The sequence below is a fragment of the Myotis nattereri genome (assembly GCF_964212035.1).
Source record: "Myotis nattereri genome assembly, chromosome: 16".
Taxonomy (NCBI): domain Eukaryota; kingdom Metazoa; phylum Chordata; class Mammalia; order Chiroptera; family Vespertilionidae; genus Myotis; species Myotis nattereri.
In genome coordinates this window covers 48,526,753-48,585,766 of record NC_138091.1, presented here as the reverse complement: position 1 = coordinate 48,585,766, position 59,014 = coordinate 48,526,753, and the positions used below count along the sequence as shown (strand labels likewise).

Below are 59,014 nucleotides of genomic sequence, written 5' to 3'. Positions count from 1 at the left end.
ATCCCTGGAAATTAAAAAGGGCAATATTCCAATTTGTTATATATATCTGAATTGTTTGACTTTACACAAACATACATTCATTTTTTATTTTGTAATTGAATTGCTTTTTTAAAGAACTAGATTGCCATAAGTTTCTAGAACTTCAAATGTAATGCTTGTCTTACTTGTTGCTTTCATTAAAATATAGTGGTAGCCTTGGCCAATGTGGCTTAGTTGGTTGGGTGTTGTCCCGTGCACTGAGGTTGCTGGTTTGAGTCTGATAGGGGCACATACCTGGGTTGTGGGCTCCATCCCCGGTATGGGGCATGCAGGAGGCAGCTGATTGATGTTGGGCTCTCACATCGATGTTTCTTCTCCCTTCCTCTCCCTAAAAATCAATAAAACTATTATTTTAAAAAAATAAAATATAGTGGGTACCTAGTAAATGATCGTGATTTGTTAAATGCTTACCATGCACCAGGTACAAAAGATAAGACAAATATGTATCTTACTTCAAGGTATAATCACAGTTTCACCAAGAAGGACAACACACACACACACACACACAACTATAGAATAAAGTTATACATGCTAGAGTAGAAATGAGTGAAATATTGTAACTTGAAGAAGTAATTCTTTATTCTGCTCTGAGTGAAGAAAGAAGCTATGCCTTTTTTGATTGAAATTATTGGAAGGCAAGAGCCCTGAACTTGGAGTCCTAAGTCTGGGGTTAAAGCACTATATCTGCCATGTACACTTATCTGGGAAAAATCAGTAAACATCTATATCTCATAAACCCTTACAGGATTATAGTAAGGCTTGGGCATAATAATGGATATGTATTATTAAAAGTCTACAGATCAGATTAATGAATCTTTTCCTTCCCCAGATGTCACTAATGATGACGATTATCAATTTGGCTCAGAATTTTGTGGGTAGCAATAATCTGAACCTCTTGCAGCCCATTGGTCAGTTTGGTACCAGGCTGCATGGTGGCAAGGATTCTGCTAGTCCGCGATATATCTTCACAATGCTAAGGTGGGTAATGCTTTCAATTTCTAGTGAATTGCCATTTCCAATTTTGAAATAATGAGATTTAGTAGACAAAAATAAATAAAAATTCAATCAGAAAATATACTTGTGATGTAGATGCTTAGAATATTAATTTTAAAAAAAACTAAAAAAAAAAAACTACTCATTAAAGCTTAATTATGCTATTTTTTGTAATGAGCAGAAAGACAAAAAATTCTATTTCAGTTTGATAGCCATACCCTTTGTATCCTTAGAAGTATTATTTCCTTGTGAAAATATAAATGTTTTTACTTCCATTTCTTATATTTTCTTTTCTTTATATAGAGAGTGGTTCTCAACCAGGGGATATTTTGCCACCCAGGTGACACGTAGCAATGTCTGAATACATTTTTGATTGTCATAACTAGGAGAGCCACGCTACTGGCACCTAGTGGGCAGCGGCTAAGAATATTACTAAACACCCTCCAAAGCACAGGACAGCCCCCCACAACAAAGAATTATCTGACCCAAAATCTCAGTAGTGCCAAGTTTGAGAGACCCTGCTGCAGAATTTGCGTCAGAGTAAAGGGCTTGATTCTTCCTAAATACCACAGTTGAAATCGGACTTCCTTTACAATTCTATGGAAAGTACACTATGAATGGTCAGTTTTCAGCTATCATCATATTTAACCTTTCAGCAACACTGAATAGAGTCAATCACTCCATCATCCTTAAAACTCTTTATTTTGGCCTCCAAAACACCAGACTTTGTTCTCCTCCTTATTAATCTTCTCTTTGTTGGGTGTTCTACTCATCTTCCCAACCTCTAAATGCTGGCCTGCCTCAAAGCTCCATCAGATCTTTTTCCATTAGCTATTCTCAGTTCCCATCCATAATGATACCTCATCCATACAGTCTCATAACTCCAGCCCTGAATTTAAACTTTTATATGTCCAATTATCCGCTTATCATTTATCACTTGGATATCTAGCAAGTATCTCAAACACAAGTTCAAAACAAAATCCTGTCTCAATAAATAGAATGCCATCCTTCTAATTTTCAGGCTAAAAACCTTGAAGTCACTTAGGGAAGCCAATTTTTTAAAAATAGGTCACTGGTGCAGAACCTTCCAACTGCTTCATTTAGAGTAAAATCTAAAGCCCTATCAGTGGTCCGCAAACTGTGGCTTGGCAAACCGCAGCTCACGAGCCACATGGAACTCTCTGGCCCCTTGAGTGTGGCTCTTCCACAAAATACCGACTTCTGCGCAAGGGCCACGAAGTTTCCATTGCACTGTACGTGCGCGTCCGCACGTGGTATTTTGTGAAAGAGCCACAGTCAAGGGCCAAAGAGCCGCATGTGGCTTGCGAGCCGCGGTTTGCCGACTACAGCCCTAGTTTATTTTTAACTAACCAGACCTCACATGATCTATGCACCCACTCCCCATAGCTTTTTACTCCATCTCATATTATCTCTGCTTAAAACACCTGGCTCTTTGTCTATACATGCCAGGCATACTCCCTCTTTCAGGGCCTTTTGCTTTACTGGTCCATCTTGCTGGCAATAATCTTTCTGCAGATAACCTCCGGGCTGATTCTCTCGATTTCTTTTCTTCTCAAACATTATCCTATCAGAAAGTACCTACCATTTCTTAGCACCCCTTCAGTCACTCTTACCTACTTTATTTTTCTTCTTAGCATTTATTGCACCCCTGACAAAGTCTAAGTTCATGTCTAGCTCCTATATTAGAATGTGAGCTCCTTGGAAGCTGAGGCTTAAGTCTATAGTGCCTGGCACAAAGAAAGTGCTCAATAAATACTGTTAAGCGAACATTAGCAAGTAAAGCTGAGGTAAATCCATGTATTGATATGAGATAACATATGTCCTTTTCATGAAGTTAAATATCAAAGCCAGTATTTTTGTAAAATAACATTCTTTGATTGTTTCCTTTAGTCCTTTGGCTCGGTTGTTATTTCCACCAAAAGATGATCACACATTAAAGTTCTTATATGATGACAACCAACGTGTGGAGCCCGAATGGTATATTCCTATTATACCCATGGTGCTGATAAATGGTGCTGAAGGAATTGGTACTGGGTGGTCCTGCAAAATCCCCAACTTTGATATTCGTGAAGTTGTGAATAACATCAGGCGTTTGATGGATGGAGAAGAACCTTTGCCAATGGTAACTATTTTGTGTATATTAGGAACATTAATTTTCTTCTGGTTTCAATTCAGTAGACTATATGGTTAAAGAGGCTATAAGTATACAATTTATTTCACACTTAAATGTTAGATTTATTGTTTGATGCTATTGTGATTTCTGTTTTTAGTGTCACATTTAGAAAACATTCTTTTTTTAAATACCAATTTAGCTTCCAAGTTATAAGAACTTCAAGGGTACTATTGAAGAGCTGGCTTCAAATCAATATGTGATTAGTGGTGAAGTGGCTATTCTTAATTCCACAACCATTGAAATCTCAGAGCTTCCCATCAGAACATGGACCCAGGTAAGTAATGGGGAGTAGTATGTGTGTGTGTGTGTGGATCAGCCAAAACACTTTTTGTAATGCTTGTTAACTATTCAGGAGCTAGTGTTTCAGATACTTACAAAAGGATTATTTCTTTAGACATACAAAGAACAAGTGCTAGAACCCATGTTGAATGGCACTGAGAAGACGCCACCTCTCATAACAGATTATAGGGAATATCATACAGATACCACTGTGAAGTTTGTTGTGAAGATGACTGAAGAAAAACTGGCTGAGGCTGAGAGAGTTGGACTACACAAAGTCTTCAAACTCCAAACTAGTCTCACATGCAACTCTATGGTATGTCTTATCTCATACAATTTATACTAAGAAGATAATATAAATTTTAAATGGAAATCATAGGCTACTTTTATATTTTGAAAGAATAAAGTCATTTCTCTAAAACCATTAAAGTTTAGCCAACTTAGCTATTCTTGGCTCTACTCTTGTTTGTTTTTTTCCAGGTGCTTTTTGACCATGTAGGCTGTTTAAAGAAATATGACACGGTGCTTGATATTCTAAGAGACTTCTATGAACTCAGGCTTAAATATTATGGATTAAGAAAAGAATGGCTTCTAGGAATGCTTGGTGCTGAATCTGCTAAACTGAACAATCAGGCCCGCTTTATCTTAGAGAAAATAGATGGCAAAATAATCATTGGTATGTTTTTTGGATAATGACTGTCTGTACTAAACTACAATTGTGCCAAACTTACTTTAAGCATTTTTGGAGAGAGTAATGGTGGGGAGGGAAGGCAAATCCATTTAGTTCAGTTGGCTACTTAAATGAGCATTTCTTTGAAATACTTAATTAGGTATCTTATAGTTTGAAAGACATAGTTTTTACTAGATTGACTATCTTGAGAAATCAAAATTTAGTTGACATTTAGACAGAAAAGAGCTAGAAGAGGTTCCTATATAAACTACTTGATCAAGAGAAAAGTCTTATAGGAAACTGGAGGCCCGGTGCATGAAATTTGTGCATTGGGGGGCGGGGGAGGGTCCCTTAGCCTGGCAGTTGGACATCCCTCTCGCAGTCTGGGACCCCTCGCTCCTTACCACCCACCTGCTTGCTGCTCCTTAGCGCTGCCTCAGAGGTGGGAGAGGCTCCTGCCACTGCTACTGTGCTTGCCAGCTGTAAGCCTGGCTTCTGGCTGAGCAGTGCTCCCCCTGTGGAAGTGCACTGACCACCAGGGGGAAGCTCCTGCATTGAGCATCTGCCCACTAGTGGTCAGTACACATCATAGCAACCAGTTGTTCCGCTGTTCGATTGATTTGCATATTAGGCTTTTTTATTATCTACTAGAGGCCCAGTGCACAAAATTTGTGCGGGGGGGGGGGGGGGTCCCTCAGCCTGGCCTGCACCCTCTCCAATCCAGGATTGAGCCTAAACGGGCAGTTGGACATCCCTTTCGCAATCTGGGACCGCTGGCTCCTAACCGCTCACTTGCCTGTCTGATTGCCCCTAACTGCTCTCCCCTGCTGGCCTGATCCACCTAACTGCTCTCCCTTGCTGGCCTGATCCCCTTAACTGCTCTCCCCTGCTGGCCTGATCACCCCTAACCGCTTCTGCCTCGGCCCCCACCACAGTGGCTTTGTCCGGAAGATGTCTGGTCTAATTAGTATATTACCCTTTTATTAGTATAGATAATAATAAAAGCATAATATGCTAATTCAACCAGACGTCCTTCCAGACGACCTTTTGGATGAAACTGGGACTGTGAGGGAAGCCCAGGTCCCGGGTGCCAGAGGGAAGCCGGTGCCAGCAGCCGGGGGAAGGAAGTCCTACTCTTACATGAATTTCATGCATCGGGACTCTAGTATAGGATAAAGGGTTTTTGAAGTAAGATTATAAATGGCTTCTATTGTAAGTAAATTGTGTACTTAAGCCTGAAAGGTCATGTCTTAGGGATTTTTTTTTTTTAATATATTTTATTGATTTTTTACAGAGAGGAAGGGAGAGAGATAGAGAGTTAGAAACATCGATGAGACAGAAACATCGATCAGCTGCCTCCTGCACATCTCCCACTGGGGATGTGCCCGCAACCCAAGTACATGCCCTTGACCGGAATCAAACCCGGGACCCTTCAGTCCGCAGGCCGATGCTCTATCCACTGAGCCAAACCGGTTTCGGCTGTCTTAGGGATTTTTTAAAAGACATTCTAGCTCTGGCTGGTGTGGCTCAGTTGGAGCATCGTCCCCTACACCCAAAGGCGACAGATTCATGGCACATACCCAGACTGCAGGGTCCACCCCTGGTCGGGGCACATGCAGGAGGCAATGGATCAGTTCTCTCCGTTCCTCTCTCAATTAAAAAAAAAAATTGAAGCAGGGGGTGGGGGGTTTCACTGACCAAAAAGCTTGGAATAAAAGGAAGGTGGGCTAGAGCTATCCAGACTCAGCCACCTGGTGTACGGATGATCGAATAAATTTGTAATACCTCACCAAAAAAAAAAAAAGGTGAAATGAGATAGCTTAGTTCTGACCAAAGCTAACTAGAAAAGCTGGGCAACTAACTCATGCTACTAGGTTATAGTAGCAAATCCCCGAAATATGACAACACGAATTCCTAGTGATCACAGGAAATTTTTCTGGTGGTACACAAAAATGTTTAATTTGTTATATCTTCCATTTCATGAATATTTTAAAAAATATAACACTAGTATATCAACCCCTTAATTTCACAGCTATTATTACTTAAAACAAGGCCTAAAATAAGTAATATTAGACATGACTCAAAAACGAAAAGTAAAGGTTGTATTGACTACTGTAAACATTGGAAGAAAGGTTCTATATAGGAAAGGGGAATGAGCCCTGGCTGGGTAGCTCAGGTGGTTAGAGTGTCATCCTGATATGCCAAGGTTGCAGGTTTGAGCTCCAGTCAAGGCACGTACAAGAATCAACCAATGAATGCATGGATAGGTGGAACACAGAGCACTGTTTCTCTCTCAAATCAGTAAACTAAAAAATAAAATAAAATTGGGGGGGTAAGAAAAGGGAAACAGCCGAAACCGGTTTGGCTCAGTGGATAGAGCGTCAGTCTGCGGACTGAAGGGTCCCAGGTTCGATTCCGGTCAAGGGCATGTACCTGGGTTGCGAGCACATCCCTAGTGGGAGATGTGCAGGAGGCAGCTGATCGATGTTTCTCTCTCATCGATGTTTCTAGCTCTCTATCTCTCTCCCTACCTCTCTGTAAAAAATCAATAAAATATATTTTTAAAAAAAGCGGGGGGAACAAAGGCAACATGGAAAACTCAGTATTTGGATGGTGGCACTAAAAACTTGCCTGATCATATATTGAAATTTTTAAAAACCAGGGTCTGTAATTGAGGTAGAGACCAAAAATAAAGATTTGGATTATCTTTTGTTAAAGAGTTATGATTAGATCATAACCTCATATGATTTGACTGCCCTCTTGTGGTAATTTACATTTGTCAGTATTTTAGGGCAGTGATTTTCCACTGGTGTGCTGCAAGAATTTTTTAAAATGCAATACCTGACTATTTAGTCAGGGACACTGACCTCTTTCCCTTAGGTTGTCAAATTAAAAAATGACAGCAGCCAACACAATAGCTGTCTGGTGTGAATGAATTACACCTATTTTTTGGTTAGGTCAGCAAAAATTTTTTTTTATGTGCAGTAGAATTTTAGTAATTAGTTTATGTGTGCCATGAAATGAAAAAGGTGTAAAATCACTGGTTTTAAGGAGAATACTTAACTTCAGCTGACCCTTGATCAACATGGGATTTTTTTTTTCCCCCCCTTTGGTGTCTTTTTTTTAACCCTCACCCAAGGATACATTTTTATTGAATTTTTTTAAAGCGAGAGGAGGAGAAAGAAAGAGAGAAACATTAATGTGAGAGGGAAACAACACCCATAGGTTGCCTCCTGTATACATCCTGACCAGGAATCAAACCCACAACCTTTTTGGTGTACGGGATGACACTCCAACCAACTGAGCCACCTGGCCAGGGTGATCCACACAAATTTGAACTGTGTGGGTACACTAATTTTTTAAATAAATATTTTGGAAAATTCTGGAAGGTTTGTGACAATTTGAAAAAAAACAGATGAACCTTGTGATTTTCTTAATATTTTATTTTCTCTAGCTTTATTGTAAGAATACAGTATATAATACATATAACACAGAAAATGTGTTAATTGACTGTTGATGTTATTGGTAAGGCTTCCAGTCAACAGTAGACTATTAGTAGTTAAGTTTTAGGGGAATCAAATTATATGGAGATTTTCAACTGTTCAAGAGATTGGTGCCCCTAATCCCTACATTGTTCAAGGGTCAGCTATATATATCAGAATGTACAAATTTATGCAAGATAAAAACAGTTTACTAGTTTCTAGTCCTAATATTTTGAATTACTATGGTAAAATCTTATTACTTTCCTAAAATATTACTCAAAACCAACTATTACCTCTGTTTATATTTTTTTAATAGAAAATAAGCCCAAAAAAGAATTAATTAAAGTTTTGATTCAGAGAGGATATGATTCGGATCCTGTGAAGGCTTGGAAAGAAGCCCAGCAAAAGGTAATTTCTTGGTTAACATTTTTCTATATTATTAAGACTGTATAATCTGCCCTAATCAGTTTGGCTCAGTGGATAGAGCGTCGGCCTGGGGACTGAAGGGTCCCAGGTTTGATTCCGTTCAGGGGCATGTGCCTTGGTTGTGGGCACATCCCCATTAGGGGGTGTGCAGGAGGCAGCTGATCGATGTTTCTCTCTCATCGATGTTTCTAACTCTATCCCTCTCCCTTCCTCTCTGTAAAAAATCAATATAATATTAAAAAAAAGGCAGTGTGCTGTATAATTTTTATAAAAAGACTATATAACCTAATGTCTATGTTTCATATTTCCTATTAAAACTACATTTTAATTCTTCCCATAGGTTACAGAAGAAGAAGAAAATGAAGAGAGTGACAATGAAAAGGAAACTGAAAAAAGTGACTCTGCAACTGGACCAACTTTCAACTACCTTCTGGATATGCCACTCTGGTATCTCACTAAGGAGAAGAAGGATGAACTGTGCAAACAAAGAAATGAAAAAGTGAGGAGTTGATGAATTATACATTTTGCTTAGTTATATTCTGTGAAAGTAAAAATGTGTGCTTCATGAAAATACTGTTTATGCATATAAATTAACTCTAAATTTGCTGACTATCTTACCAAGGAACAAGAGCTGGAAACATTAAAGAGAAAGAGTCCATCAGATTTGTGGAAAGAAGACTTGGCTGCTTTTATTGAAGAGCTGGAGGTGTGTAGCTTATAATGTCCATTTTAGAATTTTTACTAATGAAATAATAGGTTCTATCAATATACCTTTTTATCAAGAAAATTCACAATTGGCAATAGAAAGAATATGGAGGCAAAAGGAAATATTACAAGATAACACATAAAAGAACAAACTGTTTTAAACTAGTTAGAATAAAGTAAATGATGCCAGGAAACATACTAACCTGGAAGTTTCTAGACAAAGAGGAAAAGGGAAGGAGGACAAGAGTTGATTTTTGACCTGTTGGGACTAAGAAGATAAGAATTTAAATGTGAAAGAAGACCAACCCAACCCAGTCCTCCAAATCAACCTAAAAGGACAGAAACAGTTTATCTTCAGGGCTAGCTAACTAGTAGTTTCGATGGTCCTGTTAATTTCACTGTTCGATTTTCCTACATTTTGACATAAGGAAAAGCATTTCACAAATGAAGCTAAAAGGATTACCATGCAAATTTATATTATTGCATTCATTATGACGTGCAGCTTACAATCAGTTGATTGTATAAGAATACATTACTAGAATTACATCCTTATTTTTTGAGTTTACAAATATGTATATATGTATTTTACCCCTAACCTACTTTGCCCTTTTTATCCTTAGAAAGATTCAGTGGTAAAATTAAGAGTAGAACCCAATCTTCTATCCCCACACTGTTCAAAGTGTGTCTTAATTATATTTTCACTGTTGTGGTGGTATGTTTAGATATGGAACAGGTTGTCACAAATTTATTTTAAGATATAACTAGTTGAAACCTGTTTAACACATTAAACGCCCTGTCAGTCACCGGTGACTGACACTATACTTTCCGTCCGGAAAATAAGACAGGCTGGGCGCTTAACATGTTAATTTTTGCCTTTTATGCTATCCCTATAAAGTAATAAAGATGTTATAATGCCTTTGTTAGCTTATAAACTTGCTTTCTTCTGTCCCTCTTTTAGGCTGTTGAAGCCAAGGAAAAACAAGATGAACAAGTAGGACTTCCTGGGAAAGGGGGGAAAGGAAAAGGGAAAAAAACACAAATGGCTGAAGTTCTGCCTTCTCCAAGTGGAAAAAGAGTCGTCCCCCGGGTGACCATAGAGATGAAAGCAGAGGCAGAAAAGAAAATTAAAAGGAAAATTAAGGTAATACTCTTGAAAACATTATACATTAAATACTTTAAGCTTATTTTCACATAAAATTGAACAAATTATACGTTTTCTACTCCCATAGTTTGGAATTTACCCTATATCTAGTCATAACATTCCTTTTTTAAAAAAAGAAATTATTAGTTGATCTTAGAGAGAGAGAGACATTGATTTGTTCCACTTATGCATTCATTGGTTGATTCTTGTATGTGCCCTGACCAAGGATTAAACCCACAACCTTGGCATATCAGGATGACACTCTTTAGCAACTGAGCTGCCTGGCCAGGGTATAACATTCCTTTCTTATGAGCCTGATTTTTAATGTTTAAATATCTTGAAAAAGTCATACCTTTATTTGTACCTTTATTCAGAGTTCTTAATCAGACCCAAAGAAAAAAAATCACTTTGACCGGATATAGATGTGTATACTTAACCTTATATTATTCCAAGTACAGTAAACCCTTGATTTTTGCAGACCTCAATTTAATGGACTTCGGACAAATTTAATGGACAAAATTTCTAGTCTGTATATCACATGTGAAAATTAACACCTTGTTAACTTTTAAATGCTTTTAACCAAGATTTGCTTATAATTAAGTTAACAGGTTATATTTTTTGTTATTAATTCATTGTTATTTTTAACAAATTTTAGGGAATAGGCTATATGTTGGAAAAAACACTAGTGATTTTGCCGACATAAAGATCACATATCTATAACTATAGTCTACATATTTAACTCAAAGTGTCATTGCTCATAAACAATGTCCAGTGATTAGCACGTGTTCACACTGCATTTGTTTGTACAAGGTAATTGGTTCTCTTGTCAGTGGCATGACTTTCTGCAGTAGTTTTAATACATGCTAAGTCAGTGTTCTGATGTGCTAAGGCATGCTCCCAGCAGTGTGCATTTGTTTACTGTGAAGTGACTGGTGAATGCACGCATTTATTAGACCTATTCAATATGTAAACTTTTCTGTGAAATTAAACTTCTAACTACACAAACGTGTCTACATAAGTGAAAACAGGTAAACTCACTAATTTGTCAATTTTTAAACATGCACATTCAGAAAACCTACTTTGGTATATATATAATGGACTTTCAGCTTTAACGGGCACCCCCTCTCCCAAATTAATCTGTTATATCGAGGTTTTAGTGTAATAAAATTTGGCAGAGCTTGACCTTTTTCATCTTACTATCTTTTAGAATGAAAATACTGAAGGAAGCCCTCAAGAGGACAGTGCGGAACCAGAAAGCCTAAAACAAAGATTAGAGAAGAAACAGAAAAGAGAACCAGGTATTAAAACATTTTAAGGAAAATGGTAGAGTTGAGATAAAATTATGTTTGTTACCTAGCACATTCCACATAGATATTCAATAAATTCTTAGTGCGTAACATGAAGGAGAGCTATATCTGAAGTAGTTTGAATCTCACTAATAATTGTCTTTGGGATTTGATTTGAGTAGAGATCATTTTGTAATGAAATATTTGTTAATTTGACAACTTGGATTCCTCAGTTGGGATTCAAAGAAAACAAACTCAGTTAATTAGATTTCTCCTTCTAGCCAGTTAAAAGCTTGAGTACAGTGACCACATCTTAGTCATGTTTATATTATCCCTACAGATTAAGATTAATGCCTTTATTGAGTATCTACTTTGTTTAACTTCCTCATTGAGTTATTGACATACCAAATTCATGCTGTAAAGTGGACCAGTTAATGGTTCTGGTACTCTCCAAAGTTTAGAACAATTAATTGCCCCCACAAAAGAAACACTGTACTCATTGAAGGTCGCTCCCCATTTCCTCCCAACTCCTCCTCCCATTAGGCAACCACTAATCTAATTCTGTCTCTAGATTTACCTATTCTAGACGTTTCATATAAATAGAAATCATATAATACGTGGTCTTTTGTGTCTGGCTTCTTTCACTTAGCATAATGCTTTCCAGGGTCATCCATGTAGTAAACATGTATCAATACTTCCTTCATTTTTATTGCCAAATAATATTTCATTGTAAAGATACTATATTTTGTTTTGTTCATCAGTTGATAGGAATTTGGATTGTTTCATTGGGAGGAATTGACCTCCAGGCCAAACTGGCTGTAAGGACCAGCTATGGCTACAGTGGGAGAGCTGCTGTGCAGAAACACCCCTATGGAGCAGGACTTGCTTCAGTGGGACTTTGGTGCTCACTGAGTCTGCCCCATGAATGTGTTGCTAATGGATGTATAGAGATATAATCTGCTATGGTCTGAAGATGTCCACTGGGAGCATTGCCTCTAGGGCCTCCAGGGAGGTGCAGTCAGCCACTGCCTGGGGGCACCCTGCAGGAGCTATTTGTATTGGGTATGGAGGTGCCCAGGCAAGGTGCAGCTGTGAAGCAAGTTAGGCTCATGCTCCAGCAGGGTCTTGCGCCTTTTATTGCTAAACCCCGCTGCAGCTTATTTGCAATATTTTAGCACAGTCTGAAGCCTGAGCAAGGACAAGCCACTGCAAAGAGGTTGAGTGGGGTTGCAAATTAGATGGGGCAGCGTCTCAGGGAATAACCAGGATGGAGCAAACAGGTAAGGCTGCCAGTCATCCCTGCAACTGGGGAGGTCCCAGCACAGGAACGCCTGTGAGAACCCAGGTCTGGGAGAAAGCTGCCCCCAAGTTCCTGCCCCGATGCCAGACAATCCAGTTCCTCCCCTTATGTGTCTGGGTCCCCCGGAGCCTCATCCTGATGCTGCAGCTCAGAGGAAGCAGGACATTCAGTTCAGTTCCTGCACCAGCCCTTTAAAAGGAACACCTGAGTCTCCAGCAGTCTCCGTGTCACTGAGCCCCAATTCCTGCTGGTTTTTACAGCCTGTAGTTATGGGGACTTCTTTTCCCAGCTCTGGGAGCCTGGGCTGGGGGGGTCTGGTATAGGGCTGGGACCCCTTGCTCCTCACAGGCAGCCTCCACAGAGACCGTCTCTCTCCCTATTAAAAAAGCAGCACACGTGGGTGCCAGTCCAGCCCGTTCAGCGCCTCTGCCCCTCCTACCAGTCTCAGTATGCTTTCTTCTTTACTTCTCTAGTTTATGCTTTCTTCTTTACTTCTCTAGTTGTCAGACTTCCATTCAGCCCCCTTTTAGGCGGTTCTGAATGATAGTTGTTCTGTATTTTAGTTGTAATTTTGATGTGGCTGTAGGAAGCTGCGAGTACAGGCGATTTACCTACACCGCCATCTGTTTTCTGCAACACGTATTATGGGATTCATTGACTAAGCTACATGCTCCATGAGAAGAGACTTCTGTTTCTGTTCACCATTGTATTCCAATACTAGCCCAGAGCTCAAGAAATATTTGAAGGATGGATGATAGAGAAAAGTGGGTCTAAGAATATGTAAAGTTGGTTAATCTCCCTTCTAGGTAACAAAGCAAAGAAACAAACCACATTGCCATTTAAACCAATCCAAAAAGGAAAGAAGAGAAACCCCTGGTCTGATTCGGAATCAGATATGAGCGGGAATGAAAGTGATTTTGATGTTCCTCCACGAGAAGTAGAGCCACGAAGAGCAGCAAGTAAGAAAAACTGACGAATATGTAGATACACTAAGATTTTAATGGCCAATATATATTTCAGGGCACTTAATCTCAGAAATTGTTCTATCTTAGAGCAGTAATTATATTTAAAAATTTTTAAACTAAAGCATCTTTTAGGAAATTAAACTGAAGCTGAAATCTTCATGAAATGTTATATCAATCTGTGGATCAAATAGATTATTTGTATATGTATGTTTTTAATAGCAAAAGCCAAATTCACAGTGGATTTGGATTCAGATGAAGATTTCTCAGATGTTGATAAAAAAAGTGAAGATGAAGATTTTGTCCCATCAGATGCTAGTCCAGTTAAGACCAAAACTTCCCCAAAGTAAGTATCTTTTCTAATATGGGTTTTATCATGATTTTTTTAAAAAATATATTTTATTGATTTTTTTTATAGAGAGGAAGGGAGAGAGATAGAGTTAGAAACATCGATGAGAGAGAAACATCAATCAGCTGCCTCCTGCACACCCACTACTGGGGATGTGCCCGCAACCAAGGTACATGCCCTTGACCGGAATCAAACCTGGGACCTTTCAGTCCACAGGCCGACGCTCTATCCACTGAGCCAAACCCTTTAGGGCTATCATGATTATTTTTAATAGCTGATGATGTATTCTTTGTTGTTTGACACATTTAGAATTGGTTCTCAGGATGTAATTTTTTTCTTCTAGACATATGAACAAAGAACTGAAGCCACAGAAGAGCGCCACATCAGGTGTGTACTAAGTAAAAAGAGGGAGCTGTCTGCTTTCCTGGGGTGCTCAGATCCACCTGGGTTCTAATGCAGACTACATTAGCCAAGCCCTACCTTTGAAAATAAATGTGGGTTCTCATTAGCATTACATTGATGTTGTTCATTAGGTTTAATTTTGCAAATAAAGAGGTTCTACATTTAATGTGCTGCCCAGCTGGCATGCCTCAGTGGTTGAAAGTCGACCTATGAACCAGGAGGTCACGTGACAGTAAAGAAAACAGCGGCAAAAAGCCTGTCTTAGAGATGTGTTAATAATATTGGGATTAACTAATATTGGTTTCCACAAGTCAATCTTAATTTTTTATTCCCAAAGTTTACTACTGATATTAAAATTAAGTCTTTTCCACTGAGCCAAACCGGTTTTGGCATGTCTTTTCCAAATGAAAGCAAATCTAATCTTTAGATGTTTATAATAAAAAATGGTGGTTAAAAGGTCTAAGATTAGCATGTTTCTCAAAATGCCAGGCATTATCTAGCTCATTGCTATGACCAGGACAGGACTTATCCACAGTTGCAAATGTTAGAGTGGCCACGATGAATGCTTGTGTTGACTTGCAGGTCAGTCTTCCACCGCCACTACAGGTGCCAAAAAAAGGGCTGCACCAAAAGGAACTAAAAAGGATCCAAGCTTGACTTCTGATGTCCCTCAAAAGCCAGATCCCCCCAAAACCAAGATTCGCCGCAAAAGGAAGGCATCCTCTTCTGATGATTCCGACTCTAATTTTGAGAAAATGATTTCTAAAGCAGTCACAAGCAAGGTGGGTGTTTATCCTAATTCTTTGCTGTAGGTGGATTTTGTTTTTGCGGGGTGTGTGTGTGTGTGTGTGAATCCTCAACCAAAGAATATTTTTCCATGGACTTTTAGAGAGAGTGGAAGAGAAAGGGAAAGACAGAGAGAAATATCGATGTGAGAGAAATATATCGATTGGTTGCCTCCTGCAGGAGCCCTGATCAGGGCCCAAGCTGGGGAGGAGCCTGCAACTGAGGTACGTGCCCTTGACCGGAATCAAACCCAGGACCCTTCAGTCCTCAGGCAGACACTCTATCCACTGAGCTAAACTGGTTAGGGCTGCTGTAGGTGTTTTAAAAAATAACCAAGCTTTGCTCTTAATAATTTAGCACATTTATAAGAAAATTTAAATCCCAATTCATTAGCTTTTACTGTATTTAGTTTAGTAACAAAGTTACATACCTCTTAGTCCATGGGAGAGTTGTCTTAGACTTAGATTACATATTTTTTACATTGAAATTCTGCTGTCAGGTTAACATGTGCAAATTACTTTGGCTTTTCTCTTAGAAATCCAAGGGGGAGAGTGATGACTTCCATATGGACTTGGACTCAGCTGTGGCTCCTCGGGTAAAATCTGGACGGACAAAGAAACCTATTAAGTACCTTGAAGAATCAGATGAAGATCTGTTTTAAAATGTGAGGTGACTATTTTAAGTAATGATCTTATTGAGCTGAAGACTGGTTTTAAAGTTACCTCAATCTTTTTTTTTTTTTTTTTTCATTTCCTCCCCTATGAATTTAGTTTGGGGAAGATAGTTTTAATCTGGAACCATCAAAGTGAAGTGTGTAGATCGCAGTGTCCCTTATCTCTTATAACACCATCTAAAGGGTGGTCCATCTCACGGGCATTGTTTTCTTCTCTGCTTTGTCTATGTTTTTAGTCTGTTTTCTTTTGTCTTTAAAATCTGATTTTACTTCTGGACTCTAGAGATAGTTATGCAGTAGTCACTTCAGCATAATGTAGTTTATTGGCCATATATTAAGCTAGAATTGGAGCACTTTGATATAAGTGTCTGTCTACTGTACCTCCTTTCCTACTTTCATAAATATGCGATAAAGCATGATTCTGTTTTCTCTTTGTGGTATAGGTAATTTTCCATCAGATAGAATTTTGTAGTTTTAGTACAAAATATACTCCCCAGTCAGCCTTTTTTGAATTTTTGTTCAAGTAATGAGAAGTTGCTTATATTCTTCATATTCTTCAGAATATCAGCAGAAGCTGAAGAAAAAACACCCTGGCAGTTTAACCTCAACACAGACATTAGGATGAAGGAAATTATACCCTAAGTTATGTGACTATCTCAACTTTTCACTTTTCTCCTCTTGCTGCCTCTGAGTCTGAATTTCCCAGAAACAAATTTCTATAGAGTGTTGGATTGCAGAAGAGTGAGCTCAATATTTACTCAAAGATATTACATATTTTATTGATTCCATACTTAGCAATTAGTTGTTATATCCATTTTAGGAAATCTCTGTAATTTTCAACTTGCAAACTTGTTAAGACCTTTCTGCCTTTTACATGTGTGTGACTTCAGTGGTGTTATCAATGTTGTAAATATTTACTATGTATTTCTATTTAGCTTAATTCCAACAATTTTGTACTTCAATAAAACATTCTAAACATTGCAACCCATTGATTGTCCTTTTTTCTCCCTGCATTATACCTTTTTCTTATTGTAAAATCCCTCTTCACTTTTTTTTTTTTTAATAAACATTTAGACACTTTTTTCTTCACTTCCTTTTGAGAACTATTCTGATCATATTATAATGTTCCTGACTGCCCCTGGCCATAGTGGTGAGTCTAGGAGATAGGCACCATGACCTAATTGAGGCCAATCAGGTTTTTTCTCTAGGAATTTTATACGTGAGTACTGCATTTTTCTTCACACTCAAAAGGCCTTAGCCCTACATCAGTAAAGCATTTTAAATATGTGTGTATATTTTTAAACAATTCCCTACTTCAACAACTTTTTTTCTTTTTCATTTGTCAACAACTATTTTAATAAACCTAGTCAACTACTTGATATCAGTAAATTATATTGGGGCAACTGGCTAATTGTAAAAACAACTCTTAGATAAATCCAACCCCTCCTCACATCTTACACCAAAGTTAAGTGTAAATATACTAAATATTTAAATGTCAAAAATAAAACTATTTTTAGCCCTAGCTGGTTTGGCTCAATAGGTAGAGCATTGGCCTGCTAACTAAAGGGTCCCATGTTCGATTCTGGTCAAGGGCACACACCCGGGCTATGGGCTTGAGCCCCAGTAGGGGGCGTACAGGAGGCAGCCAATCAATGATTCTCATCATTGATGTTTCTATCTCTCCCTTCCTCTCTGAAATAAATATATATGTATAAAAGCCTAGGCGACCTTTGTGACCAGGCGACTGGCCAGTAGCTATGATGCGCACTGACCACCAGGGGGCAGACACTCAATACAGGAGCTGCCCCCTGGTGGTCAGTGCACTCTCACAGCCAACCTACTACAGTCCCTCCCCCCTGGCTGGGTGGTCAGTGAACTCCCACAGCCAACCTCCCGCGGTACCTCCACCTGGCCAACCAGCCCCAATTGGCTGAGGGGGACCCTATCCGTGCAGGAATTTGTGCACCAGGCCTCTAGTATATTAAATAAAATAAAACTATTTTTTTAAAGGTACTAGAAGAAAAGTAAATGAGTTAGAGGGATAAGCTAAACATATCCCCAAGGGTACTGTTGATTTTAAAAAATGAAAAGGCCCTAACTGGTTTGGCTCATGATCCCAGGTTCTATTCTGGTCAAGGCCATGTACCTTTGGTTGTGGGCTCAATCCCCAGTGGGGGGGCATGCAGAAGGCAGCTGATCGATGTTTCTGACTATCCCTCTCCCTTCCTCTGTAAAATCAATAAAATATATTTTAAAAGGAAAAATGAGTCCTTTCATCAGAATCTGGACACAAAGGCCACACTCTGTCCCAGCAATTCTCACTTTAAGAAATTTAGTTCAAGAAAAGAATTGGACATGCAAAAAACTAAGTAAAAACACACTAATGCAAGTTCTAGTAACACAGAAAACAATATTGTAGTTAGGATGATAATTGTACTTTCCATTGGGGAAAGTGGGATAAGTGTATAAGGCATTTCTGTATTTCTCCCAACTATGTGTAAATCTACAATTATCTCCCAAAAAGCCATATACAAAATATTGACATTTCTTTATTTTTTTATTAATATATTTTATTGATTTTTTACAGAGAGGGAGAGAGATAGAGAGTTAGAAACATCGATGAGAGAGAAACATCGATCAGCTGCCTCCTGCACATCTCCGACTGGGGATGTGCCCGCAACCCAGGTACATGCCCTTGACCGGAATCGAACCTGGGACCCTTCAGTCCGCAAGCCGACGCTCTATCCACTGAGCCAAACCGGTTTCGGCTCTTTAATAATAAAATTAAAAGTAACCTAAATTATAAATTATGGTACAATGAAGAATACCAGTTACTCATTAAGAATTATTGTGGCTCAGTAGTTGAGCAGCAACCTATGAACCAAGAGGTCATGGTTCGATTCCCAGTCAGAGCACATACCCGGGGGTGTGCAGGAGGCAGCCGATCAATAAAAATATTTTTTTTTAAAAGAAAGCAGTTTACAAATCAAAGGTGAAACCCCTGTCCGGTGAGTACGCATTTGTTTGCAAAATAAATAGTGGACGAAAAGCATATGCACCCTCTTTAGGAAGAAAAATAATCAGAAACATTTCCCTTTAGAAAGTAGAAGTTTGCCCCTGATCATTAAAGTACTTGCTACCTAAAAAGACACAAAAGGCCCAACTGGCATGGCTCAGTGGTTGAGCATCAACCTATAAACCAGGAGGTCACAGTTTGGTTCCTGGTCAGGGCACATGCCCAGGTTGCGGGCTCGATCCCCAGTGTGGGACGTGTAGGAGGTGGCCAACCAATAATTGTCATCATTGATGTTTCTCTCCCTCTCCCTCTCTGAAATCAATAAAAATGTTTTTTAAAAAACAAATAAAAAAGACTCCAAGGGAATAATACATCCCTTGACTCTTCGTTCCTTAAGCCACTGACATCTTAGGAGATTAAAATTCTGGTGCTAATAAATTTAAGTGATTGTACACATTTAGACCCTTTATAAAATGTATTTTTTTAAAATATATTTTTTTATTTTTTACAGAGAGGGAGAGAGATAGAGAGTTAGAAACATCTATGAGAGAGAAACATCGATCAGCCACCTCCTGCACATCTCCTACTGGGGATGTGCCCGCAACCCAGGTACATGCCCTTGACTGGAATCGAACCTGGGACCCTTCAGTCCACAGGCCGACGCTCTATCCACTGAGCCAAACCGGTTTTGGCATGTATTTATTTCTATATATAAATATGAAACATTGCTTAAATAAGTAGGTATTACATCAATTACAAGTTATAAAAAATGGTTATTGAGAAAATAAGGGATTCAAAAATTGTATTAGTAGACAAATTTGTTCTGATGCAATGGGACTTCAGTGATTTCTGGCCATTTTTCCTGAAATCCAAGCACATAGAAAACTTTTTTTTTTTTTAATATATTTCTTTATTGATTTCAGAGAGGAAGGGAGAGGGAGAGATAGAAACACCAATGATGAGGGAGAATCATTGATCGGCTGCCTCCTGCACACCCCCTACTGGGGATCGAGCCCGCAACCCAGGCATGTGCCCTTGGCCGGAATCGAACCTGGGACCCATCAGTCCGCAGGCTGACGCTCTATCCACTGAGCCAAGCCGGCTAGGGCAGAAAACCTTTTAACTCACTTTTTCTTCAAGTGTAATGGATATCTGTTCTTGTCTGCCCAATATCCCTTTCCTCAGTAATTCCACCTTTGGGAAATTATTCTGAAAATTTAAAAGCAAAAAGTTTGAGTCCAAAAGCATTATTTACACTGGGAAGAGCACAGATGTCCTGCATTAGAGAATTGGTTAAAACTAGTACATCCTTATTACCATGTAATATACAGTCATTAAAAGTCATGTTTTCCCAGAACTTTTTATTTTTTAAATCCTCACCCAGGATGTGTTTTTATTGATTTGAGAGGGAGGGAGAGAAACATCGGTTGGTTGTCTCCCATATGTGCCCCAATCAAGGGCTGAACCTACAACCTGGAAAAATAATAAATGTTACATGTTTTCTTTAAAAATGAAAATATTTTTTTTCCTGTTCATAAATGTTATGTACAGGTTCTAGTTCTAATGTGATGCTGAACTGCTACCACTCCAGGAATCAGACTCAGGCGCTTTTCTCATTCACTCACGTGCTGCACATTGCAAACCTGAGCGGGATGTCTGCAGGCTGTGTTGAAAACACTGTGATGGCTCATTGTTATGTGTCAGCTGGAGTGGCTAAGGGATGCCCAGACCGCTGGTAACGTTTTTCTGAGTCTGTCTGTAACAATGTCTCCAGAAGAACTTAGCTGACAATGATTCTCATCATTGATGTTTCTCTCTCTCTCTTCCTCTAAAATCAATAAAAAATATACATATTAAAATACACATATATATGTACTAGAGGCCTGGTGCACAGATTCGTACACCGGTGGGCTCCCACGGCCTGGCCTACGGGGATCTGGCCGATGTTCAGCATCCCCCGAGGGGTCCCGGAGTGCGCAAGGGCACTCTGCAAAGTTGCTGTATCTCGGCAGCTCCTGTGTTGAGTGTCTGCCCCCTGGTGGTCAGTGCACATCATAGCTACTGGATGGTCAGCCGGTCAGTCGCTTAGGCTTTAATATATATAGGTATATATAGATATAGATATAGATATAGATATATAGATATGTATTTTAAAATAAATAAAATAAACTGAGCAAAGATTACCCTCATCAGTGTGGGTGGGCATCATCCAAAATGCTGAGGGCCTGAACAGCAAATTCGCCCGTCCTCCTTTTCCTATCTCTAAGCTGAGACATCCCATCTGCCTTTAAGACCTTGGTGCTCCTGACGCTTGGGGCTTGGGACTCAGATTTACATCACCGACCTGGTGTTCAGGCTCAGGAATTACGCCACCTATCATCATCTTTAAGTAAGGACTTAACTGTAGATCCTATTGGTTCTCCTTCTCTGGAAAACTCAGACTAATACAAAGTCCATTTTGGTACCTAAAGAACCCAGGATCACCTGGGACAGTAGATATGCCAGCCTCGGTTCTGGACGCTGCAAATAAGTTCACGCAGAGTTTATTTTTCCTTAGGAAGCAGTCACTAGGTCCTCTTTCATTAGAAAGTCTAACTTTTCCGCTCTGGTTCTAAAGACATTAATAGAATACAGTCACATTAATAGGCCGTGTCTTTGCCGGACCAGGAAAAGCTTTAACAAAGAGCAGTTCCTCACTGGCATAGTGTTTGCTGTTGGATTCCCTTGTCATAAGGTGATTCTTGCAACGTGTGGTTCTTATTTCAGGCCACGCTCATGAGTGAAGTAGCGACAGTAGATACATTCCCACGCAGGGGGTGTTGGCGTCACTACAGCGCCTTATCGATAAGTGACATGCACACACAGTAACTTGGCAATAAATGGCCGCACTGTAGAGCAGTTTTATGAAACAATGGGCTTCCTACAAGTAGATGTGTTGCAACAATGTCAAACATACTTAATAAGAAATAATAAATGATAGTGCCATCTGGCTCTTGCTTCTACAGTGTTCGGACAGAACAGACCCAGGGATGTTCCTTCTCCAACCACGCTCCGGTGTCTTATCCAGTCACCACCTTCAGAACCCCCTCCGAGACCAGCCAACAACCGGGGGTTTTTCTACCTTAATTCCTCCTGATTGCCGAACAACCATGAGCTCCCAAATTCGTCGGAATTATCCCACTGAGGTGGAAGCTGCGGTCAACCGCCTGGCCAACCTGCATCTGCAGGCGCCCACACCTACCTCTCTCTGGGCTTCTATTTTGAAGGCAGTGATGTGGCTCTCAAGGGCATGGGCCACTTCTTCCGAGAGAGTTGTGGGAGAAGCGTGAGGCACTGAGCGTCTCTTAAGGTTGTGAAACCAGCGCGGTGGCCACATTCTCTTCCAGGACGTGCGGAAGCCTCCCCAAGATGAGTGGGGAAAACTCAGGGCCCTGGAAGCCGCCCTGGCCTTGGAGAGGAACCTGACCCAGGCCCTGGGTCAGGAGCTGCAGGCCCTTGGTTCTACCTTCCCAGACCCTCAGCTCTGTGACTTCCTGGAGAACCACTTCCGGGGTAAGGAGGTGAAACTCATCAAGAGGATGGGCTACACCTGACTCACCTCCGCAGGCTGCCGGCCCCAGGCTGGGCTGGGCGAGTATCTCTTCGAAAGACTCACCCGCAAGCACGACTAGAAGCCTTTGGAGGCCAGAGGCCTTTAAGGGACCCCTCTTCATCCCGCTGGTGTCTAGCTTTTGCCTGAGCCTCTCCCCGGAACTACTAGCCATTCTTTTAACCTAAAGCCCTCTCCTATGCTTTGGGCCAAATGGAAACAATAAAGCTTTTTGCAGAAAAAAGAAAGAAATAAGAAATGCAAAGAATTGTTGAGTTGTGCCTATTCAGTTGTGAGGATTAAAAATGCTAAGCTTGGTGGGCACAATTTCACTTCTGGGTGCCACCAGAAAGCTTTCATGCAGCCACCACCTGACAATTTACCTGTGGGAACAGTTTGCAAAGCTGCTGAGCTGTGTTCAACCCAGAATCGCCTTCACAACATTTGTCAACCACATTAAAGTGGGTGCTGTTGGGGTGACTAAAGAGAGGATAACCCCCACCAAAGCATCTTTTGAAGAGCCTTTTTAGTCTTTTCTGTTGATACAACCCTCAGATACAAAAAGGTTCACAGGGGATTTAAAGCGCAGCCCCCCAGCTCATTTGCAAAAGGTTGGCCAGCTGTAACTCCTGATGATGACATCTCTAGAGCAGGAGGTCAAGTTGCTCTTGAAAACTAGACACTATTTGTTTAGTCAATTACATGTTGACTTCTTTGCAGTGGGCTACACTCATTGGTTGAGTTCATCCTGTTGACAGCTGGTCTGCAAAATACTGTGCTACATCTCAAATTTAGCAAGAGTAGCATTTACTAAGAATGGCCCAGACCCTGAGATCCTTGTCACATCTGACAGACAGTGAAGGAAGACGAGGACAGAAGCCTGCCCAGAGAGGTGGACAGAGAAGTGTGTAACCATGACTTAGAGGCAGTCTTATTCTCTCTCATCACCTCAAAAGAGGTGCAGTACAGACCAACATTACTTTTTTCTTTTTAAAGCAACTTTATTGGGGTATAATTTACATGCATAAAACGTACCCCTCTAAATGTACAGACTGATGACTTTTGACAGATGTAAATACCTATATAACCACCATCACAATCAAGACAAAATATTTCCACCTCCCAAAAAAAGTCCTTATGTGTCTCTCCAACCCCAACCCCAGACTAGGATTGATCAGAATCTTACTATTATAGCTTAGTTTTACCTATTCTAGAACTTCATATAAATGGAATCATTCAGTATGTATGCTTTTGTGTCTGGGTTCTTCCATTTGGCATTATGCTTTTGAAATTCATCCATGTTGTTGCTTGTATCAATAGTTCCCCCTTGTCCTAGCCCAGTGGTCGGCAATCTGCGGCCCCTTGAGTGTGGCTCTTCCACAAAATACCACGTGGGGCGCGCACATACAGTGCGATCGAAACTTCATGGCCACACTCAAGGGGCCAAAGAGCCGCATGTGGCTCACGAGCCGCAGTTTGCCGACCACTGCCCTAGCCGGTTTGCTCAGTGGCTAGAGTGCCGGCCTCAGGACTGAAGGGTCTCAGGTTCGATTCCGGTCACATGTGAGGCAACCAATCAATGTTTCCCTCTCTCTGCCTCTCCCCCGTCTCTTCTAAAAAATCAGTGGAAAAAACATCCTCAGATGAGGGTTAACCAAAAAACAAAACAAATGTTTCCTCCTATTTTATTTTATTTATTTTTAGAGGGGCAGGAAGGGAGAGAAACATAAATCAGTTGCCTCCCGCACACGCCCTGACCTGGGATTGAACCTGCAACCTAGGCATGTGCCCCGAACTGGTGACCTCCAGGTGCACAGGGTGATGCTCCAACCAGCTGAGCCACACAGGCCACGGCTAGATCCCTGGATGTTTTTGAAATTGCTGAATATTATTCCATTGTATGGATAGTTTATCTTTTCACCTGTTGATAGACACTGAGTTGTTTCCAGTTTGGCCCTATTATAAATAAAGCTGTTAGGAACATTAGCATGTTTTTTACAGACATATTTTCTCATCTCTCTTAGGTAAATACTCAACTTGGAATTGTTGGGTCATTGTAAAGGTGTAGGTTTACCTTTATAAGAAACTGCCAAACCTTTTCAAAGAGGTTGTATCATTTTACATTCCCCCTTACATTTGTCCTCAGTACTTTCTGAAGTCAGATTTGTTTCCGCCGAAACCGGTTTGGCTCAGTGGATAGAGCGTCGGCCTGCGGACTGAAGGGTCCCAGGTTCGATTCCAGTCAAGGGCATGTACCTGGGTTGCGGGCATATCCCCAGTGGGAGATGTGCAGGAGGCAGCTGATCGATGTTTCTCTCTCATCGATGTTTCTAACTCTCTATCTCTCTCCCTTCCTCTCTGTGAAAAATCAATAAACTATATTAAAAAAAATCTTAAAAAAAAAAAAAAAAGATTTGTTTCCTTTCAGTCAGACAGTATCTTCATTGGCCTCAAAGTGGCCCAGTACATCCTGATGAATGCAAAAAGATATAGCAGTAAATGTTATTTTAGCAGGAGGAAAGGAAGCCCAATCCATGAGTGACTTTGTCTTCTGACTCTGGTAACTTCCTGTGACTTTCCAGAGCCTGGCCAAGGTCAGGCCTTAGGACCCAGGAGTATTGCTTTTAGGGAGGGACTTGTGCCCATCAGTTGATCTCAAGTTAATCTGATCCCCCTTCTGCCCCTGGGCTGTTGGAGAGAAAGAAGGCTGAGGACCCAAGGCTGCAGGAAGAGATTGTGGTTGCTTATACCACCTGGCACTTACAAACAGGGGCCGTTCAGAGCTGTATGGAGGGAAAGGGACTTTGAAAATGCCTCTTGACAATTCAGATCCTTACACTTTCCCCAACCCAGTCCCAAGGCTGTTTCTCTCATCTGTCAGTTCACTCACTCCAAGCTTTCAAGGAAAGGAGAGAGGGACTCCCAAGTCCCGTGGTCACTCAGAGAGCCGCCTGCCGGTCCCAGCCACTGCCAGGCCCACGTACTGTCCTCTCTGAGCAAAGCTGCTACAGCTACAACCTAGAAATGGGTGAAACGGGGAAAAGAGACCAGGTGGGGGCCTCCCGTTGGCAGTCATGACTTCTCTGCTCAAGAACAAGAAGGGATGGGACTTGGGGAGACACAGAAAGGAAGGCCCGGAGGGGCCTGGGGACAAGATGACAAGCAAGACGGGGGAAGGCTTCCCCTTGGGAGGGAACTGAGTTCCTCTGACCCCCCCAAGGCGGTGTGGAGGGCCAAGACCAGAAACAGATTTGTGACAATGAAGGCTAATTCTCCCATCTCGGGTGCAAGGCCACCGAGAATAAAGACTACATTTCCCAGCTTCCTGTGGAAGGTCATCCCAGCCAATGATATGCAAGCGGGTCAGTTAGGGTGGCTTCCTGGGGCCTTTACAAGCTAGAGGTGTCCTTGCATCTTTTGTTTAGCACGTTTGCTGCTACAGCTGAAACTAATCTTAAGTAGAGCCAAGGAAGGAGGTAAGGCCTCAGGCCAGCGAGAGGAGCAGGGGGGACCTGTGAGCAGAAGGCGGTGGGATCCAGAGGGCGTGCAGGCCTGGGGAGAGTTTGAAGGGCCAGAAACTGTGCAGCCAGGTGGGGGCGGGGGGCGGAGGACTAGAAGTAACCAGGAACCAGCCATGCCCACAGCCTCTCACACCCGCACCTTCCACACGCGGGCTGAGCTGGGGCAGGAGGACTTTACCCTCAGTCCATCTTGGAGTTTTCATTTCTGCCCCGGACTGGACATCCCGATTGGCCACTCCAGTGATCACAAGCCCTAGAGCAGCGGTTCTCAACCTGCGGGTCGCGACCCCTTTGGCGGTCGAACGACCCTTTCACAGGGGTCGCCTAAGACCATCCTGCCTATCAGATATTTACATGACGATTCAGAACAGTAGCAACATGACTGTTATGAAGTAGCAACGGAAATAATTTTATGGGTCACAGCATGAGGAACTGTATTTAAAGGGCCAGAAGGTTGAGAACCACTGCTCTAGAGGACACCACAACAAGCGACCGAGGCGTGGGACCCACCACAGTTCGCATCATTTGAGGCAAAGAAGATCCGCAGCCTCTGTAACCTCCCACCCCACTTCATTCACTCATCCGCCTGACTGATATTTAGTGAGCACCTACTACCTGCTGGAAGCTGTTCTGGGTGCTGGAGACAGGACGGGGGATAAAGCACTAATCACCCATGGCCTCCTGGAGCTCACGTGATAGTGGGAGAGATGGACGCTACACGGGATAAATAAGAAAAAGCATGCTCTGTAGTGATCAGTGCAAAGAAAATAAAGCTGAGAAAAGGGCTAGGAAGTAGGGGGGTAAATCCCACTCAGGGTGGTTGTGAAGGCCTCACTAGAAGGCAACGTTTCTGTAAAGACTTTTAAACATGTCAGAGGGGCACAGGGAAGAGAAAATACAGTCGTTTCCTGATGCTGGCACTTACTGGGTACAAACAATGACATGCCTGCATGCGTGTGTCCATGTGTGGCAGACCTGGGAAGTGGCTCCACAGCCAGGCGGGGCAGGGCGAGTGTCTGGGGCAGGGACTGAACGTGCACAGGGCAGGACGGGCCCTGGGCCGCAAGTATGGCCAAGAATGGAGCCAATGCCGCCAGCCTGGTTAGCATCAGCAACACCTCCTCCCAGGCTGGACAGCGCTATCTGGGAAGGAGGACGGGCCGTGATTGCAGAGTCTCCTGTGTCTGGCCTGTGGCAGCAGGGGCTGGGGACACTGCAGGGTGACCATGGGCTCTCCGCCTCCCGCCCCACCCTAGCCCACCACCACCTCAGCCACTTTCCACCCCCCGCAGGCAGGCCGGTCTGATGGGTTTTTCCAGGCTGGCCCAGTGGGCTGACCCGGCAGGGTGCGAGGGGACAGGGCAGGGACCATTCCTGGACAATCAGGGACGAGGAGGTGTGTCCCTGAGCCCCATGCTTGTGGACGGAAGTTGGGGGTTGGAAAGCAGCTTTGCCAGAAGCAGGAGGAGGTCATGGGGTGAGGTCTGCAGTGCCCCCACCCCACTTCCTGTTTTGGGGGGTGTGGCCCCAGCATGTGCTTTCCCTTGGACTTCATCCAGGACCGCCTCTCCCCACCCAGGCCCATTCCCAAGGGAACCCTGCATGGGGGGGTGGAAAGAGTTGGGGTTTTTCCAGGCGGGGCTGGGCCCCTGAGCCAGAGGGGATGAAGGGCACCTTTCCCACCCCTTCCTGAAACCAGCCCCGGGGTCCCTGTCAACATGGAAAACCACACAGACCCCCAGGGCTGAAGGGGAAAGGCAAAGCCACTGAGCAGGTGAGTCCTGGCACCCTTCCCGCGCAGGAAGGGGTAGCAAGGCCCACCCCTGTGCCTGTGCCTGTGCCTGTGCCTGTGCCTGTGCCCACCAGCCCAGTCAAAGCCCTGGACTGTCGGGCCCTGGGTGTCGACACCACCTGGGAAGGCAGCCAGGCTCGACGGAGGACAGTTCCATGACGGGCTTAGGAGTATGAACTCAGAACCAGGAGGGTCAGGCCTGAGGCTGGGACCTGCTATGTGACGGTGGCTTAGATCCTTTGAGTCTCAGACTCCCTGCTACCAAGGTTCCAGTCCTCTAACCCGTGCGATGCGCTCCGCACAGGGCCTGGCCCAGGGCAGGTGCATCCGTGAGGGAGGAGCCTGGTGTGCAGGTTGGGAAAACTCCTAGAAAGACAGCGTCCCCTCCCTGGCTGCTCAGGTCACCAGGGGTCATCCTATGGGGCAGCTTCTCTTGCCACCTAGAGCCGTAGGAGATGATCCAATTCAGAGCCTATGGGAGGGAGCCTTTCTGTCTATTTTCCACGTTATAACATGCTCACCAGAGGAAGTCTGGGACTTACAGAAAGCAGGAAGTAACAGCTTTTCTTTAACTACCCAAGGCAGGCGCTCTCGATACCTAAGTGTTTTTCCGTGCGGGAGTTTTCTGGCCCGTGTTTTGTCCTCTGTAACCGGTTGGACCTCAGCATTAAGACGCGGAGCTGGAAGGAAACGGGAGGGTCGGCTGCAGTCGCCTCAGGTGACCAACCAGGGGACTCTGGCCCAGAAGAGCTCAGTGACTTGTCCAAGGTCAGTAGCAGAGCTGGAACCAGAGCTACCGGCTTTGCTGCCTCTTAAATGCCGGTGCCCCCAACACCAGCACCAAGCCGCCCTCCAGCCCCGAAGACCGCCTTTAAAGGGATAGTTAGTCGATAGCGGATCTAGGCCTTCCAGTTTGGGGGAGTCTGCCCGGGACCGGCTTCCATAAAGTTTCCTCAATAAGGGGTGCAGCCTCCTCCCCCCCACCCCGTTTCCAGATGGAGACACAGCTGTGGAATGGGGGGAGGGGGTGGGAAAGGGAGGGCTGGCAGAATCCAGTAAGGGGTGTGTCCCTATGTCTGTTCCCAAGGGTGGACCCAGCCAACAGGGTCACCCTGTCCCTTTAAGAGAGGGGGGAGAGCTAGCCCCTCTCGGCCATCCTGTCCTGTCATCCATCCCGGCCAAATCTGAAAGGGAAAATGAAAGAGGGACCAGGAGGAACAGGTCCCGGACATCTCCCAAGATCCCTCGCTCAACTTTAACACCTCAGCTCCAGGAACAGGGTGAGTGGGGTCCACTGAGGGTCTGGGGGTGTCCGGAGCCTGTGGGGCCGGTGTGAGTGTGTGTTGGGGAGCCTCTCTCAGGAGATGTGGGAGACTGGAAGCCGAGGGGCGCCAGGGGGGAGAGGGGAGAGGCCTGGGCCGCATTCCTGCCTCATTGGGGTCGGAGGGCAGGGGATACCCAGGACAAAGGGTCCTGATAGCGTTATGGAGTAGGACTCCTTTTGTGTCACCCCACAATCCAGAGAGAAACTCACTGCAGGGGAAAGGGCAGAGGAAGAAAAAGGTGGGGTACCAAATTGGGTCTGGAGTCCTGGGTTCGAGGCACCACTCTCGCCTCGGAAAGCAGCCTTGAACACATAGGGCGCAGCTGGGTTCTGCTTCTCAAGTGCAGTCAGGGCGGCCCTGATGGTCTCCAAGGCCCCCGCCTGCGAATCTAGGCTCTGGAGGAACCTAAGGCCCAAGGGAGCCGGCCCAGGGGTCAGGCTGGAGCACCAGGCGGGGGCTCCTCCCAGCACCCACCGGCCCCAGGGAGAGGGACACCCCTAGTTGAGACTCACCAAACCCCTCCTGCCCCCGCCCCCCTTGTTACTTCTTTGTTCCCATAAAATCCCTGCTAAACCCAGACCTCGCTGACCCCCGACTCACCAGGAGGTTAGAGGAGGTCCCACTGGGCCCACTCCCGGGGGCATGGGTGGGGGGGCCCTGCCTGCGGCCGCTGACGCCCCCCCCCCCGCCCCCAGCGCCATGGGGGAGTGGGCGTTCCTCAGCTCGCTGCTGGACGCCGTGCAGCTGCAGTCGCCGCTGGTGGGCCGCCTGTGGCTGGTGGTCATGCTGATCTTCCGCATCCTGGTGCTGGCCACCGTGGGCGGCGCCGTGTTCGAGGACGAGCAGGAGGAGTTCGTGTGCAACACGCTGCAGCCCGGCTGCCGCCAGACCTGCTACGACCGCGCCTTCCCCGTCTCGCACTACCGCTTCTGGCTCTTCCACATCCTGCTGCTCTCGGCGCCGCCCGTGCTGTTCGCCATCTACTCCATGCACCAGGCCAGCAAGGAGCCGGGCGGCGCGGCCGCCGACGAGGGGAAGCCGGGCGGCCGGGGGCCCCCCGAGGGCGCCCGCCCGCCCTGCGCCCGCCGCGCCCGCCGCGCGCGCCGCTGCTACCTGCTGAGCGTGGCGCTGCGCCTGGGCGCCGAGCTGGCCTTCCTGGCCGGCCAGACGCTGCTCTACGGCTTCCGCGTGGCCCCGCACTTCGCGTGCGCCGGCCCGCCCTGCCCGCACACCGTGGACTGCTTCGTGAGCCGGCCCACCGAGAAGACCGTCTTCGTGGTCTTCTACTTCGCCGTGGGGCTGCTCTCGGCGCTGCTCAGCGTGGCCGAGCTGGGCCACCTGCTCTGGAAGGGCCGCCCGCGCCCCGCGGCCGAGCGCGACAGCCGCTGCCGCCGGGCGCACGAGGAGGCGCAGAAGCTGCTCCCGCCGCCGCCGCCGCCGCCCCCGCCGCCCGCGCTGCCCCCGCGGCGGGCCGGGCCCGACCCTGACGCCCCGCCCGCCTACGCGCACCGGGCGCCCGCCGGCGGCGACAGCAGCAAGGCGTCACTGGCCACGGCCCGCCAGGACCTGACCATCTAGGGCCGCCTGGCGCGTGGAGCCCGGGGCGAGCGCGGCGGCGGGACCCCGCACCGCAGCCCAAGCGAGACGCGGCTTCTGCTCGACCCGCTCCCGGGACCTGCCCGCGGGGGCGCGCCTCGCCTGGGGTGGCGGCCCAGCAGCCTCCGTTCGCACCTCCCTCGTGCTCCCAGCCGAGCTGGGGCGTGGAATGAACTGAGGCAGGTCCAGATGCCGCGATCCAGGTGGGAAGGAGGGCGCCCGCGGGAGGGGAGCCGAGGGAAAGTGGGCGAGCAGCGCGTAAAGTGGGGTTCAGGTGGTGACCTGCTTGTTTCGCTGGGGACAAAAACAACTGCGGCACCAGCACCCCGAGGCCCTCGTTCAGACACGCGTGGCCTCTGCGTGGGCTCCCTGCGTAGGTGCACACAGGTACACACGTACACAGTGGAGGTGTGTGCATGTGCACACGTAAAATCTCTGTGAGCCCTCTTGTGTGTGCACGCAGGTGTAATCCTGTGGCAACTCTGTGCGCACGTGTGATGACACATGCACATCCGGCGTGGGCATGTGTGTGCCCTGTGTCAGCTGTGTGGGGGGAATCTCTGATATGCACGGTGGATGGTCAGGGTCCGTGCCAGCAGCAGCCACAGTGGCTCCCTCCCTAACCTGCAAGGGCATCACAGGAAGGCAGGGGAGGAGGTGCCCTGCACCTGGGCAGGCCTCCGTCTGGTCGGCTCCTGGGCACCATCCACAGGTGGGCCCGGTGGCAGGGCCCTCCTCCTGGAGGTAGAATGGGGTTGGGCAGTGGATCAGAGGGGGAGACTTTTCACTTCTAGCTGCACCCTCCTTGCCTGCTGCTCTGTTCCCCAGCTCACAAACTCGGCTGCGTCCCTTTCATACTCAGAAGAAATCTCCCTAAGACAGGCTCCCGGCCCTGCATTTTCTCGCAGCCACCACCCTCTCCCCTCCTGGAGGAATAGGAAGAGCTGTGGACAGGCTGCCTCCTGTCCTTCTGTCTCTCCTCTGCCCGTCTGTCTTTCTTCTTTACTGCCCAGTGGGGCTGGTTTCCAGAGGATCACCCAGGACCCACGTGACACCCAGGGGCCACCCTCTGACTGCACCCTCAGGCCTGCTGCAGGCTGCCATGACTCTCTCTGCCCTATTTTCTCCCCCTTCCCTGGCCCTCCCCTCTCTGGCCCTCCCCTCTCCATGCTCCTTCCAGCCTCCTGGGCTCTCCTGCACAGACTGACTACTCCACACAGCAGCCTGAGGGCACTTTCTAAATAGCCCTCCCTCTGCCCTAGGGGCTCCCCTGTTCTCAGAGTAAGTCCAGCACCCTGCCCTCCTGCCCCCATCCCCACCCCTACCCCCACACACCCAGGCCCTGCTTCTGAGGCTGCCAGCCCATCGCTCTGGCTGCCCAGGGTGTCCGTGCTCCAGTCCACACCGAAGTTGCTCTTCCTACCCCCACAGTGACCAGTTTTGCTTCCAAGGGGCAGAGGCCACGGTTGCTGCTAAACATCCTACAATGCACAGGACAGCCCCTGAGCACAAGATGCCACTTGTGCTGTGGCTGAGACACTGCCTGACAGCGATGATCTGTGAGCCACTGTGGGCAACCTCAGGCTCTGGAGGGTCCCAGCAGCAAAGGTACGACCCTGGGGGTGGGGGGCACCTTGTAAATGTAGGGGCCATGGCTCTGGTCACAGGAGGGGGAGGACCCTGTTGGCTCAGAATGCCAAGAGGTGCTCCCCACTAAAGAAGTTCCCACTGAACATTTTCATAGTGAAAACCTGTTTTCCATACAGACCATTAAGGGTTTCACTGGGGGGGGGGGGGGAGGGGGGTTCGCATGGTTTTGTCATACGCTGTCAGTTTTCATGGCAACGTCCAACCAACCATTCCCTTTAACTTTCCTGTGCTTCACCTACACCAGTGATGGCGAACCTGTGACACGCGTGTCAGAGGTGACACGCGAACTCATTTTTTTGGTTGATTTTTCTCTGTTAAATGGCATTTAAATATATAAAATAAATATCAAAAATATAAGTCTTCGTTTTACTATGGTTGCAAATATCAAAAAATGTCTATATGTGACACGGCACCAGAGTTAAGTGAGGGTTTTCCAAGATGCTGGCACGCCGAGCTCAAAAGGTTCGCCATCACTGCCCTACACGGTGGCTTCTGACCTTCTTCCTTCCTTTAAATCCCAATGTGTTCATTAAAACCACAAGCAAACCTGGGACTGTGTCGTATCTGCCCGTGGTTGTGCCAAGCATTTACACACTGAAATGCCTACCTACTGTGTAGGTATATTGTGTTAAATTTCATTTACGTTTCACAAGGAAAATGTGAGAAAATATTAGAGGAAGAGCCCCTGGCCCACGCTCACGCCAGCCGCGGCCGATGGTGAGATAAGCGAGGCGCTGCCGCCACCTGGTGGCGGACGTAGAAACGGCAGGCGGGCCCCCGGGGAAGAAACGCCTTCCCGCCCAGGAACCTTCCTGCCCAGCCTCGCTGCTACCTGTTCCAAACGCGCCTTCCGCCGCCACCTCCCAGACCCCCCGGAGCTCGGTGTTGGACGCTTCCTTCGGGGCTGCAGAGATCCAGGCAAGAGTCCTGGCTGAGAGGTGGGAGCCCTGAGTACTGGCCCCCCGTCTGCCACTAACTTGCTGTGTGGCCCTGGACAGGGGCACTGCCCTCTCTGAGCTTGCTGTGTGGTGTGAGGCAGAATTGGTCCCCGAGGACCCTTGAGGGCTGCCACACTCAGCCCTCTCACCCAGGAGCAGCCAGGCTCTCCTGCAGCCTGTCCCTCTGTGCCCCCTGCTCACGGGGCCACCTCCTGGGGGCCGAGGGGTGACAGGCTGGCCTCCTGAGCTTCTATCCAATCCCGTGTTCTTGTAAGGCAGCCATGAGCCCCTGATCCAGGTCCCCATGCCAACTACCCACTCTGCCGTGAAGGTCAAGTCCGTATTCACTCCAAAAATAGAACTCTTTTCTTTTTAAATTGGTGTTGGGGGGGGGGGGCGAGAGAAACATTGATGAGAGAGAGCATCAATTGGCTGCCTCCCACACAGCCCCTACTGGGGATCAGGCCTCAACCAGCCATGTGCCCGGACCCGGAATCAAACCACCGTCCTCTTGGTGCATGGGTCCGTGCTCAACCACTGAGCCACACGGGCCAGGCAAACTCCTCTGCTATTAAACAAGCCCCAGACCCAATCTTCCCAAGGGCTAGGAGCTCCGAGGGCAGTGCCGGCTTCCTCTCTCCTTGGGACTCCCTGGGAGCTGGGACTGGCACCCTTCCTGATGGGTGATTCCCTGAAGGTGGGGGGCAGTTTCTCCCCCTCGCCCTTCCCCACCTCCAGACTGGGGCTCCCTGACACAGACCAAGGGCTTCCTCAGAGCAGACCTGTCTCCGGCCACAGGGTCTCAAGGACCACAGCACAAGGGGCCCCCAGGACTCACATCGGACCCCCAGCCCCAGCCCCCTGCCCAGATGCTGAGGGAAGGCAGTGAGGCAGCAAGGCTGAGGCATGTGTAGAATAAATATAACTTTATTCTTTATCCAGTAGATCTCAGTGGAAAGTCCCACAGTAACAGGTGCACCAGCGGGCTCTGGGGGGTGAGACCCCAACCCTGGGGCAAGGGGGGCAGGGCAGAGCCAGCTCCCCCAGCCCAGGGGTGCAGGGGATGAGGGGAGGGGACCCCCTTAGGCCCGTCCTGCGGGGCAAGGAGGGAGCACGGGTGTGGGGTAGGGTTTGGGGGGCAGGCCGGGGAAATGGAGGAATTCAGGCCAAGAGTATCTGTCGGCGTGTGTGTGTGTGTGTGTGTGTGTGTGTGTGTCTGGGGGCCCTGTGGGTGGTGCTGGTGGCTGTGAGGCTGGGGGGCAGGGACAGCTCAAACCCCTTGGCCAGCCCCTTCACAGTGGGGGGTAGGAGGGCTGAGATCATGTGGGCCCGGATGGGGGGGCAGCTCAGCGAAGGACGCGGATTAGGAACACGTACGTGTATGTTCTGCGGGCCCCCCTTGCGTGGCCTGACCCGTCTCTGGTGGTGGGCACCCTCCTCCTAGGGGCCGCCTGAACTGTCCACACCCAGTGGTTAGGCCGAGAGGGAGACGGGGGGGGGGGGGGGGGGCTGGCTGCTTCCCCAACACAAAGGAGGGGAGTGCAGGCCTCGAAAGCTAGTGCTTCACAGTCTGAAAGAGAAAACTGAGGAGAAAGGGCCGGGGCGAGGGCCAGGGGGACACAGGGTCATGGAGAGAGAGAGTGGGAGCCCCTCTGAGCCGCTGCCCACCCCCGGGACCCGCCCCCTCCAGCTCTGGATCCAGCTCCCCCCAATACACAGCACAGATTCCTTCAGTATAAATGTGCTTAAAATGAAAATTCTTATTAAAAAAAATCAAAACCAAAAAAATTAAAATAAAAACAAAACCAGCGGTAATACCTGGGGGTTGGTATGGCAGGGTATGTACAGGGGGAGCCCCCCACCCCTGGCCCACCCCCTCTGTCACCAACCAAGGCAAGGGGGGGGTTCCCCAACCGGGGGGCAATGGCTTGCAAGTTCTGAGGATGGAGGGGCCAGGTCCTGGCCTTTGCTGGTGATGAAGATGTGGCGAGGTGGGCGGACGGGTGTCTTGATGAACACAGGCCCCCAGGCCCCATCCTGAGGCCCAGGACCAGGGGTCCTCACGCAGTTCGCGACCTCGCCCCGACCACCCAGGCGGCAGAGTAACAGTCCACAGCACCCGGGCCTCTGTCCAAGGAGCCGCCACCTCCTCCCTCCCGCCTCCTGTCCCCGGAAGGGAGACAGGGAGGGGCAGGGCTGGCTGGGGTCGCGCGGTTGGTAGAAAGGCAGAGAAAAGCCGGGCGAGGGGCAAGGGCTGTGTCCACGGGGCGCGGGTGGTCACGGGGAGTGGGTGGCCGGGCTGCTTCTGTTGGAGCTGGGGCTGAGGCTGGGGCTACAGCTGCGAGGTGGGGGAGCCAGGCCACTCCCCTCCCGCCCCCCGCCCCCCGGCTGTCCGCTCAGAGTGTCCAGGCCCTCCGAGTTCTCCAGCATTTCCTGGATGAGGGGCGGCATGGAGCCTGGGATCTCCATCTTCAGCGTGATCACCCGCTCAGCCCCTGCAGGAGAGGAGGGCAGAGGTCAGCACACGCCCCACGGCCCAGCCCCGCAAACCCGGGTGCCTGCCTGGCTCCCGGAGGACCAGCCCTCCGGGCTCAGCATCCACCGTGCCCTGACGCGGGCCCCAGCTCTCTTAGTCCCCAAGTCGGGGGGCCGCGGGGAGAGTGGTTCTTAACGCCAACCACCTGGTCTGACACCGGGCCCTTCCTATGTGCTCTGTGCCGTGGCTTCCCCTGCTGACACCTCGACACAACCACCCTGTCAACACCGTCACTGTCCTCGCCCCTCAGAAGGTTCCGAGCTGCTCAGTGACCTGCTCAAGGGCACGCGCCCCTGCCATCTGGTCCGATCCATGCCCGTCACCACCAAGCACAGGTGGCACTGCCGCCTTCGCGCTCACAGGCAGGAGGTCCCCGGGGCTGGGGGGGCCCCTGGGGGACGTGGCCTAGATGGAGGAGGACCGCTTGGGTGGGGGCCTCACCCTTAGCGCTGATGCTTCGAAGGTCCGTGATCTTCATGAGCATCTTGGGGAACATGTGGGGCCGGCTGGGCCTCCGCTTCCGCACGTAGACCTTCAGCGCCTCCAGCAGCGGCTCCTGCAGCATGTCCACCCTGTCCGGCTGCTCCAGGTCCTGCCGGTCTGAGGAAGGAGGAGCCCCCTGAGCCACGGCGCTGGCCAAGCTGGGAACGCCGCTGTGCTCCCAGCCGTGGCCACTGGGGGGCGCGCCTGCCCCGGCCACAAGCTGGGCTTCCGCTCCTGGGGCCTCGCCACACCGGGCAGTGGAGGGGTCGGTGTGCTCTGACACAGGCTCTTAAATGGAAGCAGAGGCGCCGAGGATGTGCTGGCCCAGGGCGGCCCTGACAGCCCAGCTCGTGGGGATGGGACGCAGCAGAGGAAGATGCCCAGGCAGGTCTCTGGCTCCCACCCACCACGGACACCAGCACGATATGGCAGAGCCGGTAACAGTAAAACAGCGACAGCAGCCAACGTGTACGTGTCTTCCTCTGGGCACAGTGTGCCCTCGTTATGAACGACCACCTTCCTCGGCCCATTATGGCCTCATCTTGCAGACATGGGGGCTCCGAGACTTTGGCAACCTGCTCAAGCTCAGAGCTGGCCAGGATATGAGCCTGGGTGGTCTGACCAGGGAGGGAACCAGAATTCAGGTCTCCACTGCCACACCTGTGCTGTGTGGCCACAGACCAGACTCTACCCCTCTGGGACTCGATTTCCCCCTCTGAACAGGACCTGACAGGGGCCAAGGTCCCTTCCTGAGCTGATGATCCCTGGACATGCTGGTGAGGGGCTCCCCGACCACCCTGGGCCGAGCCCCGGGACCCCCGGCCCCTGCCCACCTCCACAGATAAGGCAGATGGCGCTGAGCAGCCCAGTCTCAGCGTCATCCATCTCCAGGGGCAGCAGCTGGTTGGCGAAGGCGAAGACCAGGTCTGTGAGGGGGCCGAAGCCGGCGTTGTGCATCTGGGTTCGGTTCAGCGTCAGCCCGTCCGAGAAGGTCATTGTGTCCTGCTCGGGCGTGTACCTCGTGCAGATCCTCAGGATCTGGGTGCAGAGGAGGCACGAGTTTAGGGACGCAGCCCATCCCCCAGCACCTCCAGCACCAGCAGCCATCCCCACAGGCCCACCTGGCAGGCAGCCATGCCAGTGCAGCCCGATAGAATCTCCTACAATAATGAAAACCATCTAAGTCTGCACCACCCAGACACGAGCCGCCAGCCACAGTGTGGCCATCGAACACTTAAAACCATGCTAGTGCCCCTGAGGAACTGATTGGATTTCATTTTAGTTCATTTAAATAGCCACGCATGCCAAGCGGCTTCTGTATTAGCCTGGTTCTGGGTCGGCCTCCTGTCTGTCTCCATGCAGAAAATTTAGAATTCTTTAGAAACTAGAATTTCCAGGCAAGAATCATAGCAAATTTATGTCCACGGTTCCCAGGACAGGGTACACAGCAGGAGCTCAATAAATGTGCATCGGCTTCAACTGTGTCAAACCTGATCCTGCCTCTTGCACCCAGGGCCTGGGTGGGGGAGAGAGGCGGCACACACTGCACCTGCCCACTCCTACCAGGAAGTTCCCCAGCCTGGAGGTGGGCAAGAGGGCGGAGCCGCTCAGGATGAAAGACAGGGAGGAGAGTTCTGTCAGTGGAGGCTTTGGCATCCCCACCGCCCCCAATCCTGCCTCCAGCCCAGCCCACCCTCTGGGCCCCGCCAGTCCTGCTCCAGCTGGACGCCCAGCAGCAGGCCTTGCACATCCTGTCCTCTGTCAGGGCCGCCCTCTCCCATGCCCCCTCCACACCCTAGGTGTCAGTCATCTCCTCTGAACGTCTTCCCTGGGGCCCAGCAGCTGGAACTCTCTCGTCTGCACGAGGGAGAACATCCCTTCCCCATCTCTAGCCAGCTCTTATCACGGCTCGCAACCTCTGTTTGCAGATCTGTCGCCTCCAAAACCAGGAGGTTTTCAAGGGAGGGGATAGTGTTGTGTTCATCTCTGCTCCTGACACCCAGCTCAAGGCCTGCCCACACAGGTCCCAGGCGAATCTTTATTACCGACTGAACAGATGGGACGATGGCTTAATAGAAAGATGGGGCGAGGGTGGATGAATGTGTGCGGGTGAGTGGGTGAGCCCGTGTACATCCAGGTGCTGGGTGGCTCAGTGGCCAGGTAGACAGGTAGACAAGTGGGCAAATGGACACAGCGGGGAGAGAAAGGGCTGCTGTTTGGGTGGGCGGGGCATTTGGACGCGTCCATTCCAGACGGATGTTTAGGAAGGTGGTTATCTGAGTGGCAGGACATCCTCCAAGGACATGGGGCAGGGCCCAGACCCTCACCAGGATGTCCAGGCAGGCAGCCTTGAGAAGGGTGATCTGGTCAGCAATGGTGAGTGTGGTGAAGCCAGGCAGTTGCTTGGCGAACTCCACAGTCTTAATGATGCACTTGGTGGAGAGTTCACTGAACTTGTCCCAGAGGTCGATGTCCAGAGAGACACGTTGTTCTGAGCTGTTGTTCTGAGAGGACGGGGGAGAGTGAGGGCCTTCTCCCCAAGGCCCCCCTCCTTGGCCTGGCTCCACCAGCCCCCACAGGCCTGCCCCAAACCCGCCTTCGCTTCCTGAGCACTCCTCGGAGGAGGAAGCAGGAGGAGGGGGCGGAGGGGGAGGGAGGACGGGAGGCCTGGGCAGGGGGAGGGCGAGCCAGCCTGGCAGAAGGGGCACCCGTGAGGGGCCAGGGGAAGCCGTACCGTAGTGTATTTGCCCAGCTGGCAGAGGGCAGGGAAGGTCTCCTGGTGCGCTTTGCGCACTTTCTCAATGAGCTCCCCCACCTCTGGCGTCAGCGTGTAGCTCTCGGAGCATTCAGGCTTGGGTGCCTCCTTCTTCTTCTTGTTCCGGTCGTTCCTCACGGCTGTGGAGGGTGAGGCCGTGGTTAGAGAGCAGGTGCAGGCCGAGGTCCATCCGCAGGTTCTGGTCCCTCCCCAGCCCAAGCTCCTCCCACCAGAGCTGCTGGCTGCAGGAGTCATTACCCGGTGGGCACACACACAGCAGTGCACACAACAATGTGCACACACAGACGCACATACAATGCACACACAGACGCACATACAATGTGCACGCAGAGACGCACATACACTGCACACACACAGACTCACAGACACACAAGTGCACAGGCAGACAAGGTGTCAACTCACGCTCCACCCCTCCATGCCCACAGCCATGTCTGCCCGAGGGCCCGAGGACCACGGCACCAGCCCGCTGTGCCCGGACTCCCACACGCTTACTCCAGCCACACTCCAGAAACGTGGGGTCCCAGTCCGAAAGCAAGTGAGCAGTGCCCCACCTTCGCGCTCTGCCTGCCTGTCCCCCACTCCCTCTGCTCCCAAGAACAAGCAGCCTCCACTGGCCCGTCCTCCAGCCAGCAGTCTCCCGGGGGTCCCTGGGACTGGCTTGTGGAGGAAGCAGCTCCTCTCCTGGGGCAGGGGCAGTGTAGGGCTCCCCAGCCTGAGAGTGGGGGGCCGGGTGGGAGAATCTCTCGGCCCATTAGCTGGGGGAGCTGACAAATCACCGGGGGCGCTGAGCCGCACACACCACTCGGCTTTAAAGAAGCGATGGGGTCGTTACCAGCCGATTATCCCAGACACACAATCACTCACAGGGCCAGTGGTGGCGGCTGCTGATGCTGGAGGAAGAGAGGTGGGGGTGGGGGCCCCAGGAGGGGGCAGTGGGCTGGGGGGGGGGGGAGCTGGCATAATTTGGAGATCACTCATGTCGATTCTGCAAATTCAATAAAGTGCAAGGGAAAGAAGGGAGAGGGAGAGTGGGGGGATAATTTGGGAAGAGAAAATTGCAGCTGTGACAAGACGTTTATCATTCGGAAGCTTTAATTCTATTGAAATGGCAGCTGCTCAGCTCCGGGGCACAGAGCAGCCAGAGGGAGGGAGGGAAAGGGGGAGATGCGGTGGGAGGGAGAGGGGTCCCCACCCTGGTCCTTCTGCACCGGAAAGCTCTGGGAGTGGAAGGTGGCAGGAGCAGGGGGAGGAGGCAGTGGTGGGCCCTGAAGGTCCCCAGGTGTCACCCCTGATGCAGCATGGAGCCGTCACTTCCTGGGCTCCTCACGAGGCGGCCCCTGCCTCCTGTGGCGGGAGGAGGCAGTGTGATGCAGGACCCCCTCGGTCCCCCCACACCCCTTCCCCACTTTCTTCTTCTACTGCCCAACCTACAAAGGGCTAGGGGGTCCTGCCACCCCCTCCCCCACCCCATCCCCCAAGGCTCAGGCTCCATGGCAACGGCCACGCAGACAAGGAGGCGTCTGTCAGCGTCATTTATCTCTGACATCATCAATCACTGGTCACCACGGCAACACTCATGATTCAACACAAGAGGGTCTCCCTGTCCAGCCCTCCCGCCTCCCTCCATCCAGCCTCAGCTGAGCCCAAACTGGAAACCCCCATCCCTCAGGGATCTGAGACGTTCTGATTCTCTCTTGAAACCCTAGGGCCCAGGCTCTATCACCGGACAATGGCTTTTAGATCCCTGTGCCAGCAGCACGCCCCCCAACACACACACACACACACACACACACACACACACACACCCTCAGTACAGGCCCTTCCCTAAGATGCACAATCGGAAGGGACTTGGGGATGCTTCTGAGCCCTGCCCCAGAGCCCAGCAGGGCCTGGAAGCCAACTGGCCTGCAGCAGACACACGAGCACACACAGCCAGCCGTGTGCAAACAGGAACAGGAACGGTGTCTGCAATGGACACAGCTAGATGTACAGACAGACAGGTCCTTGCAGCTATACACAAACCACCCTTAGCCATGAGCCCACACACCGTACCACGGGTGTGCGAGTTCATATCCCTACACACACACCCACACTCCGCCACCCGCTCCCCTACCTTTAGGAGCACCACAGGCCTGTCTAGCGGGTGGCCTGGCCCCTGCCCCAGGCCCCGGGCCCCTGGCACTCACACTCTTTGGACATGCCCACTTCGAAGCACTTCTGCAGCCGGCAGTACTGGCAGCGGTTGCGGGTCACCTTGTTGATGATGCAGTTCTTGTCCCGGTGACACGTGTACACCATGTTCTTCTGGATGCTGCGGCGGAAGAAGCCCTGAGCATGGAGGGGAGGGAGTCAGATCAGCCACACCCACCGTGGGAGCCATACCAGCCTGGGGCCTTCGCCTACCTGAGCGGGGCAGATAAGGTGGGAGAAGGGCTCACCTACTAGGATGCCCCCAAAACAACTGACAGGCCTGCCCCCACACTGCGAGCTCGCAGAGGTCTTCCCCCAACCCACACCCACACACCCTGCTTCCTTCCTCCTTGGGAAAAGGACCTCAGGGCTGCCAGTGAGGCAGGAAAAGGGGAAGATGGGCCTAGAGAGGAGAGAGGCAGAGCTCTGGAACCCTCAGCCCTGGGCTCAGAGCACAGGAAGAGAACGCAAGCAGGAGGAGGCATGCGGGGACACACACGGGCTGGCAGGAGGGATGAGATGCACACACTCTCCCTGGCCAACCGGGGAGATGTGTACAGCCTGATCACGGGTGAACCGGGCTGGTCAGGGGCTCCACACACAGGCTAACCAGAGACATGACAGACCGGGGACAGGCAAGACAGGCAAACACACACACCCTGAGGCCGGCTGCTTTGCCCTTGATCTTGGCCCCACACCTGGGGACAGCTACTCCAGGCTGAGAGGCAGTCTGGAGCCCAAGCCCCTAAAACTGTACCGCCTCTGAGCCCCAACCTCTGGGGCAGAAACAGGTACAGAGGCTCAGGACCTGGGAGGTGAGGAGAGGCCATGCCCACAGCCGCTGGGAAGGTGGCAACCACATCTGTACCCTGGAGCCTAGCGTGGGCGCAGGGACATGCAGCCAGACACGGGCGAGCCCACAGCCTGAGCATCTGAAGGAGAGGCCAAGGCAAGGCGCCTGCCCCTGGCTGCCTCCTGCCAAGCCGCCATGGGGAGGTTCAGGCAGGGCCACTGGGGGCAGGCCTCCTGGGTCCCCAGCCAAGAGCCAGTCGGCAGCCAGCTCACCATGGCAACCTGGGCAGCCGTAGCAGAGCAGATCTACACCCTGCCAGCAGGAGGATGGAGACAGGGAGAGGAGCTCGGGCAGGAGGGGACCTATTTGGTTTGGGGGAACCCCTGCTCATCCCTGGGGGGGTTCTATTGTAGGCTTCCTCCCCTCCTCCAAGGCTGCTGCGACCTGACACATAGGAACAAGTGCAGAAGCTTCAGGGGCATCCCCCTACACCCCAACAGCATACTCCCAGGACATGGCCGTGGGGACAGTCCATTTATCTCATCAGGATTGCCTTTCCCAATGACTCAACTCACCTTGCAGCCCTCACAGGCGCTGACCCCATAGTGGTAGCCTGAGGATTTGTCTTGGCAGACAAAGCAAGGCTTGTAGATGCGGGGGAGGGGGGGCGGCGAGGGAGGGCTGGGCACTATCTCTTCGGAACTGCTGCTCTGGGTCTCAATGGCTAGAGAGAGAAGAGGGAGGGGCAGTTAGAGACCCAGGTTGCCATCCTTAATACCGTGCCCGCCCACCCTGCCTCCAGACCCCTCCCAGGAGCCCCTCCCAGCCTCACCACAGCTGCCAGAATTCAAACTCAGGGGCAGGAACACCGTCTCAGGAGAGCTGGGGCTCCCCAGACAGACGTGGGGAATGCGGCTGCCAATGAACCCATCAGCACCCCATCACTCCTATCTACTGCCCAGGACCCCACCTTCACACCCAGCAAGGTCAGATGATAACCCATCTGATTTGTACGTGGACATGGCTACACCTGGGCAGCGGGGGTGGGAGGCCGCCTGGTGCTAAAGCCTGGCATCTGGGCGGCCTGGACCCGTCTCCCCAGTTAGGAAGGAGTTAAGGCCCGTGAGGAGGGAGGGAAGAGGACACGAGCTAGGGGCAGAGGAAACGGGGGTCAACAGGATATTCAAAGGCGGCCACTCCCCCCACCCCCTCGGCTTCCGTTCCCCCCTCCTCTCTCACAGCAGCCACAGCCCCTCCTCCACCCAAACAATCCCAGGCCAGGCACTCAAGGCGAGGCGAGCAAAGAAAAGTTGCAAATGTTGGGGCGAAGCAGGCGGGGACTCCTGATAAGCAGGGGGGACTCCCTGGAGACAAGGAGAGGAGTCCCTAGGGGCCCCGGAAGCCCCTTGCTCTGGGTGCCCTGTCTCGGGGGAGCAGCATGACAATGGGGGTCTGTTCCCATCAATGCTCTGTCTGTCTGGCCTCAATACTACGTCCGGGTTACTCCCCCTCCCCTCCTGCTATTCAGCTCCAATAGGGCAGCCAGGAGGGTTGACCCAGCCAGCAGGGCAGCCCTCACTAGCCAAACCCTCCCCAGTGCTTGGCCCCATGCCCATCACCCCAGGCAGGACAGGGTTGGTCTGGGTGGGGGCTGTCTGTGCCTAAAGCCCGGGCAGCCGGGGGTACACTGTACTGGATGGAGAACTGTGACCAAAGCAACCCCAGACTCCCAAGGGACCACCCAGCATCCTCCCGAGGCCTTGCCAAGTCCACTTGTCCAAACTCAAGGATGCCTCCCCAAGAGGTAGATCCCTACCTCCTCCCACACCCCAGAATCCTACCTCGCCTCACCCCAAACCCCAGCACACAAGGCTATAACAAGGCTCTGGCATTCAGGAGGGCCCAGAGCTCCTGGCCCAAGCACCTTACAGCCATGAGTCACCTGGCCCCACAGTCCAGGCACAGAGAAAAGCAGCGCCTGGACACTGGGGGCTGGCTGCATGCTCCCACCCGCCCCCGTACCTGCAGACACACCACGGATGGCCAGGAGGTTGATGACAGGGAACCAGGCCAACAACCTTGGCAGGGCTTTCCTGGCTCTTAGTAGGGCCTGGGCACCACTTCCCTGGTCAGCCTGGCTGTCCAGCACTGCTGTGGCCCCATGTCCCGTGCCTGCCCAGAGACCAGCCCACAGCAAAGAAACCGTGGACGCCCATACCCGCATCAGCCCACAGACTCTTCACGGCCCTCACCTCCCTGCCCTCACCCAACACCAAACTGCCCCAGCCTGGTCTGCCCCACCTCACTCTCCTGGAGGCCGGACAAGCAAATCAGACGGGCAAGAGGCCTGAGAACAGCTGCTGGGGTGGGGGGCAGGGTTGGGGGGCCTGGGTGAGGCCAGGAGGCAGAGGGGTGAGCGACAAAGGAGCCCTTTGTTGTGCTAACTTTTTCCAAGACGTAAAAGGAGTAACAATAGACAATCCAGACTGGTGTGGGGGGTGTCAAGGACACGGGGTGTGGTGGAGGGGCTGCGGCCTAGAATCCCAGTCCCCGTTCCAAGGAGCAGAGGATGAAGGCACTGACCTGCCTCCCCTCCCCATCGGCCCTTAGCCCCCCTCTGAAATGGGCCCAGCTGGAGGGGGTAAAGGACACGGGAGGGGGAGCTCTGGAGTCCAGCGCGGGATGCAGGAGGGGAGGCGGAGCACGGGGAGACACACAGGATACCGGGATGAGAGGCAGCTCTCAGGTCAGAGTCAAACTAGCGGGGCCAAAGGTCTGTAGGAATTTGGAGCTCAGGCGAAGTCCCGAGGTGTCTGCGGAGCTGAAAGACGGCTCTGTAACACTGTGTTTAGGGGAGACAGCCGCGTGGGGCTACAGTTTGGTCTGCGTGAGGCCTCCTCCCCCCCCACCAGGCAGCAGGCTGGCTGCCTTTGAGGCTGTAACATGGTCCGTACCCCCACCTCCAGCACACCCCACCTGTCACCCAGGTAACAGCTCAGGTTTCCAAGGGTGCCCTTTGAACCCAGAGTCCGGGCCCAGTGCCCACCTGCTCAGGCCTCCAGTCAGCAGCCTGGGCAGGCGCGGGGCGCTCTAAGGACACAGCTTTACCTCCATCCACACAACCCCGGGGGGGAAGGGCGGCCATGGCCCCTCCCCGCTCGCCTCCCTCCCCAGAGGCCCCAGCCCACAAATCTCTCTCCAGCAGGAGCACCGGGCTGCAGGAGCACCACACCTTCTGGGCTCAAAGTTCCAGCGCCCAGCGCAGGGCTGGCACCGGCCCAGGAAGCCTGGCCCCGCCGGCCCGCGCCCCCCTCCCCCCCGCCCCGCCCCGCCCCTCCCCTCCCCTCCCCGCGGGCCGGAGGCGCAGAGCGCTCGGACTCCCCACGCCCCAGAGCCGCTCGCAGGCTCGCACAAGGGGCCGGCTTCCTGGAGGAGATCAGGAGGAAATCAGCCGGGCCCCCGGCCAGCAGCTCCCCTCCCCATCCAGCTGGCGCCCGCTCCTCCGCGGCTCCCCCTGCGGCCCCTGGAGGGCTGGCTGGGCAGGGGACGCAGGGCCCTCGGGGCTGCCCTTCCTCCGGGGGTGGGGGGCTCGGGTGCAGGCAGCTCCGAGGAAGAAGGCCACAGGCCCGCGGCCGCCGATAAGCATCTCTCCCCTCCCCCCGCGCGGGGCCACGTGCTTCACATTCTTGGACGTCTGGGAGCGGGCGGGGGCGTGAGCAGCGGCGATTGGTGGGGGACAGATGGGGAACCACATCCTGTGTACCCCTTGTCTTCTAGTGCCCCCAAACAGGAGCTCTGGGGAGGATGGCAACGTCCCCAGGGCCCTGCAGGGCTGAGCCGGTCTCCTCTCGAAGCAGCCGGCCGCTGTCGCTTCCCAGCTTGGGTGGCGGAGGCACAGGGCTCCTGTCACCAACGGGCCTCCCCACACACCAAGGCCGGGCGCTGACCCTGGACCAGGCGGGCCACTCGCCACTCCAGCCTCCAGGTCTCTCCAGCGCCTCAGAGCACCCCTCCCAGCTCCCAGCCCCGGAGCTGAGCCCTGACACCCCACCCACATACAGGCACCTACATGGTCTACAGGACAGGCCCCCACTTCCCGATCACCTGCCTCCGAGCCCCCCAGACTGCTGGACTCCTCGCTCCCCCCTCCCCCTTCCTTGGGACCAGGAAGAGCTGAGCTGCCCCAGAGCTAAGGAAGAGCTGGGGCTGGAGCCCAAGGCGCTCTCCTCCCTGCTTCACCCCCAGTCCCCTGGAAAGGCAGCCAGGGTAGTGAGGGGGCAACCCTGGCAGCCCGGCCCCAATTATCCAATTGGGTTGGGGGTACCTCCCTTCAGCTCTGGGAGGATGGGAAGGAGGGTCCTGGTGTCATACTTCTCACCTCTGTTTTTTGCCAAAGTCAACCCAAGCTCACACCCCTGTCCCGCCCAGTCTTCAGTCTGCAGCCTCCCAGCCAATCTGCACCGCCACCCCCCAGGCAAAGGTCAAGGGACAGGACAAAAGCAAAGGCTGAGGTTAAGGTGGCTCTCGGAGAAGCAGAGGTGGGGTGTCTCCCGGTCTCTCTCCGAGAGCAAAGGAGCTGGGGGTTGCCCTTCAACCCTCTCCAATTTGCCAGGCCCCCAGAGACCTACTCCACCCTCAGGAGGGAGACAGCAGGTTCAGGAGGATGGGAGAAGCTCTTGGGAAGAGTTGAGCCCCGAGGGGAGTGGGGAAGAAACCCGAGCCTTGTAACAATAACCACCCCCAGTGGAGTGCCAGCTCCCACCCACCCAGGTACCACACCGCATGCACAGCTGGGTCTGAACACACCCAGATGTGCACCCCAGGCGCTCACAGCTCCTCTAGTGCACAGAGCCCCCTCCCCACCAGAGGCCCCTGAACCCAGACACGGGGCAGTGAGCAGAGAAGGTGAGCAGCCTGCCAGGACTCCAGGGTTCTCATCAGCACCCCTGAAGAAGGGACCGTCCAGTACCTGCCCCCGTCCCCAAGTGAGCACAGGGTAACAAAAGGACGTGGCTGGGTGGGGAAGGGATGTATTCACGTCCAGAGTAGCCCCCGACCTATGACAAACATGCTCATCCCCAGAGCAGCTCTCCCCTGTATTCCTGGGACAGAGCCCTCCAAGGTGCCAGCCAAGAGTCCAGGGCCAGGACTCCACTCAGATGGGCAGGTGCCCTCCCCAAATGGAAGGGTCACTTGGCATGGCACAGGGGTGTCTGATGAAGCTGCCCCTCCTGCCACACCCCACTGCCAACGCCTCCCTGACACCCACGCTAAGGACACAAGGCCAAGGGCTGGGATCCGGGGAGGAGGCCCCTCCTCTTCAGGGCAGACAAGCCCACAAATGGGACCCTGACCCCACCCTCCGGGGGGGAAAGGACCGCTCTGCTGCGAAGCTGTTGGGTTCCAAGCAAGAAGACCCGACGTGGGGCCAGGGGCTGCGTTTCCCCTCCACGAAGTGGCGGATAAATGAACAAATGTTTCCTGAAGGGAGGAGCCCCCAAAGTTCCTTGGCCCTAATGTACCAGGACAGAAACGGGGCCTACGGTGATCCCGGGGGTCCGATTGTCCAGCAAAGGCGCCAGGGTTTCAGCAAGAGAGACAAGGGACAGCGAAGGGCAGAGCCAAGACCCCACCACGCCCCCAGGCTCGCCTTCCCCGGGGAGCGAAGCCCACGGCCCACCCCCACCCTCACAATGGAGAGGGGCGGCTGGTACCTACAGTGGTTTGAGCCATTCCAAAGCGGAGTCCGGAGCGGGGTGGAGTAGGGCCCGGGGGCGGGGAGTCCCTTCTCCGGGAGCAAACAGGCCCGGTTCTGGTTATAGAAATCCACCACCAGGAAGGGGTTGGGGGTGGGGGTGAGCCCCCCCACTTCCACACTCTCGTACATCTCCGCAGAGACCAGCGGGCCGGGCGGGGAGGTCCTGAGAGCCGGCTCCCTCACTCAGACGACGGCGCCATCCTTGGAAGCGGAGCGAGGGGCGCGTCCCCCACCCCGACTGGCCGCCCGCGCGGGGGCCGCCCGCTGCCCGGAGTCCTGCGTCCGAGTCGGCCCGCCGCTCCGCCAGCTCCAGGTGGAACGCGGGGAAGTTGTGTGTGCGGGCGGGGGGGGGGGGGGGGGGCGGGGGCCCCTCGACTCCCCCGGGGACGCCAGGCCGAGCCCGGGACCTCGGCCGCTTCCCCTCGAGGGAGCTCCCGTCCGGAGTCTCACGGTGCTGGACGCGGCGCCCCGAGTGCGCCAGGCGGGGGCGGGGGCGGGATCCGCGCGGGAGGCGGGGAGCCCCGAGCACTTCCTCCTCCCCGCCGGGGTGCCCGGGCTTCTCCGGGGCCGGGACACCGGGTGGGGTGGGGACCCCGCGCGGCCCCGCCTCCCCGGCCCGTCGCTGGGGCTCCGGCGGTGCGCGCCGCCGCCCCCACCCCACCCCCACCCGCGCCCCCGCCCGGGACCCCACCTCCTTCCCTCCGCCCGGCGCCCAGGCGCCGCCCCTCGGCTTAACCCTTTCCCGCGGGGCCGCGGCGGCGGGAGGGACGCCGGGACCGAGAGAGGGGCGGGCCGTGCACGGGCGGGCGAGCGGGGAGCCTGGGAAGGGGAGGCGCAGGGAGCGGAGAGGAACGGGCACCGGGAGGAGCGGCCGAGCGCAGACGGCGGCCGGGACGCGGAGAGGAGGGGGCTGCGCGGGGCGAGGACGGAGGAGGGGCGGGCGGCTCCCCCGCCCCGGTTCCGGCTCCCGGCCTCCCCCGAGGCTAGGTCAGTCCCGGAGCCGGCGGTGCCCCGGCGGGGAAGTGTGGGTGCGGGGAGGCGGGGGGTGGTCCCGGTGTCCCCCGCACCCCCCACCCGCCGGCCTCATTTGCCTAATGCCATGCGGCTGAACTCTCGCTGAACTCGCCTGGCGGCGCCTCACCTCCGGGTGACCCACCCGCCGCGGCCCGTGACATCACCCGCTCGCCAGCCCGCTCGTGGGGCTCGCCGGCCGGGCCCCCGGTCCAGCCGGGCCGGGCCGGCTCCCCCGGAGGCGCGGAGAGTGGCCACGGCGGCGAGGGGCCCGGGGTGTGCGGCCAAGCGTTGGCCCCACGCGCAGCACGCGGCGCGCCGGGTGTCCCGGGGGTGACATTGTGCCGCTCAGACGCGGTGTCGGATTGAGACACCGGCTGGTGTCATTGTCTGACATCATGTGTGACTGGCCGCCCGCCCGCCCGCTGCCGGAACCGACACCGGTGCGGGTGCCTGGGCACATCTGCGTGCAGCGGGGACCCTCCTCCCGCCGCCCTGCGGGCTTCCGGTGAGCATGGCGCGGCCCAGGGTGTCTCCACCTCGGAACCAGGACGGGCCCCGGTTGCACCGCCCAGCCCTGGAGGGATCCAAGGACGGGCCGGTGCTCTGCAGCTGACCACTTCCTCTGCAGCCTTGGGGCCTGTTCACCGGAGAAAGGCCGGGTTGGGTAGGTCCGTGAAGGAGGGCATGTTCCTGGAGGAGCAGGTGTCCCAGGGCTCCCTCTAACCCTTCCCCCCTGAACCCCCAAAGGGGACAGGAATCCACCTGCTTCCCAAGGATAGCCTTCTAGGAGCAGGTTCTTAACCCCCGCAGAGTGTATTGTCACTGAATCCTCACAGCTACTCCAAGAGAAAAGCGGGCATTATTCCTGTTTCCCAGCAAGGCTAGGTGGGTTGCCCAAGTTCACACTGCCAATAAAGGGTGGTGTATTTGAACTTTCTGCTGACAAAGCCCATATTCCTACCATGCCAGGCCAATTCAAGAAATAAAAATGTATTTTTTGGGACACCTCCTTTGTGGACACTCTGTTGAGCCTGCCCTTGCAGTCCTTATGGAGTAACAGCCATTAAGCAAGTATTTGTGATTATACGTGTGTGTGTGTGTGTGTGTTTGCAAACTGAGATAATTGGTAGTATGACACAAGTATAGCGTGCTTTGAAGAATTAATGTAGGTACTGATGGGTCAGGGAGGACCTCAAAGCAGAGACCTAGTTAGTCAGGCAAAGAGTAGGAAGAAGTGCAGTCTCAGAAAAAGAAAGAGCCTGTGCAAAGGTCCTGGGGTTACAGAAGTTGGTGAGTTCATTCAAGGAACTGGCAGAGGAATAGGGTAGATGGCGCATAAAATTCAAGAGGAAAGGGGGCACAAGACCAGGCTGGAGAGGTGTGCTGAGGCCAGGCCACGTGGGCTTGTTAACTTCATTTAGACTTTTGGATTTTATCCTAAATGCAAGGAGAACCCACAGGAAAATCCCAAGCAGAGGAGCGGCAAGATCTGAGTTATAGCATTATGAGATCCTTCTAGCAGATATTTGAAGAATGGATTGTAGGAGGGCAAGGGAGACCAGTTAAAAGCTACTGCAGTCGTCTGGACAGCACACAACGGTAGTGCAGTCTAGGAAACTGGTTGTGTTGATAGACAGAGGAAGGTGGATTCTGGAAACTTTTTTTTAGAAGCTCACCTGAGAACATTTTTCCATTGACTTTTAGAGAGAGTGGAAGGGAAGGAGAGAGAGAGAAACATCAATGTGAGAGAGACACATAGATTGGCTGCCTCGGGTATGCACCACAACCAAGGCAGGGATGGAACCTGCAACCCAGGTATGTGCCCTTGACCAGGAATCGAACCCACAACCCTTTGGTGCCCAGGCTGACGCTCTAATCACTGAACAACACAAGTCAGGGTTTGAAACTTTTTAAGGGTAGAATCGGGGGCGGGGGGGCGGTGAGTGGGACTAGGAAAGGAGATAGCAAAGAGGACTCGTGTGTGGCCTGTGCACCCGCAAAGTTCCTGAGACTGAAACGTAGAGAAGCCTCGTGGGCTGGGGAACAGGTGGGCGTGGGGCTCAGTGTGAGATCTCACCTCCGTGAGGTTTGGGCTGCAGGTGGAGCGCCGGGGTCCGGGGCACGAATGCCAGCCTTGGCAGCGAATGAGATCGCTGGGGAAGAAGACAGATGCTTCCTCGGCCCTTGGTGTCTTTCCTCCCAAATGACGTAGCTCCTGGCACCAGTTATGTTCTAGGCTCTGTGTCCACCGCGGGGAGGTACTAAGGGATCTGAGACTGTCCCTGCCATCAAAGGCCTAGGGATACGGGAAACATCTCCTAAATGATGCCAGCTCACAGCAGGAGCTGGGTGGGGAGAAGTCACTTCATGGCAGAGATGAGTGTCGTCAGAGAAAAAAAATAAAGACCCACAGGCGTTCGAAGGAGGGCGAAAGAGTGTAGCAAGTTCCGGGGAACAGCTCTGAAGGATGGATAGGATTTGAAGGATGGATAGGATTTCTGGAGCTGACGAAGGGGAGCAGTTGGGGGTGAGATGCCGGTTCTGGGCAACAGCAAGGTCATGGGACAGGTCAGAGCCGAACACAGTGTCCTGGGGCAGAGAGAGAAGAGGGGGAAAGGAAGGCCAGCCCGCTGGTGGGTGCTGGCAGCTGCAGGCCTGGGGTCCTCTGCAGCAGCCCCCACAGCTCCCCCGGGGCTGTGTGCTTAGCAGGCCCTCAGCAGTTGTGGGCTCAACTGAACTGGCCCCCACTTGTGCCAGGCAGGGCTCCCTCCTGTCCCCAACCCCATCTGGAGAGGATAATAAACAGGAAATCATGAGGCTCTGAACCAGACGGACATCAGGTCCCAGTCCAGGGTGGCCATCCCCCAAGACAATTCCTGGCTCTACCCGCCCCTCAGCATCACTGCTCATCACTCCCAGGGCACTGGAAGCTCACCCAAGCCTGCACCAGCAAGCAGGTCACCGTGGCCTCACAGCAACTCGCCCAGCCAGAGACGGATGAGGAGTGTTGCTTTAAAGAGGAGGAAACAGACAGCGTTTGGGTGACCTGCCCAAGGCCAGACAGGAAGCGCTCTCCTGTAAGACTGCTGCCCACAAGAGCCTTGGTCTGTGGGCTGGTTGAGGTTCCCAGCACCCAGTCGTCAAAATGGGGAGGGGGGCCTCTATTTCTGATCTACTGAGGGCTGAGGGCCTCCAGTCCACCCTGGGAGACCCAGCTCCACTGGCTGTCCACCCGCTCCACGAAGGAGGAAGAGGAGGAGGAAGAAGGCAGGGTGGGCACCACCCCAAAGTCATTTGCAGAAGGGAAACCTCTTCCTCTTTCTACATAGGCTACCCCTGAAGAGTAGTCAGGCCTTCACTGGCACATCCGCACGGGCGCACAGCCCTTACCGTGTCCCAGGTCTTGGCCAGTCTAAGAGGGCAGGCGTCCTTCCCGGAGTCCCTCCCCCAACCCTCGCTGGGATCCTGCCCAGAGGGGGTCTGTGCATTATTAATGCCGCCAGATAAAAGGTGAGGGGCCCCCTTTTCATTCAAAATCCCATCCAACTGTCTTGGCTGACTCTACATTTTGGATCCCAGGAAAGGCATCGCTAGTGTACCCCCTCCCCCTGTCCAGGGCTGCCCCTCCTTATTGTCCAGGGAAAGAGCAGGCAGGAGGGAGGAAGGGAGGACGCAGCCTGCGATGGGGAGAGAGTGGCAGAGGAGACAAAGAGGGGCAGGGCACACCCCTTCCTCTGACTCCCCAGGGTCCCAGGCCCTAGGGCCCTGCCCCGGTCTCTAGGCGCACACAGCCAATACAGGGACAGAAAGGAAAAGACGGAGCTGATCTTTCGGGGCTCCCATTTCCGGCTCCTCTACTGACTGCTTCCAACTTCCCTGCCCCCACCCCACATTGAAACAAAATAAGAATATGAACTGTGGTTTTTACACTCTGTTCCTACAGTGTCTGTCTGGAGATGGGGGAAGGTTGCCTGCTGAGCTCTGCAAACTCCCGCGGGCGGCAGTGGGTAGACTCGGGGGGTGGGGATGGGTGTGAACAGATTGTATCCGCTGCTTCCAGGACAGGATGGAGATCTGGCCCAGGCCTCTTATCGCTCTTTCCCTCCAGCCTTCAGCATCCAAAACAGAGAAAGAGAGGGTGAGGCTTGGGGGTGCTGCCTTCGCCCCCTACCGGGGAAAGGCGGGAGTTCCGAAGGCAGAAGCAGGGCCTCAGCCATGGGGGGATTTCGGCACAGCCACTGCCCCCTCTGGGCTTCCCACACGCAGGAGTGCCCCTCAAAATACCCTCTCCCGCAGCTGCCAATCCAGTTATTGGAAAACAGCCCAACTTTCCCGGCCACTGAACCCAGTCACAGCCTCCACCAGAGCTGCTTCCTCATGTGTAAATGGAGACAGTGTCCCTCTCCCAGGGTTGTGAGGATTAAGATTGTACACCAGAGATAAAGTCCCACACACAGTAGGTTAGCAGCCCACCTACGGAGGGCCCGGGGCCCTTCTCACTGTCACAATAGCTGTGCGACCACAACCAGACCAATGACCACCTGGCCTGGTCTCAGCCCTCTCAGGGAGCTCTGGTGATACCCCTGCTTTACGGCCCAGGCAGCATGCTCAGGGAGGTTATCAGATCAGCTAGTGACAAAGCCTGCACCCAAACTACCCTACCCCACCGAGGAATTTCTGTGGGAGCAACAAAAACGGCAGGTTAGTCTCCCCTCCAGCCTAGATGATAAGAATTAGAGGCCTTCCCCTCCCCAAACACAGCATAATCCACAGACCACTCCCCCTGAAACCCTCTACGCCCTAAATCAAGGCCCCTCTAGCACACAAGCTGTGATACCCCTTCCCCAGCTCCCCCGACTGGATTTCCCCAAAACACACTCAACTCTGTGACCCTCTCACCCAATACACATAAACCATTAACTCCCTTCCCAGCACACACCCAACCCTGACCCCACCAATCCCTTAAGCACACACAGCCCTGACCCTCACCACAATGCACACAGAATCCAGCCCTCCACAGTAAATACCAGTCCTCGCAGGAGACGGAGCCCCAGGGCTGGTTTGGGGTAGAGAATCCTGTACCATCTCGGGGACCTTCCTGAGACACTAGCAGGGCAAATACCCCAAGAATATTTATGTCCTTCCATTGGCCACCAGGTCTCTGAAGGGGACACCCAAGGCCCAGCCTCCTCTTGGGGAGAAGGATGGGAGGGGGGGAGGGAAGGTCCCAACACCTTTGTTGGTGGAAAGTGGGAAGAGGGAGCCTCATCAGCGAGGTTTCCTACAGAAGGGTGGCGAGGGCCAGAGCCCGGCAGTGCTCCCTGCAGGAATGGGGCAGCAGGGGCAGCAGGGAAGGCGGGGCTGCCCCACGCATGGGAATTTTGATCTGTCAGGCTGCCATGCCCGGAGCTGAGAGCCAGGCCCCCAGCTCTGCATAAGAAGGTCCCAGAAGGGGGGAAGGTTAGGGAGAAGCTCGGAAGCAGGGGGTCTGGGTAGGAAGAGTCGCTGTTGTTGTTGACGAGGAGGAGGGGGAGAGGAGCTGGGAAAGCCACAGGCTCCCGTAGGGAGGGGGCAGGAAGGGGCATTGCCTAACCTGGGTGGAGAAAGCCAGAGAAGCCTTTACTTGCCTGAAATGTGGGCACCCCACCCTAGGGGGGAAAGGTTACCAGGGTGGGAAGTGGGGACCCGGAAGCCCTCCCCACCCACCTCTGAGAAAGAGGAAGAAGCTTGCAACATTCAGAGGGCAAAGCATGCACTCCCCTGGCACAGGGCAGGGCAGGGCCAGCGGCAGGCCCCCTCCCACCCTCAGTGCGGCCAGGCCCCGGGGAGCAGTGTCGGGGACTCTGCTCCCATCACCTGGGGAAGGACAAGTTGTCCACAGACACCAGGTTACAGCCCCCGACTTCTTCCCTAAAGAAACCCCACCCTGCAGGAAGCAGACGCTCCTTATCCGAGGTGGAAACATGAGCCCCAGTCCCTGTAGACACAACAACTACCCAGCAACTACCCCATACGGATACTGGGAACCACAGCCACACCCACCCACTCCCTGGCAACCCTGAACCCAAGGATTGGCCTCGCCATCACCTGGCACCCACTGGAAGGCCAGGCCAGAATCGGTTCCCGACTCCCAGGTCACTGTGCCACCCGCCTCGCATCCTATGTGAGGAAGAGAGGAGAGAGGAAGGAAACAGAAGGCAGAGGTGTGACCAGGGGTGGTGGTGGAAACTGAGGCAGTATCTGACCGCCCCCTGCCCCAGGGCTTAAAGGGGCACAGGCATAGAGCTCCCACTCCCAGTGGCTGGTGGGGCCTGGGAGGAAGGGGACCATGGCGGAGCCAGAGGCGGCCACCAGGAAGCGGTGGTGGTGGGCACTGGGCCAGTGCGGGCAGTGAGGCGCCCAGCCAGGGCCTGCCCCAGGGACAAAGAGACTCCCTGGCTCTGGGGAGAGCGCGCTGCCCCCGCACCGGGAGGGGGCACTGACCCCGCCAGGCCAGGCTCACAGGGCAGTGATGCCAGGCAGCTTGCCAGTGGCTGCGGGAGGGGCAGTGGGTGCCCGGGGCAGGGTGTTCAGTCCCTGCCCGCCAGGAGAGGTGGGACACGTTTCCCAGGTCAGCGACTGACCCGCCAGCCTGCTGGTCCCTGCCGGTCCACGGTCTGTTCTGCTGCTTCCACCCCTCCTCCAGCCCCAGGCCAGGCCCCGGCTCTGCTCCCTCCTCCCCCCAGCCCTGGCCTGGCGCCCAGCTGGGCCCTGGGGGCCAGAGTTACTGTAAGCGGCCTGGCAGGCCCTAGGCCCGGACTCTGCCAGCTGGCCGTAGCCGCCGCCACCTCCCACTACCTGGCTCGGCCAGCCAGGGAAGGGCACGGAGACCCCCGCCCAGCTAACAGGCAGCCCCCACGGCAGAGGGCGGAGGCAGAGAGAAAACACAGGCCCTGCCAAGACCACGCATGTGTCCACCGCCAGCGGCCAAGCCCAGCGCCCCTCCTGGGACACTCGCCCTATCCCCCAGGCTGCTCCTGGGTTCCTCCCTCTCTCCCTCCCCACGGGGCGGAGCTGGCCCTGGGAGAGGGTTCCAGCAGCCTGTCCCTCTCTACTCCTTCAAGCCCTTTCCCTCAGAGACGCTGGATGGGGTGGGGAGTAGGTGGGTGCCCTCTCAGTAGAGCTGCCATTTCCACCAAATGTCGAGAGGTTTGTTTACTCGCCTGCAGGCTGTGTGTCCAGCCCTTGGAGCTATTTATAAGGTCCTCAAAGACTCGGCACAGAAGAGGGCTGGGGGGCGCCTCCGGAACAACATTGTTTCATCTCTCCCTCCACGGCCCCAACATCAAACAACCACGTGATCAGCCTACAAGCCTTTCCTCCCGGAGCCCCCCAAACAATGGATGTGTCAGCAGGACAGATGTACCCACAGGCCAACCCCCAGGCCTGCTCCCTCCAGGGCTCCCCCACCCAGCCTCCCATCACCCCACTTACTGGCTGGGGAGGGTGTGCTGTAGCCACTAACTGGAAGCTGGTGCTGGAGAGTGGTCAGAGCGCCTGGCGGGGAGAGTCCACCCAGCATCGGGGGGAAGAAGAAGGCGTAGGGGGGCACCGGGTACCCATTGAGGTGCCCTCCCCCAGGTGTCGGACAGGAACTGCTGTTGCTGGCCATGCCAAGCAGCCACAGTCAGGAGGCAGGCAGACAGTCTGGCGGAAGGCTTCGGCGGGCTTCAGGCCGCCCCTCCTCGGGGCATGGGGCCTGGGCCCGAAGGGGGCTGGGGTGGTCAGCCCACCCCCCCTTCTGTCCTGGGGCTGCTGTCCAAGGCTAGCGGACTAATCTCAGCCGCCTGGAGCCCCCGCGCTAGCTGGGGGCCAGGGCTTCGGGGACGTCCCAAGAGCTGGTCCTTTGGTCAAGCAGTTCTGCAAGCGGGCACTTTCCTGGGGAGGTCCAGAGCTGGCCTTCAGGGCGCCGAAGAGGATGCCTCTCCTAGGTGGGCCCCGGCTAGGCAGCTGGGGGGGCCATGTCCTGTGACGCTGCAGAGAGAGGAAAGACAGGTGAGTGGGCACAGAGGAGCGGGCACACGGGCATTCCCCGTGGAGCTCCCCAACCTGGGCGGCCGGAGATTTTCCTGTGGCACCCGGCTGAGCAGACAGCTGGCACCATGCCTGGCTGGCAGAGACAGCCTGGGAGCAGGGCCCAGACGCTGCTGGGGGTGGCAGGACAGCACAGCCAGGCTGGGGAGACAGGGGCAGAGCTCAGAGCCGCAGAAGGCCTCTCACCCACAATCCTGAGGGTAAAGGGTCTACGGTGCCACCCCAAAGGTTCCCTGTAGCAGAGGCAGGCGGCTGAGCGCCTTCCCCCAGCGTGGGTTACCTGAGGTCAAGATGCAGAGAATGAGGGCTGGAGGGGAGCAGGGAGGGGGAGGAAAAGCCGCTTCCCTAAAGCACTGGCACTTCTCAGAAAAATGACTCCTAAGCCAGGGGCCCCTCTTACACCACTTCCCCCCCCAAATCCAAGGCCCAGCACCCCAGATGGGTTTGTCCCACAGGCCAGGGGAGGAGGCCTGTTTACATACGTGAAAATAGGGAAACGCGAGCTGAGGGCTCCTGGGCATCACCCCCAGTGCCTAACCTAACAGCAGGATGGGCTGGGTGGGCAGGGGGTCAGGAGGGCGGGGCCTACACTGAAGGGGTGAGGGAGGCTGATCTCAGAGTTCACCCACAAACTGTCTGCAGAAGCAACATCCCTGGAGGGGGCGAGGGGTGGGCCACAGATGAAAGGCCAGATGTCCCCCACCAGTGTGTACACAGATCCACACCCTGTTTGAACAGCTGGGGCCAGAGGACACGCATAGATAACGCCATGGGGGAGAGAGAGACAGAGAACAGACAGACAGACAGCAAAGAGCGAAAAAGAGAACAGATCCACAGCAGAGACTTCCCACCCACTTGGGCTCTACAGGACCTACACACCTGAATACACATGCGTGCATGTCTGTATACATACATGTGTAGTACATACATGAAAGATAAAAGAAGACACACACACACAAAGAACAGCCAATCAAAAGCACAAAGAGACGCCCCTTCACATCTACTAAGACGGCGATAATAAACAAGACGGATAATAGCCCGTGTTGGCAAGGACGTGGAAAAACTGGAGCCCTCAGACATTGCGGGTGGGAATGTAACGTAGCACGGCTGCTCTGGAAAACAGTATGGCCGCTCCCCAAAGGTTACACAGCGTTAGCATCCTAGAACAGTGATGGCGAACCTTTTGAGCTCGACGTGTCAGCATTTTGAAAAACCCTAACGTAACTCTGGTGCCGTGTCACATATAGAAATTTTTTGACCTCTGCAACCATAGTAAAACAAAGACTTACACTTTTGATATCTATTTTACATATTTAAATGCCATTTAACAAAGAAAAACCAACCAAAAAAATGAGTTCGCGTGTCACCTCTGACACGCGTGTCATAGGTTCGCCATCACTGTCCTATAATGACCCAACCATTTCACTCTGAGGTATCTACCCACGAGAGATGAAAACATCAGCCCACACAAAAACTTATACATGGGTGTTCATCACAGCATTGTTCCTAACAGCCAGAAAGTTAACCCAAATGTCCATCAACTGATGAATGAAGAAATGACACACAGATCCATACAATGGAATATTACTCTGCCATAAAAAAGGATTAAAGCATGCATATACACTCCAATATGGATACACCTTAAAAGCATTCACCTGGTTCCAAAAGACCGTATAGTGTTTGACTCCATTTACATAACAGGTCCAGAATAGGCGATTTATAAAGACATAAAGTAGATTGTGGTTTACCAGGGGCTGGGTGTGGGTTTGAGGAAAATGGGAAGTGACTGCTGAGAGTACGGGACCTCTGTTCGCAGTGATGAAAAATTTCTAAAATTGATTGTGGTGGTTGCACAACTTTGAAAATACTGAAACCATTCAACTGTATACTTTAATGGGTGAATGTTATGGTTTATGAATTACATCTCAATAAAGCTGTTAAGAAGAAAGAGAGAAGGGAGGAAGGGAAAAGAAAAGACCCAAAATAAGGACTGCCTCCCTTTCCAACCCCGTCCCCCCAAGCTCGAGCCGTCCCAGGTTCCAAGCTCCAGGCTCCCCAGCTCAGACCTGGAGTCCAGTGGACAAGCACATGGCCAGCATTTGGCTGAGGACCATGCCTGGGAAGGGGAGTTCCTGCCAAGGCCACTGTGGACGAGGCCAGGGCTTCTGGGCCCAGCTGGGCCAGGCAGCCTGCGCCAGGAGGGGGAAGTGGGGACAGGTACGTGCTAGGGAGGGGGCAGCTCTCCTAGGCGTGAAATCTGGACCTTGTTTTTTTGCT

General features: G+C 52.4%; 3 protein-coding genes across 4 annotated transcripts in view; 2 read left to right on the top strand and 1 right to left on the bottom strand.

Moving 5' to 3' along the window:
- The window catches only part of TOP2A (DNA topoisomerase II alpha), a 25,338-nt gene extending 8,664 nt beyond the window's left edge, over positions 1–16,674 (top strand). Inside the window, exons 16-30 of the mRNA XM_081108866.1 lie at positions 869–1,017; positions 2,944–3,175; positions 3,366–3,500; positions 3,621–3,821; positions 3,986–4,181; positions 7,974–8,065; positions 8,424–8,582; positions 8,706–8,789; positions 9,747–9,929; positions 11,137–11,227; positions 13,322–13,474; positions 13,700–13,823; positions 14,170–14,213; positions 14,811–15,010; positions 15,550–16,674. Of these exons, the coding sequence (XP_080964992.1) occupies positions 869–1,017; positions 2,944–3,175; positions 3,366–3,500; positions 3,621–3,821; positions 3,986–4,181; positions 7,974–8,065; positions 8,424–8,582; positions 8,706–8,789; positions 9,747–9,929; positions 11,137–11,227; positions 13,322–13,474; positions 13,700–13,823; positions 14,170–14,213; positions 14,811–15,010; positions 15,550–15,675 (2,169 nt within the window). The 3' untranslated portion in view covers positions 15,676–16,674. The remainder of the gene's footprint in view (positions 1–868; positions 1,018–2,943; positions 3,176–3,365; positions 3,501–3,620; positions 3,822–3,985; positions 4,182–7,973; positions 8,066–8,423; positions 8,583–8,705; positions 8,790–9,746; positions 9,930–11,136; positions 11,228–13,321; positions 13,475–13,699; positions 13,824–14,169; positions 14,214–14,810; positions 15,011–15,549) is intronic.
- A 12,955-nt stretch (positions 16,675–29,629) lies between these two features.
- Positions 29,630–30,508, top strand: GJD3 (gap junction protein delta 3; the record flags this gene model as incomplete). The annotated part of the gene is made up of 1 exon (XM_081110508.1): positions 29,630–30,508. One exon carries the CDS (start codon positions 29,630–29,632, stop codon positions 30,506–30,508), a length of 879 nt encoding a protein of 292 aa, XP_080966634.1.
- A 3,511-nt stretch (positions 30,509–34,019) lies between these two features.
- On the bottom strand, positions 34,020–56,939 carry RARA (retinoic acid receptor alpha). 2 transcript variants are annotated; one of them, XM_081110203.1, is made up of 8 exons: positions 56,138–56,939; positions 42,468–42,616; positions 41,096–41,237; positions 38,868–39,028; positions 38,461–38,637; positions 36,967–37,171; positions 36,092–36,250; positions 34,020–35,609 (listed from the first exon to the last, which is right to left on the bottom strand). In XM_081110203.1, exons 1-8 carry the CDS (start codon positions 56,313–56,315, stop codon positions 35,392–35,394), a joined length of 1,389 nt encoding a protein of 462 aa, XP_080966329.1. In that variant the 5' UTR covers positions 56,316–56,939; the 3' UTR covers positions 34,020–35,391. The 2 variants fall into 2 exon arrangements, with proteins under 2 accessions (XP_080966329.1, XP_080966330.1); XM_081110204.1 differs by lacking the exon at positions 56,138–56,939 and adding an exon at positions 47,611–48,126.
- Between the last annotated feature and the right edge of the window lie 2,075 nt (positions 56,940–59,014).

Coding starts and splice junctions, on each gene's coding strand:
- RARA (XM_081110203.1), bottom strand. CDS start 56,315: ATGGCCAGCAACAGCAGTTCCTGTCCGACACCTGGGGGAGGGCACCTC. Junction 41,238..42,467: donor GCGCCTGTGAGGGCTGCAAG/GTGAGTTGAGTC, acceptor CTCCATGCTCAG/GGCTTCTTCCGCCGCAGCAT. Junction 39,029..41,095: donor AGTGGGCATGTCCAAAGAGT/GTGAGTGCCAGG, acceptor CACCCTCCACAG/CCGTGAGGAACGACCGGAAC.